Genomic DNA, 72,089 nt, shown 5'->3' on the forward strand with positions numbered 1-72,089 from the left:
GTCCCTCCGAACTGGATGACCGGGCAAGCAGGAGACTAATCAGAGAGGCTACCAAGAAGCCAATGGCGACTTTGAAGGAGCTTCAAGCCTTTATGGCAAAGACGGGTCAATGTGTGCATGTGACCACAATATCACAAGCGCTCCACAAATCTGGCTTCTATGGGAGGGTGGCAAGAAAAAAAAACACTCCTCAAAGAAAGCCACATCAAGTCTTGTTTGAGCTTTGCCAAAAAGCACATTGTAGATTCCGAGGCCAAGTGGCAAAAGGTGATGTGGTCAGATGAGACCAAAATTGAACTTTTTGGCCTGAACGCAAAACGATATGTCTGGCGAAAACCCAATACATCTTTCCATCCAAAGAACACCATGCCTACAGTAAAGTATGGCGGTGGCAGCATCCTGTTGTGGGGGTGTTTCCCTTCAGCAGGGACTGGAGCACTTGTCAGGATAGAAGGGAAAATGGACAGTGCAAAATACCGACATATTCTTGAGGACAACCTGCAGCCCTCTGACAGGAACTTGAAAATGGGAAGATGGTTCACGTTTCAACATGACAATGACCCAAAGCACACCGTGAAAGCAACCGTACAGTGGCTGAAGGACAAGAAGGTGAATGTCCTTGAGTGGTCTAGTCAGAGCCCCGACCTAAATCCCATGAAGAGTGCAGTCCATGAGCGGACACCATGCAATTTGACTGAGCTTGAACAATTCTGCAAGGAAGAATGGGCAAATATTGCACAATCAAGGTGTGCAAAGTTAGTAGAGACATATTCAAAGAGACTCATGACTGTAATTCAAGCAAAAGGTGGTTCCACCAAGTATTAACTCAGGGTGTTCACTTATCCAAATAGGGTATTTTACTGTTTTAATTGTAATTAATTTTCAGTTGTATTGATTTTTTTTCCCTCACTTGTATATGGTGGGTTACTGTATGTAAATAAAGCCGGAAAAAGTCTGATTTTATGTGTTTTCATTTCAGGCTTTAAGGCAACAAAAGGTGAACATTTTGAAAGGGGGTGGTGACTTTCTATACCCACTGTACCTACATTTAATTCCTGTCTTTGGATTCCGATGAAACATAATGAAAAAATGTTTCATCGAGGGGCAATGAAGTCAATTCCCCTTAAACAAAAGGATAATGGATTGTTCATCAAATATTCTGTCTCTGTAGCCTAAACTAATCGAGATTAGGATGGGGGGTTAGGTTGTGCATTGTGACACATTGGTCTCGGTGGTATTAACCATCCAAAAAAACCTCTGGTGGCAAGATGTACATACGCACAAGCCATGCCAGAACAGGTGTTTCATATACAGTGCATTCGGAAAGTATTCAGACCCCTTGACTTTTTCCACATGTTGTTACGTTACAGCCTTATTCTAAAATGCATTAAATTGTTTTTTTCCTTCATCAATCTAAACACAATACCCTATAATGACAAAGCAAAAACAGGTTTTTATAAATTTTATCACATTTACATACAGTACCAGTCAAAAGTTTGGACACACCTACTCATTCAAGGGTTTTTCTTTATTTTTTACTATTTTCTACATTGTAGAATAATAGTGAAGACGTCAAAACTATGAAATGTGTTAAACAAATCAAACTATATTTTATATTTGAGATCCTTCGATGTAGCCACAATTTGTCTTGATGACAGCTTTGCATACTCTTGGCATTCTCTCAACCAGCTTCATGAGGAATTCTTTTCCAACAGTCTTGAAGGAGTTCCCACATATGTTGAGCACTTGTTGGCTGCTTTTCCTTCACTCTGCGGTCCAACTCATCTCAAACCATCTCAATTGGGTTAAGGTCGGGTGATTGTGGAGGCCAGGTCATCTGATGCAGAACTCCATCACTCTCCTTGGTCAAATAGCCCTTATACAGCCTGGAGATGTGTTTTGGGTCATTGTCCTGTAGAAAAACAAATGATAGTCCCACTAAGCGCAAACCAGATGGGATGGCGTATCGCTGCAGAATGCTGTGGTAGCCATGCTGGTTAAGTGTGTCTTGAATTCTAAATACATCACTGACAGTGTCACCAGCAAAGCACCCCCACACCATCACAGCTCCTCCTCCATGCTTCGCGGTGGGAACCACATATGTGGAGATCATCCGTTCACCTACTCTGCGTCTCACAAAGACTTGGCGGTTGGAACCAAAAATCTCAAATTTTGACTCATCAGACCAAAGGATAGATTTCCACCGATCTAATGTCCATTGCTCGTGTTTCTTGGCCCAACCAGGTCTCTTATTATTATTAGTGTCCTTTAGTAGTGGTTTCTTTGCAGCAATTCGACCATGAAGGCCTGATTCACGCAGTCTCCTCTGAACAGTTGATGTTGAGATGTGTCTGTTACTTGAACTCTGTGAAGCATTTATTTGGGCTGCAATCTGAGGTGTAGTTAACTCAAATGAACTTATCCTCTGCAGCAGAGGTAACTCTGGGTCTTCCTTTCTTGTGGCGGTCTTCAGAGACAGTTTCATCATAGCTTTTGATGGTTTTTGCGACTGCACTTGAAGAAACTTTCAAAGTTCTTGACATTTTCCGGATTGACTGACCTTCATGTCTTAAATTAATGATGGACTGTTGTTTCTCTTTGCTTATTTGAGCTATTCTTGCAATAATATGGACTTGGACTTTTACCAAATAGGGCTATCTTCTGTATACCACCCCTACCTTGTCACAACACAACTGATTGGCTCAAACGCATTAAGAAGGAAATAAATCCTTTTTTGGGTACTACATGATTCCATATGTGTTATTTCATAGTTTTGATGTCTTCACTATTATTCTACAATGTAGAAAATAGTAAAATTAAAGAAAAACCCTGGAATGAGTAGGTGTGTCCAAACTTTTGACTGGTACTGTAAGTAGTCAGATCCTTTACTCAGTACTTTGTTGAAGCACCTTTGGCAGCGATTACAGCCTCGAGTCTTCTTGGGTATGATGCTACATTTACATTTTAGTCATTTAGCAGACGCTCTTATCCAGAGCGGCTTACAGTTAGTGAGTGCATACATTTTTCATACAAGCTTGGCACACCTGTATTTGGGGAGTTTCTCCCATTCTTCTCTGCAGATCCTCTCAAGCTCTGTCAGGTTGAATGGGGAGCGTCGCTGCACAGCTATTTTCAGGTCTCTCCAGAGATGTTAAATCGGGTTCAAGTCCAGGCTCTGGCTGGGCCACTCAAGGACATTCAGAGACTTGTCCCGAAGCCACTCCTGCGTTGTCTTGCCTGTGTGCTTAGGGTCGTTGTCCTGTTGGAAGGTGAACCTTCGCCCCAGTCTGAGGTCCTGAGTGCTTTGGAGCAGGTTTTCATTAACGATCTCTCTGTACTTTGCTCCGTTCATCTTTCCCTCGATCCTGATTAGTTTCCCAGCACCTGCCGCTGAAAAACATCCCCACAGCATGATGCTGACACCACCATGCTTCACTGTAGGGATGGTGCCAGGTTTCCTCCAGACGTGACGCTTGGCATTCAGGCCAAATAGTTAAATCTTGGTTTCATCAGACCAGAGAATCTGGTTTCTCATGGTCTGAGAGTCTTTAGGTGCCTTTTGGCAAACTCCAATCAATTGAATTTACCACAGGTGGACTCCAATCAAGTTGTAGAAACATCTCAAGGATGATCAATGGAAAACAGTAGGCACCTATGCTCAATTTCGAGTCTCTGAATACTTATGTAAATAAGGTTTTTCTGTTTTTTATTTTTAATACATTTGCAAACATTTCTAAAAACCTGTTTTGCAGATGCTCTTATCTAGAGCGACTTACAGGAGCAATTAGGGTTAAGTTAAGATTTTTCACCTAGTCGGCTCGGGGATTAGAACCAGCGACCTTTCGGTTACTGGCACAACGCTCTTAACCACTAAGCTACCTGCCGCCCCTTATTAAGAGGTATTGTGTGGAGATTGATGAGGGGAAAAAATAATTTAATCAATTTTAGAATAAGGCTGTAACGTAACAAAATGTGGAAAAAGTCAAGGGGTCTGAAGACTTTCCAAATGTACCTTGGATATAGGATAAGCTGTACTTCTGTTTACACATACAATGCACAAACTCACATGCTCATACACACACACACACATACGTTCACGCACACACATACACACACACACACACACACACACACAACTGTCTGGCCAATGGGAAGCCATTCAGCGTTCAGACGCTATAGCCTATTCATAACTTCACTCTCAATTTACAGGATACAGGAGCTGAGACTTGAGCATGAATCCGTTAGATCACTTAGGAGGTGATAACATCGTGAGCGAGAATGGTGTGTTTATCTCAAAAACCTTGTGCTTTCAAAAGCATGTGTTCCTGTGGGTCACATAAGTGTGAAACAACCCAGTGACTGAAGACTTTCTCCTGAACAACTCTGTGAATCAACATAACGAGGGGGAGGAGGGGTGTTGCCCTCTGACCCCCTGACCCCCTCCATCCCCCCACCGTCTCCTTCCCCTCCTCTCACCCCATCCCGGGCCTACCCAGCTCCGCTCACTCTGCTGAAAGGCAGAGTTGGTATTCAGAGGGGTAGTCTGAGAGCTGGATGAATGACTCAGTGTTTCGGGGGGCATGAATGCAATGTGTAGCCCCTGACAGACAGGCGCGTTCATTCACCCACCCAGCTTCCCCCTTCCACCGCACCTCACTCTGTCCCCCTACCATGAATACTAGTCTGTGCTCACACATATACACATACACAGAGACAAGCTAGTGGGGACTGGGTGTCCCACTTCCCCCCCCCCCCCCCATTTCTCTATCCCTCCCTCCCTTGTTGCCTCATTAGCCTATTTCTATCCTCTTATTTGCATTCGTAGAGCATAAATTGGAGAGAAAAAAAACACTTCAATAACACAATCTCAAAGACCGTTAAAAAAATGCTTGCTATTTACTCACAGAGGATGATGAGCTGGCCAATCAGCGGTCTACTCGCATTCATATTTTTTATGACCAGTATACGCCCACACTATTCTGTTGTTGGGGTACGCCCACACCATTCCAACACAGAAAAGCTGCCTTTTAACATAATTTATAAATCCAAAAATTGGAAGGAAAACTATTTCACTCATATTGTAATTCATTATAGGTCATATTTCATAGAAAGCTGGAAAGACTGGACAGTTATTTTAGACAATAATGCAAAAATAACAGCTTTAAACTGTATCACTGATCAATGCACCATCATACCAGGTCATTTAATGCTTAAAATAATTGATGAATAACATATTTGGCTACAGAAGTGCCTTTTCTTACCGATCTCTACAGCTTCTGTCCAAAAACAAATCCAGTTTAATTCTGTCAACACATACTGGAGGAGTTACTTGCTAGTTACAAGTGGCTAGCTTAGCTAACAAACTAGCTACATCGGTCGTGGCGTGCATGACCAGAAAGACACAACGATGGACCACCAAAGGCACACCCCATTTCTTTTTGAAAATTGAGAAAGAGGAGTTGGACCGTTTTTCGTGCCCAAAATCTATTGTTAAAGCTGCAATGTGTAACTTTTTGGGTGACCTGACCAAATTCACATAGGAATGTGTGTAATAGATCTGTCATTCTCATTGAAAGCAAGTCTAAGAAGCAGTAGATCTGTTCTATGTGCACTATTTCTATGCTTCCTGTTCTTAAGTTTAGTTTTTTGCATTTTTACTTTCGGTTTTGCACACCAGCTTCAAAAATATTAAAATATAATATTTTTGGTTATGGAAAACATATTTCACAGCGGTTTAGATGGTACAATGATTTTCTACACTATACTTACTTGTTTTATCACATAAACTGAAATCAAACAAACTATTAGAATTTTAGCAACCAGGAAATGGTGGAGCGATTTCTGCATAGTGTATCTTTAAAGTTCATTTCCTGAAATTCGACACATTCTTCCATTTGGAATGACGTGTTCATATGCTATCTGGGGGGCCTCCGACCTCCAGGGGGATTAATCGACCTGTTCTGAATATTGGTGGGGGGGAAATTATGCCTAAAATACAAATAATTTTGGGGGGTTGGGGCACGAAATACAGTCCAACTCCTCCTCTTTCTCAATTTTCAAACAGAAATGGGGTGTGCCTTTGGTTGTTCATCAATGCCCAAAGTCGACTGCTAAAGTTAATTTCTTGCAATTCTACACATTTTGGCATTTCTTATGACGTGTTCATATACTATCTGGGGAGCCCCCAACCAATTATTATTATTGTATTTTTTAAATAAATTATTTGCGGGGACTAATCGACCTGTTCTGAATATTGGGGGGGACATGTCCCCCCATCCCCTGTGGCAATTTCAACTATGATCTATATCATCCTGATCTAGGTGTAGATTACATCTCACATTCCAGTGTTCAAACTTGTAAAAAAGGCTGCATGGGATTTGTCTGAATGCGACTCCGTGCAGCCAATGGCAATGTCCGATTTAGGTATACTGCCGAGAGTCACTTGTGGATTTGACAGCTCTAATGCAGTTCCACCTCCGACACTGACGAAACAACTTCTTCTTCTTCTTTGGTATCACGGCGTTCGCACATTTTGTTTGTGCATGCCGCCACCTACTGTGCGGGAATGTATGTGATACAAAAATAAAAAAGGAAGGGGGAAAGGAACAAATTGCACCACCAACTAACCCTACACCTACAGTGCCTTCACAATGTATTCACATCCCTTTACTTTTTCCAAATGTTGTTGTGTTACAGCCTGAATGTAAAATAGATTAAATAAAAATGTTTTGTCACTGGCCTACACACAATACCCCATAATGTCAAATTGGAATAATGTTTTTCGAAATTTGTACAAATTAATTACAAATGAAAAGCTGAAAATGTCTTGAGTCAATAAGTATTCAACCCCTTTGTTATGGCAAGCCTAAATATTGCTTAACAAGTCACATAATAAGTTGCATGGACTCACTATGTTTGCAATAATAGTGTTTAACATTATTTTTTAATGACTACCTCATCTCTGTACCCCACACATACAATTATCTGTAAGGTCCCTCAGTCGAGCAGTGAATTTCAAACAGATTCAACCAGAAAGACCAGGGAGGTTTTCCAACACCTTGCAAAGAAAGGAACCTTTTGGTAGATGGGGTAAAATAACATAAAAAGCAGACAGTGAATATCCCTTTGAGCATGGTGAAGTTATTAATTACACTTTGGATGGTGCATCAAAACACCCAGTCACTACAAAGATACAGGCATCCTTCCTAACTCAGCTGCCGGAGAGGAAGGAAACTGCCAATGGTGACTTTAAAACAGTTACAGAGTTTAATGGCTGTGATAGGAAAAAACTGAGGATGGATCAACAACATTGCAGTGTCTCCAAAATACTAACCTAATTGACAGAGTGAAAAGAAGGAAGCCTGTACAGAATAAACATATTCTGAAACATGCATCCTGTTTGCAATAAGGCACTGAAGTAATACTGCAAAAAATGTGGCAAATCAAATAACTTTTTGTCCTGAATACAAAGTTTTATATTTGGGGCAAATCCAATAAAACACATTACTGAGTACCACTCTCCATCTTTTAAAGCATAGTTGTGGCTGCATCAAGTTATTGGTATGTTTGTAATCATTAAGGACTGGAGAGTTTTTCAGGATAAAAAAGAAACAAAATCCTAGAGGAAAACCTGGTTCAGTCTGCTTTCCACCAGACACTGGGTGATAAATGTACCTTTCAGTAGGACAATAACCTAAAACACAAGGCTAAATCTACACTGCAGTTGCTTATCAAGAAGACAGTAAATGTTCCTGAGTGGCCGAGTTACAGTTTTGAATTAAATCTGCTTGTAAATCTATGGCAAGACTATTGCAAATATATGGCAAATATTGTACAATCCAGATGTGCAAAGCTCTTCCAAACTTACCCAGAAAGACTCACAGCTGTAATCACTGCCAAAGGTGATTCTAACATGTATTGACTCAGGGGTGAATAATTATGAGATATTTATGTATTTAATTTTCAATACATTTGCAAACATTTCTAAAAACATGTTTTCATTTTGTCATTATGGGGTATTGTGTGTAGATGGGTGAGAAAAAAATACATTTCATCTATTTTGAATTCAGGGTGTAACACAACAAAATGTGGAATAAGTCAAGGGGTATGAATACAAGCAAGCAGTAAAATCGGATTTAAAAAACAGCTAAAAAATACACCTTATGGAACAGCGGGGACTGTGAAGAGACAGACACACGGGCACATGATAACATACGCACATGGATTTTGTGTTGTAGATACTGTATGTGATAGTAGAGTAGTGGCCTGAGGGCACACACTTCATGTGATGTGAAATCTGTTGTGAAATGTATTGTAATGTTTTTTAAGCTGTATAACTGCCTTAATTTAGCTGGACCCCAGGAAGAGTAGCTGCTGCCTTGTATAGCAGCTAATGGGGATCCATAACAAACATTGTGAGAAGTGGCGGGGAGTCGCTCTGGTGTGCGCTGACAGCACTACATCCCTTCTCCCGTTGCACTGAATGAGCACTGAATGAGCAAATTAAAGCGCAGCTACTCTTTTGATCAAATGTGTGGCTGTGTTATGAAAATGTGGGAATATGTGGCCAAGGAAACATTTCTGGTTGGTCTCACGGAATGTAAAACAGTTAGGATGGGAGACTTTTAAAATGGGATTGAGGGAAGTAGCAGCAAATATGTTGAATGAGAAACTAATGAGCATGGAGAGCTTCATAAATCTGACGAAATTACAATATAGCCTAGTTTTCAGTCTAATGCGACTATTTACTTACTTTTGTAGTCTTGCACAGAATATCAGGACTGCGTTCAGTACGTTTTTACGTTCTGGAACGTTCAATTGAACGGAAACGGTGCTGTACTGAATGACCGGTTGAAAAACGGTTGTGGGTTGGGGAAACGCTGTCAGCATGGCCACTGCCCTTTAAAAACGTCACTCATTGCGTCAAACCACACCTCGCTACACCCACCAAATGGGAGCAAACGTACCTCAAAGTCTGTTCAATAACGTTTTGTGTCCCCTGTACCTCAGTTGGTAGAGCATGGCGCTTGCAACGTCAGGGTTGTGAGTTCGTTTCCCACGGGGGGCCAGTATGAAAATGTATGCACACACTAACTGTAAGTCGCTCTGGATAAGAGCGTCTGCTAAATGACAAAAATTTAAAATGTTTTGCGTAAACGTGTTGTTCAGTACAAACCGTTCCGCAACGTAGAAAACGTTCAAGCGAACTGAACGCACCTTAGATCTCAACAACGATTGGAGAAGTAGGCTACCAGTACCACATCCTTATGATGTACATATTTTCTTAAGCGCAACGTGAATGCAAGAGACAGGTTGGAATGTTTGAATGAAATACGGGACATTTATACATTTCTTTCTAAATTAGTGGTGTTTGAATTTGTTGATAAAATGTGGGAAATGATTGTTGCGGGACAAACGGCCAAAATGCAGGACTGTCATGCACAATCTGGGACATGTGGTCACCCTACTTAACTGAACCTGGCAAACTCAACCTGTCTCTCTCGCACAGACACTTCTGATCCACAGCAACATGGGCACCCCCACAATTGACACACAGTTTTTTCCACCGATAGTACAGATTCCCCCTCCTGCACACTTCTCACAGCTCGGAATCTCCCTCCTAAACAATGCTGCAACACAGCCTGGTCTCATTGACTAGACATAACATAGTAAATGTAAATCCGGGACACTGAAATTAGTATGATATGTTACATTTGGTATGGCTACATAAAACAGAAGGTTACTTAGGTTCTAGGTTACCTAGGTTTTGATGGCGCCGGAGGGGATGGCTGCCGTTTTATGGACTCTTAAACAACCATGCTATTTTGTTTGTTTTTTCGCATTGTTTGTAACTTAATTTGTAAAAACAGTTGCTGCTACTGTCTCTTATGATCGAAAAGAGCTTCTGGACATCAGAACAGCGATTACTCACCTTGAACTGGATGAAGAATCTTTCTTTAATGAGTCGGACGAGAGGGATTTGCTCCAGACACCCGACAGGGCCCTCATCCCTGTCATTCACAGTAGAAAGAAAAGGAGATATCGCGGAAGGAGATCGGGGTGCCTGGTAAGGAACCGGCGACGAGTGGCTAATCTGCCTTTGCCATCGATACTATTGGCCAACTTACAATCGCTTGATAATAAAGTGGACAAACTACAAGCACGTATATCCTACCAACAGGACATTAAAAATTGTAATATCTTATGTTTCATGGCTGAACGAAGACATGAATAAGCTGTAGACCACACTATCTACCAAGAGAGTTTTCATCTATATTCTTCGTAGCTGTCTATTTACCACCACAAACCAATGCTGGCACTAAGACCACACTCAATGAACTGTATACGGCCATAAGCAAACAGGAAAACGCTCATCCTTAGGCGGCGCTCCTAGTGGCCGGGGACTTTAATGCAGGGAAACTTAAATCCGTTTACCTCTTTTCTACCAGCATGTTAAATGTGCAACCAGAGGGAAAAAAACTCTAGACCACCTTTACTCCACACACAGAGACGCGTACAAAGCTCTCCCTCACCCTCCATTTGGCAAATCTGACCATAATTCTAGCCTCCTGATTCCTGCTTACAAGCTAAACTAAAGCAGGAAACACAAGTGACTCGATCAATAAAAAAGTGGTCAGATGAAGCAGATGCTAAGCTACAGGACTGTTTTGCTAGCACAGACTGGAATATGTTCCAGGATTCTTCCGATGGCATTGAGGAGTACACCACATCAGTCACTGGCTTCATCAAAAAGTGCATCGATGACGTCGTCCACACAGTGACTGTACGTACATACCCCAACCAGAAGCCATGGATTACAGGCAACATCGACACTGAGCTAATGGATAGAGCTGCCGCTTTCAAGGAGTGGGACTCTAACCCGGAAGCTTATAAGAAATCCCGCTATGCCATCAAACAGGCAATGCGTCAATTCAGGACTAAGATCGAATTGTACTACACCGGCTCCGACGCTCGTCGGATGTGGCAGGGCTTGCAAACTATTACAGATTACAAAGGGAAGCACAGCCCGAGCTGCCCAGTGACACGAGCCTACCAGATGAGCTAAATTACTTCTATGCTCGCTTCGAGGCAAGAAACACTGATACATGCAAGAGAGCATCAGGTGTTACGGACGACTGTGTGATCACGCTCTCCGTAGCCAATGTGAGTAAGACCTTTAAACAGGTCAACATTCACAAGGCCGCAGGGCCAGACGGATTACCAAGATGTGTACTCTGAGCATGCGCTGACCAACTGGCAAGTGTCTTCACTGACATTTTCAACCTCTCCCTGTCTGAGTCTGTAATACCAAAATGTTTCAAGCAGACCACAATAGTCCCTGTGCCCAAGAACACTAAGGTAACCTGCCTAAATGACTACATTTACATTGTAGTCATTTAGCAGACGCTCTTATCCAGAGAAACTTACAGTTAGTGAGTGTATACATTTTCATACTGGCCCCCTGTGGGAAACGAACCCACAACCCTCGCGTTGCAAGCGCCATGCTCTACCAACTGAGCTACAGGGGACCCGTTGCACTCACGTCTGTAGCCATGAAGTGCTTTGAAAGGCTGGTTATGGCTCACATCAACATCATTATCCCAGAAACCCGAGACCCACTTCAATTTGCATACCGCCCCAACAGAACCACAGATGACGCAATCTCTAATGCGCTCCACACTGCCCTTTCACACCTGGACAAAAGGAACACCTATGTGAGAATGCTATTAATTGACTACAGCTCAGCGTTCAACACCATAGTGCCCTCAAAGCTCATGACTAAGCTAAGGACCCTGGGACTAAACACCTCCGTCTGCAACTGGATCTTGGACTTCCTGACGGGCCACCCTGTCGGGTTTTATTTTTAATTGGATCTGTATGTGATGAATAGCTTGGAAGGAATGCATTAATGAGGAGCACTGTACTGATATGGATTGTTTCACATAACAGGCTGATAAGAACACTCTCTCTTTGTTGTCTGTGAAACTGTCCTTGAACATGGCTACAGTGGATTTGTGTATTTTCGGTGCTGACTCCGCAGGTTATTATCATAGCAACTATGCCTGGCAACAAATGGAACGGATTGGCTGAAATGGAGTCTGGACCACACTCAGTCCTTTGCTCTGGTTGGCCAACAGAAGAGGTGGAGGCTTTCTGTCAGAGTATTTGAGAAATAATCTGTAAACAATAATTCTAGTTCACTGTCGGCCCTGCGTGGTTTTTCAGTGAGCCCGTATACGAACCTTCATACTTATCATACATACATTTTGCATATAATAAATTTAGCTTGGATTGAATATCTCTTGATTATGTTTTCTCTTATTCCAATACCAGATTTGAATTACGCAATTTCTAACAACCCCCAGGTGGTAAGGGTAGGTAACAACACATCTGCCACGCTGCTCCTCAGGGGTGCGTGCTCAGTCCTCTCCTGTACTCCCTGTTCACCCATGACTGCATGGCCAGGCACGACTCCAACACGATTATTAAGTTTGCCGACGACACAACAGTGGTAGGCCTGATCACCGACAACGATGAGACAGCCTATAGGGAGGAGGTCAGAGACCTGGCCGTGTGGTGCCAGGACAACAACCTCTCCCTCAACGTGATCAAGACAAAGGAGATGATTGTGGACTATAGGAAAAAGAAGAGGACCGAGCACGCCCCCATTCTCATAGACGGGCTGTAGTTGAGCAGGTTGAGAGCTTCAAATTCCTTGGTGTCCACATCACCAACAAACTAACATGGTCCAAGCACACCAAGAGAGTCGTGAAGAGGGCACGACAAAACCTATTCCCCCTAAGGAGACTGAAAATATTTGGCATGGGTCCTCAGATCCACAAAAGGTTCTACAGCTGCACCATCGAGAGCTTCCTGACTGGTTGCATCACTGCCTGGTATGGCAACTGCTCAGCCTCCGACCGCATGGCACTACAAAGGGTAATACATCACTTGGGGAAAGCTTCCTGACATCCAGGACCTCTATACCAGGCGGTGTCAGAGGAAGGCCCTAAAAATTGTCAAAGACTCCAGCCACCCTAGTCATAGACTGTTCTCTCTGCTACCACACGGCAAGCGGTACCGGAGCGCCAAGTCTAGGTCCAAGAGGCTTCTAAACAGCTTCTACCCCCAAGCCATAAGACTCCTGAATATCTAATCAAATGGCTACCCAGACTATTTGCATTGCCCCCCTCTTTTATACTGATGCTACTCTCTGTTTATTATCTATGCATAGTCACTTTAATAACTCTACCTACATGTACATATTACCTCAATTACCTCGACTAACCGGTGCCCCCGCACATTGACTCGGTACCGGTACCCCCTGTATATAGCCTCACTATTGTTATTTTACTGCTGCTCTTTAATTATTTGTTACTTTTATTTTGTATTATTTTATATTGTATTTTTTTGTGTAATTTTTTTGGTATTCTTTCTTAAAACTGCATTGTTGGTTGAGGGTTTGTAAGTAAGCATTTCACTGTAAGATCTACACATGTTGTATTCGGCGCATGTGACAAATACAATTTGATTTGATTTGATTTAAGGCAAAAACTAAAGGATGGTGGTTGGGTGGGTGTATTATGCGAACGTCTAGCAACCTTTGTGTGTTCGAATCTCATCAGGCCAACTTTAGCATTTTAGCAACTTTTCAACTACTTACTACTTGGTGTTTCAGATGCCATCTTATGGTCATGTTGCACATCCTGGTCGTAAAACATTTCGTATTATTCTGTATGTAAATCCGAGACACTCTATTTAGTATGATATGTTACGTTTCGTATTGTATGAATTATTTTGTGGATGTCCATCATCCATTTCATATGATATTTTACGAATTACAATTCATATGATATGTTATGAATTTGCAAAAATTTACAATATGTTACGAATTCACAAAACATACAATAGTTCTGAATTTGCCAAACGTATGATATGTTATGAATTCCAATTTGTTGTGGCTAATGTTAGCTAGGTGGCTAACGATAATGTTAGCTAGCTGGCTAACGTTAGCTACGCTGGCTAACATCAGTTACGCTAGGGCAGGGTTCTTCAATTCCGGTCCTGGAGGGCCGAAACACCTCTGTTTTTCATCCTCTCCTTCTAATCAGGGGCTAATTCAGACCTGGGACACCAGGTGAGTGCAATTAACTACCAGGTAGAAATAAAAAACAGAAGTGTTTCGGCCCTCCAGGACCGGAATTGAAGAACCCTGCGCTAGGGGTATGGTTAAAGGGTTAAGGTTAGGGGAAGGGTTAGCTAAAAGGGTTAAGGTTAGGGGAAGGGTTTGGAAACATGCAGTTGCAAAGTAGCTAAAAAGTAGTAAGTAGTTGAAACATTGCTAATTACCTAAAATGCTAAAGTTGATGAGATTCGAACACCTAAAGGTTGCGTGTTCGAATCTTATCACGGACAACTTTAGCATTTTAGCTAATTATCAACTTTTTAGCTACTTACTACTTTTGATCTACCTTGCAACTGCATGTTAGCTAACCCTTCCCCTAACCCTTTTAGCTAACCCTTCCCCTAACCTTAACATTTTAACCTTAACCCTTTAACCCTCTCCCTAGCGTAGCTAACATTTGTAAATTCGTAACTATTGTACCTTTTGCAAATTCGTAACATATTGTAGATTCATATCATATGAAATGGATGATGCACATCCACAAATGAATACATACCATACGAAAAGTAACATAACATACTAAATGGAGTAGCTCGGCTTTACGTACAGAATAATACGAAATGCGCTGAGACCAGGTTGTGCAACATGACCATAAGCTTGGAATCTGAAACACCTTAGTGGGTTCCTGCCAAAACAACTGCTATGTGGATGTGGCTAAAACGGATCTGAATCAACCCCTAACCTGTTGCCCCTTTAAAAGGGGTAATCTGCTGATACCACATTTTTTTGTTGTTGCACAAAACATTCATTGTATATACCCATTGATTCTTGAAGAATATAACTTATAAATGCCTGATGGGCTTAGTTCAAATGTCATACCCCATCCCATCAGAACCCAAAATATACGCTTTTTTAAACAATGTAGGCTAATGGTAAACAAACACTGTATAGCCTCAAATGTTGATCTCTTGGATGATCAGTCCTTGCATCCATAGCTCTGTCAATGAATTTGAGAGTGGTTACATTTCTCCAGCTCCATCCCTGAGCTGTTTACCAAATCAGTGGCGGGGTCTCGCTTTTGTTGTTGTTTGAACTGCAGATTGCCCCGTTTAGATAACCAAATTGGTTGGCCAGGAGGGGCCCGCCAGTCACCAGGGCATTTCAGCAGTCGGTGTGGCCAAGCCCCTTTAAAACATTACGCATATCGGGGGCTGGCGTATCTAGGGCTGTCGTGAGGTAATCTATCCATTCTTGCCACTATTCGCCGGGCAGGCTTACATGTGGTAATCGTAGAAAGTGCACAGTGCAACATGAGAAAAAAGCTATAACAATAAGATCGCGAACGAGTTGGTTTTAAGCCGGGAAATGTACATGGAACATTGCAGACTTTACTAAAGCTGAAGGTTGTTTGATCTCGTGAAACAATCTTAAACCAGCAGAAAACTAATACCAACCAAACGCAAGTTTGAACGAAAATTGAATTTGCGTTATCCTGACCCCTGGGAACCGTTGTGATTTGCCTGGATTTAAAAGCACAAGTTGTTGACAAATTGGATAAGTTTGCCCCCGACGGCACTGAACTCACTTGCCTTGTATCCAGAAAGAAACGGCGGGTCGTGGAATTAAACCTCATTTATCTGAATTTAAGGTGAGTGTATGAGGTTTAAGCTTACTGTTACTGCGAAAACCTACTTTTGAGGCTTGCAAAACCCTGTTTCTCAGAAACGTCGTCCATAGTTCCTGCAAATTGGGGTTATCTCCTAAATACGTGGAGTCTAGTGCAAGTTGAATGCTGATTGTGGCCAATGTTACTATTCAATTCATACGGCTTTTATTGGCACGGGAAATATGTTTACATTGCCAAAGCAAGTTAAATAAACAAACAAAAGTGAGAAGAAACAAATTTAACAACATCAACCAAAAACGACTAGAAATTAACAGTAAACATTGCACTCAAATGTTGTACAAATATAGACATTTCAAGTGTTATATTATCAGTTACGTACATGTTTTTTTAGCAATATGAAAATAGTTGGTAGTACGAATAGTGTGGTACTACTATCTTAACGTTGAAAGCCAATAGTTAATGTATGGAGTCCAGTTTTGCCATGTAAAATAAGTCCTAGTTTTGAATGTGTAAATACACTTCGGTAATACGAAGGCTACTATCTCTATTACAAATCAATTGTCTTTTCATTAGGCTATCTGGTGTGATAAACCTGACCACACTATAGGTTAGCTTTCCAAAACAACATCGGGAGTCTGTGCAAGGGCGAAATTGTGGTGTAGATATTGGTGGGGACGAACTATAGACTGGGTGTCCTGGGGTCCTTCCACTGAGTTATTTTTTGGGACATTTTAAAACGCGTTTCCTGCAATTTTACACAGTTTGACACAACTTATTATGCCTCTCTTGAGGGGTATATGGAGAGTTATTTAGAAAACAGTGGAAGGATAAGTAGAATTTTATTGGGATAACAGATTTATATTTTTAAAGGAAAACAGCTAACTTCCTGCATTTCACCACATTTTGCCATGGGGCAGAGAAACAAATGTGCAGTTTTATAATGCTATTCTACACATTTAGTCATAAATCTCAGAGAAAATGTTGTAGTTTTAAAACGAATTTCCTGCAATGCTACACTTTGTCATGGGGCAGAGAGAAAAATATGCTTTTATAGCTCATCTCATGCTACTCTTCACATTTTGCAATGAGGATGAGAGAACATTTCACAGTTTTAAAGCTAATTTTCAGCTACATGTTTCAGTTTTAAAGTATCTGTCCAGTGAAAATCTCACTTTAAAAACGTCATATTCTGTTAACTCATACCAAAATAATATTGTTGAATCATCCTATACTCGTAATTGTGGCCAAAGCATAATTTGGAGAAAAAAAACACTTAAACAACTCTACATCAAACTTGTAACTCGAACAGACCGTTTAAAAAATGCTTGCTATTTCCTCACAGGGGTTGATGTCATCCTCCTGAGGAGGAGGAGCTGGCCAATCAGCGGTCTACTCACAGTCATATTTTTTATGACCGGTATAAGCCCACACCATTCTGTTGGGGTACGCCTACGCCATTCCAACACAGAAAAGCTGCTTTTTAGCATACCTAATTCAAATATGTTGGAAGGAATACTATTTCACTCCTGTTAATTATAGGTAATATTTCATAGAAATCTGGAAACTTTGGACAGTTACATTAAAGTTTGACTTTCGGCAAAAATGCAAAAATAACAGTTTTAAACTGTAAACTGATTAATACAACATCATACCAGGTCATTTAATGATTACATTTTTTAAATGAATAAGGTATTTGGCTACAGAAGTGCCATTTGTTACTGATCTCTACAGCTTCCGTCCAAAAACAAATAGTGTAAAATGACGTCAACACATACTGGGAGAGTTACTGTCTAGCTACAAGTGGCTAGCTTAGCTAACAAACTAGCTACATCGGTCGCAGCGTGCATTACCAGAATGACACGTCGATGAACCATCAAAGGCACACCCAATTTCTGTTTAAAAATTGAGAAAGAGGAGGAGTTGGACCGTTTTTCATGCCCAAAGTCGACCGTTAAAGTTAATTTCCTGCAATTCTACACATTTTTCCATTTCTTATGACATGTTCATATGCTATCTGGGGGCCCCCCGACATTCAGTTCATTAAACCACAGCGGGCGGTGGGTTATTGGAGTAGGACTGCTTGTTCTGTTTTTACAGCCCGTTTTGTCTCTCTCCGGCAGGCGTCGTTGCTTTACGTTGCAGTCTTTACATTACTTTTCCGGTGGCATTTAGTGTATTGAAAATACTTAATATCAATATCTGGTTTCTAAGTTTCATGGGTATGTATGTTCTATGTTGAAAATGCACATTAAGAATTCCTCTTCAAGAGATCGCAAGAATGGACTTCATGCCTATTCAGCTCTTTGACAAATTGATCCCTAACAAATTCACATGTTTGATCTGTTCCACCATTTGCACCCCAGTTTATGTCTTGACAGATGCAGTTCTATGGAAGATGTCACAAGCTGAGCTATAGTCATGCACCCCCTCTCTCCACAAACACCCACACACAATCCACTCCCATAATAACAGTACCAGTCAAACGTTTGGAAACACCTACTCATTCAAGTGTTTTTCTTAATTTTTTACTAGTTTCTACATAGTAGAATAATAATGAAGACATCAAAACTATGAAATAACACATTGAATAATGTAGGAACCAAAAAAGTGTTAAACAAATCAAAATACATTTTTGATTCTTCAAAGTAGCCACCCTTTGTCTTAATGACAGTTTTGCACACTCTTGGCATCATCTCAACCAGCTTCATGGGGTAGTCATGAGGACCGCCACAGGAAAGGAAGACCCAGTGTTACCTCTGCTGCAGAGGATAAGTTTAGTAGAGTTACCAGCCTCAGAAATTGCAGCCCAAATAAATGCTTCACAGAGTTCAAGCAACAGACACATCTCAACATCAACTGTTCAGAGGGGACTGCGTGAATCAGGCCTTCATAGTCGAATTGCTGGAAAGATACCACTACTAAAGGACACTAAGAAGAAGAGACTTGCTTGGGCCAAGAAAAACGAGCAATGGACATTAGACAGGTGGAAATCTGTCCTTTGGTCTGATGAGTTCAAATTTGAGATTTTTGGTTCCAACCGCTGTGTCTGTGAGATGCAGAGTAGGTGAATGATCTCCACATTTGTGGTTCCCACCGTGAAGCATGGAGGAGGAGGTGTGACGGTGTGGGGGTGCTTTGCTGGTGACACTGTCCGTGATTTATTTAGAATTGAAAGCACACTTAACCAGCATGGCTACCACAGCATTCTGCAGCGATACGCCATCCCATCTGGTTTGCGTTTAGTGGGAGTATCATTTGTTTTTCAACAGGACAATGACACAACACACCTCCAGGCTGTGTAAGGGCTATTTGACCAAGAAGGAGAGTAATGGAGTGCTGCATCAGATGACCTGGCCTCCACAATCACCCGACCTCAACCCAATTGAGATGGTTTGAGATGGGTTGGATCGCAGAGTGAAGGAAAAGCAGCCAACAAGTGCTCAGCATATGTGGGAACTCCTTCAAGACTGTAGGAAAAGCATTCCAGGTGAAGCTGGTTGAGATGATGCCAAGAGTGTGCAAAGCTGTCATCAAGGCAAAGGGTGGCTACTTTGAAGAATCTAAAATATATTTTGATTTGTTTAACACTTTTTTGGTTACTACATGATTCCATATGTGTTATTTCATAGTTTTGATGTCTTCATATTCTACAATGTAGAAAATAGTAAAAATAAAGAAAAACCCTTGAATGAGTAGGTGTGTCCAAACTTTTGACTGGTACTGTATATATTTATATTTCCTGAGTTTAAAAAAAATCTCCTAAATTTAGGACAGACACTTCAAAACCTTGTTTCTTATCATAGATTTTTTTACTGGCCTTTTTGCCATTTATGAGTGTTATTCAATGCATTTCTATGGCCAAAATAGTAAAGGTCAAAATCAATACTTTATCAAATACATTATTTTTTGATACCTAAAGAGGTCCTAAAATCTAATAGCTAAATGATTATAATAATATAATATGCCATTTAGCAGACGCTTTTATCCAAAGCGACTTACAGTCATGCGTGCATACATTTTTGTGTATGGGTGGTCCCGGGGATCGAACCCACTACCTTGGCGTTACAAGCGCCGTGCTCTACCAGCTGAGCTACAGAGGACCACAATGATCCATTGTATGACCATCTTAAAACAATTCCATATGTCAGCTTAGCACCACCCTCCCCCAACGTCTTAGACTCTAAATAATTAACCGGTTGTGAGAAGGTTCTTCAGATGGGAGAACGTTTCTTGTCAAGAAAGGCATGTGAAGCCAAATCTAATGGTAAACTGTAATTATTTGAAGTATTGTGTGTTGAATTACTCTATCTGGGACAGTTATTAGAAGGTAAAAGTTCAAGTCCAGGTCATGATGTTTTCTATCACGTAATTTTTATTTGTATTGATATTCACCTATCCAACAGTGTCATCCATGGCAGAAGAGCCATCAGTGAGAGTGACTGCGTGACCTTTTCCTCAAATGCTAGCCAACTGCTCTTCTTTTTAAGATCATAGCCTTGTAATTTAAGTGACAGATTAAGTTATCGCAACACCATAAGCACAGAAACCACTTGGAATATCCCATCTTGATGTTGATTGCCCATTGGATTTGCTTCGTAGTCTTGGTTGGACCTGGCATCTAATAACTGGGTCATTCCTCGTCATTTTTGTTATTGCATTTTTCCTGATTTGTTTTTGGCCGTGGCTGCCCAAAAAAAACAGCATCCACTCGGTTTGTTTTTACGCTCATCCGCAGATTGTCATTTTTGTGTGCGCTATTTTTGTCTTAGGCTGCACGGCATACACAGCTGTCATTTTTGGTTATTAACGGTTTGGCCTAAACCCCCTTGATAGGCTACAAAGACTATATAAGTATTTAGCACAATCCATTTCTCTATAAAGCATCACTTTTTTTTGTTTTGGGTAGATTATTAAAAGTTTGAGACATTTATGGCTGTATTTCGGCAGCATGGAGATCAAAAGACTAACAGGGCATTAGCTTATGGACGGCTAAATTTGTCTCCAGTCATAAATATATAAAAGGGAAGTTACCTTTAAACAGAGGAGAGAAAGCTGCCAATTATGTCCCTTGGCTGTGGAAGCTCAAATAAACAGTTCAAGCTGGCCACTGTTGTAGGAGGTTGCTGAACAGCACTGCTGTTCATGATTGTGGCTAATTGGGACTGATTTTTACTGAGTGTGTATCAGTCACAAAGAAAGCAGTTACCAAGGCTCAAATATGTGGCAAGTTTTCTTTGCGAATGAGAGTGTCGTTGTATGCAGACATGTGGAAGCTGGCCGGCACCATTTTGCACTGGACCTGGACAGAGTCCGACAAGACAAGACAGATCAGTCTTGACTTGTAAAATGACCCTTGACTCCATGTATAAATGGTACCATTATGTGTTCACCGTTTTACCTTTGGAGATTTGACCAGTCATTACCTGAGCCAGAAATGCAATTTTGGAAGGGTGCCAGGTGAATAGGGCTGTGACGATACCAGTATCGCAATATTGGTCCTTTTAAAACTTGCTGTATGTAAAATATTGTTTGCTATAGCTTGGAAAATAAATCAATGTGACTGGATGACACAATGATGTTTGTTTCCACATTTTAAATTCACCTTGTGTTTTGTTTCCTTTCTATGATATGTATCGTGATACTGGTATCATCCAGGTCCTACAGATGAGGGCTGAGGAATTTGATTATCTCCCATTTTAACCTTATTCACAGGGAATTGTTTTAGTGGAATTGATATTGTAATTTCAATGACTGTTGATTATGTTCATATTATTCCATTGCAATTTAGGCCCTCACCAGTTTGGCTTGCTGCTCAAAGAAAAATAATGATATGAATTGTACATTAATGCCCTTACAACTGCCATTACCATAACCTCACTTCCATGTTCTGAATATATTCAATATGGGTGGTGATGTATATGCTACTGAAGGTGGATTATTTTATGAGATTAAACCACAGTGGTATAATATGCATGACTGACTACACTAATTGCCTCCAGCTGAGTTAAAAGGGCATCGATACTTAACAGACTTCTGTGAAAGAGAGGGCTCCAGTGATAATGACCCAATTGGGCAGAGCACTCCTCACCTCTCTGCCAGTAAATGGTGCTAGTGTGACCTCAGACACCATGTAACTGTTAGTGTCAAAGACTGAAGGGGGATGGGTGTTGGCCCCCCTTGTTCTCCATGGCTGGCAGCTGTACGGGCTAGCATGAACATGTGGTGTCACCACCTTTCATCAGTCCTACTCCCTCAAACTAGTGCACCTCAGTCCTTCAGTCTGTCCGTCCTTTTGTCAAGTCATCCCCAGCAAAGGCAAGTAGGCGGGCTAGACGCTTTCGTGATTTGTCTTGTTTAGCATTCTTTGTGACTTATCTTGCCGGCCTGGCAATTAACAGGTGGGGAGATATCAAGGACGGGGAGATTGGATAAACTGCGACTGGGTGGCGATGGCAGTAGATCATCAGTGGTGTTGTTGATTAAATGATGTCTTGCGGCAGCACACTCAGTCAGGCCAGAGGTGTCACCACAAAGTGCCATATCCTGTGATGATACGGAGGCACAGAATCACAGCCCTGAACAGTTGAAACGGCTTTGGGTTACCGGAATAGGCCAATGTTGATAATTGTTGATAACGCTAACCCTGCAATGAGGGAAAGAAGGCCACTGCTTGCAACGAGCTGGCTGGATGGTCGCCTACTGACTGGTTTTGGAGGATAATTGCTCTGGTGTGGTTCCCCTCTTAGATATGGTAAAGCCCCTTATCCATCCAAGACTGGAGGGCAATTTCATGGTAACGGAATTATGCTGAGATTCCGATTTTTCACTTTAAAATGTACACCAGTTTAACGAACAAAATAACTCTGGACAAGGACTACCTTTGACTATTTCCACTGAAACTTTTACAAAAACACATTTACAGGAAGAACTGTGCAGATCCAAAGTTTGTTAACATAATAAAACTGAGGGAGACTTTACCGTAATTCTGTTACCAAACTTCGTATCTGCACAGTTTTTCCAGTAAATGTTAATTTTACTTTATAAATTGTTCAAAGTAGTCATTGTTGGTAAACTTGTTTGGCATACATTTTAAAGAGAAAAAATTGGAGTCTTAGCGTAATTCCTTTATCGTGGAATTGCCCTGGAGCAAATCTGTTTAACATGGATGGAAATACAACTTGTTGGGAAGGATAGCCAGCCTTACACGATTCGTGAAGGCTACACTTGCTTTAAAGTGGTATTGCCCCTCAACAACCATGGCCAGTTTAAATACCCTATTTAATTATGTCAGTGGGCATTAACTCAACCTTTATCAGAATGGTCTGGTCTTTTAATGGGGCTTTGCAAGCCAACAGATGCAAAAAGATTAAGAAGAATATACTGGTGGCACAAAGCACAATCCCCCTAAAAGAGGGGGTGGGGTGGGTTTCAGAATCAGATACCCAGTGCCAGACTGACTATTTCAACCATTTGAGATCTTTGGATCTTGCTAGATGGCAGCTATCTGACGATCTATCTCTAGATATCAATCAAAGGCTGCATTTTTTTTGGTAGCAGATAAGGTTCTGGGAATAACCGAAGACAACAGGCTTCCTGCTCTATTACATCACAGTGAACGTATCATTATAGATGATTGTATGTAATGTGTGGAGAAATAACATAAATAAAATGGTAGTTCCCGTTAAACACTTGCCCCCCAATCCTCCCTTCCCCAAAACACATGTAAATATTGGACAAAAAAATAGTGCCTTCCTGTATTACACTTATGCTAAAAATTGTATTCTATTATACTGAGCAAGTTACTTTATGTTCGTATTCTTATCTTTTTATTATTTCTTATTGTTGTCGAGAAGAAACCTGCAAGTAAGCATTTCATTGGACGGTGTATACCATGTGTATCCCGTACGACTAATAAAACTTAACTTGATCTAGGCTTAATCGTAATTCCCATCTTTATTCATTATTTGGCTGTGGTTCAGGCCATAGAAACAGTGCAAGGGTGCCAAGTTATTCTTCTATGATACTCTGCTAGTTTTATTTTGCTGTTACTTCTTAAGGTGTCCGCATGCTTCCCAGCCGAAACAGTTCAGAAGAGTTCTTGCAAATATCGTGACGACATTATGTGACGTTTTTGTTCGTTTTGGACTTCGGACACACACATTTTCTTCGGGAGGAAAGCCGAAGTTCGGAGCCGAAGTCTACGCCCCTTAGTCAGGTGATTGGTCAAGAGTAGGGATTCTTCAATAAAGTCTTTGTCATTCAACGAGACAACTTGTTTTCATGCAAATTTTTTCATTGAGAGATACTGCACCAAACATCTTAGTTAGACGTAAAATCGCGCGACTAAGATCTCCTTGGAAAAAAACTTTAAAATTAATGACAGATTTCTTGGACATGTCTTAGATTAATTCTGACTATTTTGAGGAAGTGTATACTGGCTATGGCGTCTCAAAATGGACAAAAGCACTATTTTTACACTTTTTCTTGTTTTTCAAGCGAAGGTCTTTTAAGGGAGGCTGGCTAGGCGCCAGCCGAACTGAAGCATGCTAACGCCTTTAGTCAGTTAATTTAATCAAATTCAGATGCACAAGGGTAAACACTGCTCAAGAGGCCCCATTTAACATGTTACCCACACCCTCCAGACATGCCCTTGATTCTAATCAGTAGCCTAACCCCATGGATGTATGTTGAAACTTCTGTGATAATTTTTTCAAAAACTTGACTTTAGTCTTAACTCTCATAGGGTTTAATTAGACTGGAAAGCCTGTTCATTATTCAAATATGTAAATAGAGACCTAGATCATATGCAAACTATGAAAACTACGCACAGTGCAGTATCGGCATTCCTTTGAAGCACAACTGAAGTGCCCTATCGGAGTGTGAATTATTAACTCAGAAGGGCACGCTGCATGCTTCCACCGAATGCAGCGTACGAGTATAAATGGTATATGCGTGTGAGCTCCCTCATGAATGGAGTTGGTTAGTGTGTGTCTATCTGAATCCATGTTCAAATTCCGTAACACGAACGTTGTCTTCCTCCAGTTTAGCACATGGTAGGGCGGGTCGACATATTGTGAAGGCCTGCCTAGTTATTCAATTTCGATCTGCATGATGGATCTTAGCGTTCTACTATATTTACACTACCTCTGCATGCCTAAATGCATTTCTCACCCCTGCATACAGAGAAAACGGTAAGGATGTGTGTGGTAGTGGTGTGGGGGTGGGGGGGGTGGTTCACAGCACAGGCTGGGGGAAAAGAGCAAAGCAGTTCCTGGGTTGTTGTTTTTGGTTGCGTGGGGTGTTGTCGCTCTCTTATTCGTTCCTTCTCATCATCTCTTTTTTTGCGTCACTCTTTCTCTTCCTACTGAATGTGTCCATTTCCCATATCCTATATTTCGCTGTCTCACTCTCTTCCACATTCTCACTCTCACAAGTTCAAGCAGCCTCTTAGAGAATGAAGCCCTTGTGGTGAGATGGTATAGTATGACATGGCTGAGGAGGTCTTTGTCAAAGCCTCGGATGATTATGAGAAGATGAGACCCCCACCTGAGGCAGGTGAAGAGGGAGAACTGGAGACAGGGGAACAGACACAAACACACACGCACAACTAATTGGCATCTGTCTTGTGCACTGCAAACGGCATTCCTTTGGAGGCAACATGTAGAATGGTACATAATCTGCAGTTTGTCAGGCTGTAGTCAAAATAATGTTGATGTGCTCACTAAAGGTGTGTGTGTCTGCCCTCAAGTTTGTGTGCATATTTTGTGCAGGCCATATTTGTGTATTTGCATGTTTTCAGAAGTCAGGGGTAATGTGTGTCCTCGTGAAATGGTGTGTGTTAGCACTGTGGGTCTGTGTTTGCAGCATGAGTTTGCATTCACACACATGTGCGTACTTGTGTACATGTGTCTACAGGTATGTGCGTGTGTAGAGTTTATTGCTGTGCTTGGCCTTTGCAGTCCCAATACTTATCTGAAAGGGTGGCCTGGTCTCTCTCTACCCTTTCTCTCTCTGCACAGGCTCCTTTTGTTTCTTTTGTTGGCGAAGGTTGAAAAGGCCAGCCAACAAGAGGGGGAACTGGGGCGGAGGGAAGGGATGGAGGGAAGGGATGGAGGGGGGTGAGGTATAGGTCTGGATGCGGTAGGATGGGGGGAGGGATGTGAAAGAAGGGAGGATTCGTGTTGCTTTGCTCTGTCTGTCTGAACTGTGTGTCTGTCTGTCTTTGGGAGAACAGCTGGTGTTGACTGGCTGCAGACTTGAGTCCTCCGCCGAGGGATAGGTAGGTAAGTGGGTGTGGTAGAGGGGGAGTGTCCACCATCTGGAACCCGACCCAAAAACTAGGGCAGAACTTCTCCAAAAGTCAGAACTTTGAAGCTTGAAAAGTTCTGAGAGTTTTTAGTTTTCTTCGGCATCAGTTCACCTCTAGTTTTTTGCCAAAGCTTGACAGGTGGCTATTCACTCGGATATTAAACTGCTCTTGAAACAGAAAATCATCTCAATAACATCAGGGGTTTTTCTGTGGCTTTTGACTCCCTGAAAACAATACACGGGGCATCTGTTATGGTGACATTCGCCAGGTTTTTGTGTTCCTGTGTGGTTTTGGCAGGCCGATAGGCAGGCTGTGTGAAAAGCGGTGTTCGGAATACCGACGCTTCTGGCCGTTGCTAAGTAGGAACTATGGAGTCCTTGGAAAATGGGGAGCACTCTGTTTCCCCAGAAACACCCTTTTTCTCAAGACGACTGCCAAAGCTGGAGCAGTCACCCTTAAACCCACACCCCACCATAACCCCCCCCCCCCCCCCCCCCCCCCCCCGGGGGGACTCTATCCTGGGAAAGGGGGGTTGTCATGGACAGAAAAGGACCAATGTTGGACTGGACTGTTAAAAGTTGTGTACTTTGACTGCTGAAGGATGGATGAGGGGAGGGTGTGTGGGATTTATCTTTCGCTGGTCCCAACTTGACCTATTCCAAAATTGACTTGAGGTTCTCGATCTTAATTTGTTGGATCTATTGCGATTTGGTCAGGCTAAAGCTTTCTTTTCTCTCCCTATGTTTAAAGTAACAAGCAAACAAAGCCAGGCTTATTGAACTATGAACGTGGCAGCAGAAAAAGCAACATTTAACTTGGACTGTCTTTTAAAAAGTATGCATGAGTATTAATTACGTGGATTCTGGTCTCTACTATTGGCATACTGGATATTTTGCCAAAGCTTTGAGTGCCGTGTGTGTGCGCTGAACACAGGGCAGACATGCCGTGATGATGGGGTGCTAGGGGTGGGACATTCACAGCCTGCATGTGCCCCCCCTCCCCAACCCTCACCTCCCCATGACATTTCCTGCAAGTTCACACTTCTAAACGGTCAAAGGTGAAAGGTTGAGTGTCATCTCTCTAAAGACATGTTACTTTGCTGACAGGGGCTTTCCTCCACGCTGGATTTTTTTCAACACATCAGGAGTTTAATACAAAGCTCCAGTTAATACATTGAAGTGTATATGTGTATGCGTGTGCCCCCGCTCCCAGAGAGCAAGGTGTTTCCTAGCAACCTTTTGCCACTTGTTGCTAAGCTAAGCTAGGACGTACACTGTTAAGGGAACGATCTCTGGCTGTGAGAACATGGCCTCTCTTTTTAGCATTCCCTAGTCTGGGGGGTGGGGGGGCTGGCACAATTACTAATATTATAACTGTGTAACCGACAGTTATGGTTGAAGACTGTCATGAAAATAACCATCATAACTGTTTTAAAAAAACACACTGAAAAACAGCTGACTGAAGCTGGACATTCGTGAGGTTGAGTCCGTTTCGGTCGTAACATGGACTCTTAACAACGTGATGAAACTGTGATGCTCCTTGCTGAAACAAGAAAACTAGTCTTTGTTGCCTAGGCACCACCCCCCACAATGCAGCAGCAGCACACATAGACATAGAATGAATAGAACGGGCTTGGAACCTCACCCTGGCAATTTGACTGGTAAACTCATGGGTACACTCACAACGGTTGCCTGGTATTGTGATGCAATAATTTCCATGTTAATGTAGAATGTTCTGTTAACTGATGTGGCTCATGCAATGGAATGTCTTTTTTGTAATGTCAGTTGAGTTTAATCAACAAATCACAGCACATATTTTACTTCCCGCTTTGCTCCTATAGAGGGCTTGCAGTTGCGTCACAAATCACCTAGCAACCACACCAGGCCCCATGTTGGAAGACCAGAGACAGTCTGTTGGAACTCCTCCAATCATCCACATGGCTGGCTGCGTTTTGCTACCACTGGAAACTTTGTGAAGATTACCCATTATTTTGTTTTTCTAAGGACCCAGAAAACGGAGGCAGTGGGAGAATCTATTCAAGTAAAATGATAAACAATGGATCATTAGCTAGCTAGCTTGACGTATTTACCGTTGTAACTCTAAATGGATTTGTAGCTAAGTACAGTGCCTTCAGAAAGTATTCACACCCCTTTACCTTTTCCACATTTTGTTGTGTTACTGCCTGAATTTAAAATGTATTACGTTAAAATTGTTTTGTAACTGGCCTACACCCAATACCCCATAATGTCAGTGGAATTATGTTTTTTGAAATTGTTACACATTTATTAAAAATGAAAAGCCAAAATATATTCAGTCAATAAGTAGTCAACCCCTTTTTTATGGCAAGCCTAAATAAGTTCAGGAGTAAGTATTTGCTTAACAAGTCACATAATAAGTTGTATGGCTTGCTATACTTTTGTGCTGCTGCCTACTGTATATACAGTTTCTTCACAAAGTATTCACACCGCTTGACTTCTTCCGCATTTTGTTGTGTTACAGCCTGAATTCAAAATGGATTAAATAGAGATGTTTTTGTCACTGGCCTACACACAATACCCCATAATGTCAAAGTGGAATTGTTTTTAGAAATTTGTACAAATTAACAAAAAATGAAAACCTGAAATGTCTTGAGTCAATAAGTATTCAACCCCTTTGTTATGGCATGCCTAAATAAGTTCAGGAGTAAAAATGTGCTTAACAAGTCACATAATACGTTGCATAAGACTCGCTCTATGTGCAATAATAGTGTTTAACATGATTTTTGAATGACTACCTCATCTCTGTACCCCACACATACAAGTATATGTAAGGTCCCTCAGTCAAGCAATGAATTTCAAACACAGATTCAACTACAAAGACCGGGGAGGTTTTCCAATGCCTCGCAAAGAAGGGCACCTATTGGTAGTGTCATGAATGACCACGAGAATCCAAATAGGTCAGATCAGGTTTGCAATTAATAACCCGTAGAGGGGGAAGGAAAGAACTAGTGGGGATTAACAACTCATGTCCTGTTGTAAATCAAGGGAGAAGATCCAGGCCTGTGCTCTCCAAATTCACCAAAGGAATGTGCTTTGTCTCAACAGACCCTTTTCCCGCTGAAACGCTAACACGTTCAAAATTGAATACTGGAACAATATTTCTAACGTAGAAATATTAAAATGAAAATCATTTTTGACATGCGTTATTCTGTCTCACACTGTTTAAATAAACCTACCATTAAAATTATAGACTGATCATGTCTTTGTCAGTGGGCAAACGTACAAAATCAGCAGGGGATCAAATACTTTTTTCCCTCACTGTAAATAATTAAACCAATTTGTGTAGTACTGAATCATAAGTAAGGCTCTGGTTTTTGCAGATGCAAGGAGGTTACGACTGCTCAGAATGATGATATGATACGAGGTTATGATTAATAAGTTGACTATTTATAGATGTGATAGGTAAAGACCTTTTAGAGTTTAATTCGGGAGATGGTAACTCTTTTTAAGAACCGCTCTCATGGTGCCCCAGATCCTAATGATCGGGTAACAATGAAACATAGTTAGTAAATTAGAGAAATAACAGTCTTTAGATTAATGTTAAAGTCAAGACACGACAGTAGATGGGTAAAGATTAAAAAACAGACATTGAATATCCCTTTGAGCATTTATTAATTACACTTTGGATGGTGTATCAATACACCCAGTCACTACAAAGATAAAGCCGTCCTTCCTAACTCAGTTGCCGAAGAGGAAGGAAACCACTCAGGGATGTCACAATGAGGCCAATGGTGACTAAAACAGTTACAGAGTTTAATGGCTATGATAGGAGAAAACTGAGGATGGATCAACAACATTGTAGTTACTCCACAATACTAACCTAATTGACAAGAGTGAAAAGAAGGAAGCCTGTACAGAATACAAATATTCCAAAACTAAAGTAATACTCCAAGAAATGTGGTAAAGCAATTAACTTAATACAAAGTGTGAATACAAAGTGTTATGTTTTGGGCAAATCCAATACAACACATTACTGAGTACCACTCTCTATATTTTCAAGCATAGTGTTGGCTGCATCATGTTATGTTTATGCTTGTGTAATCGTTATGGACTGGGCAGTTTTTCAGGATAAAAAAGAAACGGACTGGAGTTAAGCACAGGCAAAATCCTAGAGGAAAACCTGGTTCACTCTGCTTTCCACCAGACACTGGAAGATTAATTCACCTTTCAGCAGGACAATAATCTAAAACACAAGGCCAAATCTACACTGGAGTTGCTTACCAAGAAGACAGTGAATGTTTCTGAGTGGCCGAGTTACAGTTTTGACTTAAATCTACTTAAAATCTATTGCAAGCCCTGAAAATGGTTGTCAAGCAATGATCAACAACCAATTTGACAGAGCTTGAATAACTTTTTTAAAGAATAATGGGCAAATGTTGCACAATCTAGGTGTGGAAAGCTCTTAGAGACTTAACCAGAAAGACTCACAGCTGTAATCGCTGCTAAAGGTGCTTCTATAAAGTATTGACTCAGGGGTGTGAATAATTATGTAAATTAGATATTTCTTTATTTCATTTTCAATACATTTGCAAGCATTTCTAAAAACATGTTTTCACTTTGTCATTATGTGGTATTGTGTGTAGATGGGTCAGAAAAATAATCTATTTATTCCATTTTGAATTCAGGCTGTAACACAAAAACGTGTAATTTTCAGTTCTCTTCCCCACTCCTAGACAGTCCTAGCAAAATTCTTGCTTGAGAAATTGCCCTTTGCTAAGTAGCTATTTTTGTTTCTTTTTGACCATTTTAATTGAAAACAATCACAGTAAAGAACTTAATTGTTACCCAGGAATGATTTGATATTGAGATAAAAACAGCTGCATTGGACCTTTTAAACTTTCACACTATTTGTATGATTAGCTTGATGAGAAAAGACAATCAATTGAATTGTGTATTCAGTGTATTTCCTTGAAACAGACCAGACCAGTGGGTCAAATACACCTTCCCCTTCTCAGTCTATTGATGCTCTCTCTGTCTTTAGCTGGATGCTGGTGGCTATAGTGTCTCCTTTGTGTGTCATCTTTGCTATGGCTGCCCTGCTCTCCTCTATCGGTGTTGGATCTACAAATGAAAAGGGATGGCTTTTTTACTAAGATTTTTTATATATACTTTTTATATACACGTGTTTAGCAGATGTTATAGCGGGTGTAGCGAAATGCTTGTGCTTCTAGCTCCGACAGTGCAGTATATCTAACAAGTAATATCTAACAATTTCAGAACATATACCCAATACACACAAAACTAGTAAGGAATGGAATTTAAGAATATATACATATATACATATATGGACAAGCAATGACAGAGCGGCATGGACTAAGATACAGTAGAATATTATAGAATAGAATACAATATATACATATGAGATGAGTAGTGCAAGATATGTAAACATTATTGAAGTGACTAGTGTTCCATTTCTTAAAGTGGCCAGTGATTTCAATAGGCATGCACATGTTGTTCTGGATTTATTTGGAAGAATTGGAGTTTGACCACTGCTTATTCATGATTGATCAAGTTTAATATTGTATATGATTAAATAAATACAAAGTATGTATTTGTATATTTTGTAATTATCTTCAACTACTCTGCTCCATTCTTACACAAATATTTGTATTTATTTTAATTTTAAACTTTAGATCTCTCATCATTATTGTGTCATTATTTAATCTATATCTATAGTTTAATTTGTTACATTTTAACATTGTACACACAGGGCAAACTTTCTATGGCTTGTTTTAGAAATAGTGATATTTGGGAGATTATTTCCTTTTAAATAACTGAAAGTGAGTGGTTGTAATCTGAAAAAAAGGGAAAAATGCCATTCTTGAACATTGGGTGGGCATATTGAAAATGCCATGCAATTTCAATAAAGACAAACAAATGTAAGATAATCCAATTTAAGATAATTCTGTTAACCATTGTAACTCTTTCAGCTCAGGAAGCTTTATCGTCTGGGATTCATGCCGGTCCTAATAGGAAACACAGCAAAGGGAAGCAGCTGGGCAGCTGACGTTATGGAGCCTTCTAACCCTCAATCAGGTCTGGAGGAGGAATGCCACATAAAGATTCAGTATCTTTTGATGTTACTCTCCAGTTGTATTCCATTTGAATAAATACAGACTTGAAAACGCTGGGTTACGGATGTAACCATGGTCCTCTGAGTAGAGTAACGGGTGGCCAAACGACCTATGGGAACTCCTTCCCTTTCACGTGATATGATTGAGATGCTTAATATCAAAGATGTTTACAGTGACGCCACACCCTTACTGTACCCATTTGACCTGTCACTATAAAATGTGATTGGTTAAGTTAAAGGCTAGTAGGGTAGGGGTTGGGTTAGCCCAGTCCCAGATCAGTTTGTGCTGTCTGTCTTCTCCTATGTCATTGTCATGCCATGCTATGTCATTGTCATGCCATGACATAGGAGTTGCAAGACAGCACAAACAGATCTGGGACTCGAGCTAGGGTTGGGTTAAGTTTAGGTACCAATAATTGTTTAGTGGTTGGAGCGAGGTTAGAAAACACAATTCAATCCAGCAACCTTGTGTGTGGCAACCCATGTGATATGCCTTAAATCCAACACCAATTTACCACCTAGCAAGTGTATTTAACTCGCACTGGGTGCTGTAAGCTCTGCCCACTGACCATTGAGCTTTAATTGAACCAACCACATTCATTCTGCCCTTGAGGCAGAGCTGCCCTCAGGGCAATATTGAATAAGGAAAACTGTCCCTAACCAATCTGGGTTGTTGTTTGAGGTTTTGGCTAAATCTCTATTTCCTGTTTACATTCTTTTGACCAACCCTTTGTCCATTTTCTGGTGAATAAGAGAAAAAGCATTTAGCATTTCAATAAACCGATGACCAACCCACAAAGAACATGGAAGCTATCAAAAAACAAGGAAGATGAAGGCACTCTTGTCTTCAAATTAAAATGCCTTTATTGTGGTGGCATGTTCAATTGTCTTCATTGGTTAATTGACATGGCTTGTTTCTGCTGGTGCAAAAAGGTATGAAATCAGGTCATTTAATCGATTAACAACTACTTAAATTCTGGTGTAGTATTTTTCTCTTAGACCTAGTGGGAAGAATACAAGTAAAAGTACATTCTGATTGACGAATACATAAAAAGTGTACATGAAATGTACATGAAGTTTGGCTTTTGCAAATGTCACTCAACATAACCTGTATACACTGAGATATTTGAGGTTTAGGATAGATAGCTAAGTTCCTCTACTTTAGGCCTACCTCTTCCTATTCTTATGACCCCCCCCCCAACAGAAAAAACGGCAGAAACCCAATTCAATTGATGTGGAGCAGAAGACAAGAAATAAGAAGGAGAGTAGCAATTCATCCCCCTCTCCAATTCCACCTGACCGTTCTGAACGGAAAGTCTCCTCCACCTCTGTCCCCTCACCCTCTGACCAACTCTCCTCCCTCCATCCATCTCCCTCTCCTGTTAAATGTTCCACTCAGCCTTGCTCTCCTGCTAAACACCCCTCTCTCCCCCGGTCACCTGCCAAACACCCTTCCCCAGTGAAATCCACTCCAATGGTGTCCCTCCCTAGTTCTCTCTCTCCTACCAACCTTCTGGACCGTCATGGCCAAGAGGGCGCAACTGTCAGGTAATTCAAACAAAAATAAAATAAGTACAGTGCCATCCTAGAGTCTCCTTGGAGAGGTGGGTTTAGGGCCAGTGTTTATCAAGAGTATGAGTGATAATCTAGGATCAGGTCCTCTCTGTCCATAATAAACTGATTTATTATGATCTAAAAGGCTAAACTGATCCAAGATCAGATTCCTACTCTGAGACGCTTGATAAACACAGTCCCAGAAAGTTATTTTTCACAAACTGTAGTTTTAGGCTCTTCTCGCCCCATCTAGTGGATAAAGAGAGTACTAACCTATTGCCCTGGTTTACTTGATACACTGCATTTATATGGACAGCAATACATTCATAACTACTCAGACTGTGTTTATAGTACATTATAGTATTTAAGAGAGAGACTGTGTAGAGTGATACTATCTCTGCTTTGGAGGCTTTAGACCTGTTTCTCTCCTTCCTCCAGACCTCTGTCTCTTCAGGACTACTCTAGCCCAAGGCCGCAGAGGCCTATCTCAGCCGCCAGAAGCTGGACTCTTCCCAGGGCCAGCTCAGCCACCAGAGGGTCAGAGGAGACCCAGGGGGCCAGAGGAGAATGGGGGGCAGGGGTCAACATGGAACATCTTGGGTGAAACACAACACACCGCAGATGCAACCACAACACACCGCAGATGCATTGAAAATAAACTCTTTATTGTTTAGAGATCAATGACTGATATAGTATGGGGACAGGGCTTACTATCAAGCATGCCAGTTTTATTAGATCATTATAAACCCATGCATTATGGTCATCTTGGTCTAAAGGACATCCACTCCTTTGTGTACTCACAGAATTACATCGAATTTATCCCTGACCAAGGTGGCTGCCATTGTAAACACATTCTAGAGTTATGAAGGTTTATGACATAGGCCACTCTATGTTTCTGGATATTGTATCTCTATGTGTAAACTGATGGCTGCTTCTTCTTCACAGGTTGCCTAACATTGGCAACACTTGCTTCCTTAACGCCACCCTGCAGTGCCTTCTGGTCCTGCCTTACTTCTCAAAGGAAATCCTACGCCAGGAACAACTCTGGAGCTCCTCCCCCTTCTCCAACCTGCTCAGGTAAGGGAAGGCTCAAGAGCAGACACACACCCACCCACCCACTATTTGTGGTCATAAATTAAAGAAGGGACACACTCTTTTCCCGCCACTTCGATAGAAAGTGATTTTCATAGCAGGTTAGGAGAGCATTTTCGCTAACCCTAACCCTTTTCCTAACCTTAATCTCAGTCTCCTAATCGGCTACGTTAATTCTCCTAACCTGCTGCGTAAATTACTGTAAGCTGCTAGGAAAAAGTCACTTCGGTATCGAAGTGGCATGAAAAGAGTGTTTCCCATTACGAAAGAAAGCCATCTATATTAGAATAACGTGAGCCACAAAACTGCGGCAGGATCATCTCCTTCAATGATGCGCTGACTTTCTTTAGTCAGTTGAGAGCAGTATCCAAACCAAATATCTTAGTTGAATAAACAACACATCTATACAAGGTCAGCACTTAGGGCTCAGCACTTTGAGGGTAGAGACTAACACCCTGGGCAAGCTGCCCACTGCCTCAGAATAATGTATCTTGTTATTGTAGTGGTATCATTCGTTTTGTAATGCTTTTGTTTCTAACCCAGGGCGAAAAGGTTGAATTCACATGTGAGGGCTGCAAAGGCCTCCAGGCCTCAAAGGTGGAGCAGTTCCACATACTGCCTCTGTGAGTTTCCCCTTTATAACCTCTCATACGACTGGCAGTGTTTAATGAAATTAGTGGTCCGTGTGTCCTGAGCCTTTAGGAGTAGTTACCTTCCTGAGCAGGTTGTAGGACTTAGGGATGAGCACCACCAAACACATTTCACTCATCTGTTATTTTGTTGGCTGGTTTCATTGTCTGTCTGTTAATCTCTCTCCCTCTATGTTTCTGGGCAGTGTGCTGGTTCTGCATCTGAAGAGGTTTGGAGGACCTGGGGGGTTGGAGAAGCTGGAGGCTCCTCTTTTGTTTCCTCCAGAGCTGAGGCTCTCTGATCTCTGTGGGGACATGGTGCCACCCCTGCACAGTGCCAGCCCACAGGCTCTCACCAACCAGGATCCCAGCATCCTGGTGTCCATCCCCCAGACCAAAACCAGCCAGGTCTCCAGCCCCCAGACCCTCACCAGCCAAGTCTCCAGCCCACCTGGACAGGCCAAAGACAGCGCCCACTGCTGTTCAGGTAGGTCATGGCACTATTCTTGCTCCAAAACCACACAAACCACCCACTCCCAAAACGGTCCTGCAGACAGAGAAGCTAGAAGCTGCAAATTAAAATGTTTCTCAGACATATTTAGTGATGTATCTGAGCTGTTTTAGACCAGAGCAATTCAGACCACGTTTTTCACAGCTCTTTATATGTATATTTGACCCCTCAGGTTCAAATGACCAGGAACCAGGGAAAGTGTTGCAGACAGCCTCAGTGGTGAGGAGAGAGAGAGAGAAACCAGTGAAAAATAAGTTATGACAGAACACTGAGATAGTTATGAGGAGTACAGATGTAGTAGACCTCCTGCAGTAGACTAGTAGACTGTAGACAGTGTGGTGGACTGTAGAGGAAATGACAATCCTATGATCACATGTGTTTTCTTACAGAAGCAGCAGCCAGTGAAGTCAGTGAATGGCTACTACCAGCTGACTGGCGTAGTCTCTCATTTGGGAGGCCTCGCAAGCTCCGGTAAGTAAATACCTTAAAACACACACATGCAGATACACAGTAAATAAGACTTAGGCTGAATCCCAAATCACTCCCTTCTCTTCAGCTCTCCAATTGCGAGTTCACGTGCGCCTCTGCCATATACACAAGTATCCCAAAGCTGAGGGAGTGAAAATGATCGAGGGTGTAGGGCAGGGATCATCAACTAGATTCAGCCCCGGACCAATTATTTTCTTCATCACCAGATGGGCAGGGGTCCGGAACGTAATTACAAATAATTTGTAGACTGCAAATTGTCCGCAAGCAGCCCAAACAGATATAATATTTGACTCATTTCAAACCTTGCTTACATTTGTGTAAAGTCACATACATCTCTTTATTGTGCGTGGGAATACATTGCAACAGATTTCCAAAATGAAAATCACTTGGAGCTGATTTGCTGGTGTTTTTACAGTCTTTTAACAATTAAACATTTTTTGCTCAGAAAACATGGGGGGACCAAATAAAATCACCAGTGGGCCAAATTCGTTCCGCAGGTCGCCAGTTGGGGAACCCTGGTATAGGGGATAATTAGACCCTCCAATAGCCACTTCGGCCAAGCGAAGTGCCATCCCGACATGCACCATGATATGTTTAGAGTTTGTGCAATTCAAAAGAATGGAGAGGCATGCCTAATAATATGCCACGTGTATTTGATTATCTCTGATTTCGAAACTTGACACATGTAACAGATAAAATACTTCCCAAATTAAATGTTAACTTGTACAACACACTTCATTACCCACAAGAGCCTGACCCTTGACCTCTAGTCTGTCTTCCTTGTTCCACAGGGCACTACGTTAGTGACATCCTGAATGCCAGTGGAAACTGGTTCTGTTGTAACGATAGCCAGGTGTCAATGTCCAATGAAGCCACTGTGCTGAGGACCAGAGCCCGGAGTGCTTACCTGCTCTTCTATATGTTCAGGTACTGCTTACTCTCGCCATCTATATTCTTGTGTTGCTATATACAGTATCTCACAAAAGTGAGTACACCCCTCAAATTTTTGTAAATATTTAAGTATGTATTTTCATGTGACAACACTGAAGAAATGACACTTTGCTACAATGTAAAGTAGTGAGTGTACAGCTTGTATAACAGTGTAAATTTGCTGTCCCCTCAAAATAACTCAACACACAGCCATTAATGTCTAAACCGCTGGCAACAAAAGTGAGTGAAAATGTCCAAATTTGGCCCAAAGTGTCAATATTTTGTGTGGCCACCATCATTTTCCAGCACTGCCTTAACCCTCTTGGGCATGGAGTTCACCAGAGCTTAACAGGTTGCCACTGGAGTCCTCTTCCACTCCTCCATGACGACGTCACAATGCTGGTGGATGTTAGAGACCTTGCACTCCTCCACCTTCCGTTTGAGGATGCCCCACAGATGCTCAATAGGGTTTAGGTCTGGAGACATGCTTGGCCAGTCCATCACCTTTACCCTCAGCTTCTTTAGCAAGGCAGTGGTTGTATTGGAGGTGTGTTTGGGGTCGTTATCATGTTGGAATACTGCCCTGCGGCCCAGTCTCCGAAGGGAGGGGATCATGCTCTGCTTCAGTATGTAACAATACATGATGGCATTCATGGTTCCCTCAATGAACTGTAGCTCCCCAGTGCCGGCAGCACTCATGCAGCCCCAGACCATGACACTCCCACCACCATGCTTGACTGTAGGCAAGACACACTTGTCTTTGTACTCCTCACCTGGTTGCCGCCACACACGCTTGACACCATCTGAACCAAATAAGTTTATCTTGGTCTCATCAGACCACAGGACATGGTTCCAGTAATCCATGTCCTTAGTCTGCTTGTCTTCAGCAAACTGTTTGCAGGCTTTTTTGTGCATCATCTTTAGAAGAGGCTTCCTTCTGGGACGACAGCCATGCAGACCAATTTGATGCAGTGTGCGGCATATGGTCTGAGCACTGACAGGCTGACCCCCCACCCCTTCAACCTCTGCAGCAATGCTGGCAGCACTCATACGTCTATTTCCCAAAGACAACCTCTGGATATGACCCTGAGCAGGTGCACTCAACTTCTTTGGTCGACCATGGCGAGGCCTGTTCTGAGTGGAACCTGTCCTGTTAAACCGCTGTATGGTCTTGGCCACCGTGCTGCAGCTCAGTTTCAGGGTCTTGGCAATCTTCTTATAGCCCAGGCCATCTTTATGTAGAGCAACAATTCTTTTTTTCAGATCCTCCGAGAGTTCTTTGCCATGAGGTGCCATGTTGAACTTCCATACAAGCTGTACACTCACTACTTTACATTGTAGCAAAGTATAATTTCTTCAGTGTACTCACTTTTGTGAGATACTGTATGTGTACTGTATGTACAGTAAGTGGTTCCTTTCACCCTTCAGGACAGGAGAGCAGCAGGCCCCAGCACACAGGGCCTAATAGGGCCACCAGCACCAGCTTCAACAGGGGCAGAACCTGGCCCAGCCTCAACACCCCAAGCCCAGACTCAACACCCATAGCCCAGCCTCAACACCCTCTGCCTAGCCTCAACAGGGGTAGTACCAGGCCCAGCTTCAACACCCCCAGCCCAGTCTCAACAGGGGTAGAACCAGGCCCAGCCTCAACACCCTAAGATCTGCCTCGACAGGGGCAGCACTGGGCTCAGCCTCAACAGGGGCAGCACTGGCCCAGCCTCAACACCCCCATGTTTGCCCCTCTTCATGTCTTTCCCTGACGATATTCCCACTGCTGTGTCTGAAAAAATAAAATAATAACTTAACGAATCTGATTTCCGATCTCCCCCCACCATAAACGATGACTGGTCTGTCAATCATGCTGCTCAAGGGAGACTTGCTCTTCAACACTAGCATGAGCATCCTTTTCAGTAGCGTACGTCATAAATATCTGCCCTTGTTTCGACTACTTGTATAAAGCGCATTGAAAAAATAATAAAGTATGCACACTAAATGTAGTACACATGGAAATGTGGTGGATAGAGTGTCTGATTATTTAGAGGGTGGACACTGTGGTATAACATCCCTTCTATTTGGTTTGGTTTGAAATCCTCCTGTTGTGAAATACACTGTGGTGTACAACCTCTTATTAATCATGGTGACACCGGATGCACTGCAATATTCGACATTGATCAAGGTCCCCAGGATGTCGGGGGAGGATTTTTTTTTTTTTTGGGGGTGGGGGGTAGATCTGCTTAATATTGTAGATTGTAACTTCCATCAATGTAATTGTCTGCATCACTTCCAATCCCCCACGTTTTATATGTATATATATATATACAGTGAGGGAAAAAAGTATTTGATCCCCTGCTGATTTTGTACATTTGCCCATGTGGTGTCAGAGACAACGATGCTGATCTATGCTGTGTTGATAAGAATTCCGCTGACGCTGTACTTTGATTATAAAGATTTTATTATTTCAAAGAATTCCAGCGTCAATTTACAGACATCTGCAGATATCTGGAGAATAACCGGCTGCAATCTGTAATATGTTATTCCTCCCCGTCCTTTGTTCAAAACATGGTATTTATATCCTATGTAACATAATATGGCGTGATTTTAATAGACCAATCCCCGGGTTCCACATATCTCCAAATGTCCTCTATTCCAAGAAACCTATGTAGTAATGCTTTCCAGATGTTTCAGCAAAGCAGAGTAGAGTTCATCCATTACACCATTTGCAAATGTCAGCAAAATCATAGACCCTCGGACACTACATATTTCCCCCCTTCGAGACTAATTAAGTCTCGAAAACAAAAATAGGATTATGACAAATATTTTTTTTTGTTCTTGAGTAACTTTAGCAATAAACCAAAATTTATGGAGAGTAAACACATGTTTATATAGACACATTTTTGTAATTAGTGTAAATAAATTGTTATGGAGTGTAAGAGCGAAAAACCTGTCTGGCAGCTTTCATTCCAAATATCCATCAATCAAGACAGGAACATTCTCTCACGGCCCCTCTGCCCCAGGCGACCACCTAAGTACTCCATATCAATTTATAAATCTTTATCAATGCATTTTAAGCTATGATGCAATTGAATACCTTTCTAGGGAGTTTTTCCTAGCCACCGTGCTTCTACACCTGCATTACTAGCTGTTTGGGGTTTTAGGCTGGGTTTCTGTACAGCACTTCGAGATATTAGCTGATGTAAGAAGGGCTATATAAAATAAAATTGATTGATTGATTGAATACACATGAAAACCTCAGTAAACAAAATACAATCAAAAATGTCCACATTCAGGCTGGTCGACCCATCGGACCCTCCTGTGGATTCTCTCTGTCCCTGCCTAGACCCAATATCCCTAAGCTTCAACGAAATAAACAAAAACATCTGAGGTCCCCACATGTACCCAACAACAGAAAATATAATTCTTCAAAAATTAATACAGAAAGAATGTAACACAAATTATGTATTACACATGCAAATATGTCTATATATCATTGCAGACACTGGAATGTAGTCCACTACACTTCATCTCCTCAGCAGTGTCGACTTCCAATGAAACGTTGATGATGGAATCTGAACATTTCCACACCTTCCTTGTTCCACTTCCTCCAGTCCATTCATATTGTCCATGTTTGAGTATTTGAATCCCCTCTACACATTCCCATATACTTCTGGAAGAAAAGAAAAGACCAACCAGTATCTTTTGCAAAACAACACATGCAAATTAAAACATCAATATCAACAATAATATATGAATGATATATAAAATGATATATAAAATGAATCACATTCCATTTCCCCCTTTTGATTCATAAGAAAATACAAAATATCACAATAATATGTAAAGACGTAAAAAAATATCACACAGATATTGAAAATTTCCTAGAGTTACTTCAACCCTAGTTTTCATAACAATTTAGTCAGATTTTTTTTTTTTTTTCATTTTTTCAAAAACCATTTCACTGATTTATCCACAAATTCTTTCCCATTTTCGGAGGATATTCGATCGGGAAGTCCCCACCTGCTTATGACTTCTTTACACAAGAACTTAGCAACCGACTGAGCATCTTTTCACTTGGTTGGACAGGCCTCCGGCCATCGTGAAAATCTATCTACAACCACCAACATGTATCTTTTCCCATCAACTGGTTTTATCATATCAACAAAGTCGATAACCAACTCACGCATAGGACCTCTCGGTGTAGGAATGTGACCAGGAAGAACAGTCACACCCCTGCGAACATTATTTTTCAGACAAATTGTGCACCTGCCTATGACATAGTCAACCTGTTCAAGCAAATATGGTTCCCAAAAACCATACTCCTTTGTGATCTTTCTCCTAACCTCCCCCTTGCAACATGAGCTAACCCATGTGCTTCCTGAATCATCAGACCTAATAGGTCTAGAGGCGCTACTATCAACCCCTCATGGTTTCTCCCAAAACAACAATTGATTGTTACTCTAAGGATTTTTTCTCATTGTCTTCAAAACACCTGCTTTTGAAAGTCCTTCAATTCCTGGTTCGATCCCTTGGATTGCTTCATCTTTCAATGGATACTGATTCTTCCAAGGAGGTCTCGCTCCAAAAAAACTTCACTGAGATTTCCAATCCAGAATACTGAAGAAGAATCCATCTCTGTCGTCATCGACAATTGGTAAACCTTTTCCTTTGGCACTTCTACCAGACAGTGTACATTTTATTGTACAGTTCAATTTACACAATGCATCTCTTCCCAACAATGCGATAGGTGTATGTTCTGATACCAGTATGGGTATTGTAATTTTCTGATTTTCATAGCAGAGCTCAATTGGTTCCGTAAGAGGAATCAGCTGTTTCACTCCCTCAAATCCGATTGTCCTAATTAGTTGATTGGACATAGGGAGATGTGTAGCATCTTCAGGCCGAACACAGGTAAAAGCAGCTCCGCTATCCGCCATCACTTCCAATGGTTGTTTGTTTACTTTCACATCAATTGTTGGATCTTTTTCCGGTCCTGATGCTACCAGCTGACACCCCCCTTTCGGATCTTCTGGGCACCTCTAGAATCCTTGCTCCGGGCACCTATAAGGGTTCACCGGTCCTCCAGATGATCTTGACTGGCCCCTGTATTTTCCTCTGAAATTCCCTCTGGTGTTTCCTCCAGGCCCATTACACTCACGGGCAAAGTGACCAACCTGTACACAATTATAACACACTTCTGAAGATTGCTGGAAGTATGGCTTACATTTTCCTCCTCTTCCTCTTCCTAAGCCTTCTCGTCCTCTTCCTCTTCAATTCTGTCTCTGTCCAGAAACTGGCTGTGGATATGAAACAACTGGTACCGCTATTGGTGGCTGGTACAATTGCGGTTGGAACTGGTTCGGTTGAAGCTGTGGCAGTGATTGTTGATTTGGTGCACACTGATTCTGCATAACCAAAGCTTGTTTCTTCTCCTTCTTATTCTCCACCAGTTGTATTTGATTGAGTTTTCTGAGAGTTTCTTGGTCCTGTTCTTTCTGGTTGTGTTCCTTTTTCCGGTACAGATCCACTTGATGGGCTATATGATCTGTATAGACACCTTTTGTCATGCTTCCAAGACCAACCACCTCTGCCAGTTTGCTCCTTACTGGTGAGGGCAGTCCCATCTGTAGTTTAGCTCTCAAAATTGACTGCTCAATTTGACTCACATCTGGATCATTTCCGGTAATATTTCTCCACACTTGATGAACTCTTGACACATAGGCTCTCGGATTTTCTTGTTGTCCTAGTGGATCAATCAGAATGTTGTCAGGATGCACATTTGTTGGAAACGTATCTTTCAGTGCTCTCCACAGCCGATTTCTACTTGCAGCCAACAATTCAGGGTCATTCACTGCAGTCCCCACATATCTATGAAGTCCAGCTCTCTGAAAAATGTCTTCCATGCCTGGAATCCTGGAGATTAGCCAAAAGTCTCTTAATGTCTCCTATGGCAGACTGTGTTCCCACCGTAATTTCTTCCAACTTTGAAATCCAAGGATATGCTCCATCTTGAAGGGTAGGCAGCTTCTCAAGTATATCTGACATATCGGTAGTCTGCAAAGGCTTATACTCCAGGTTTTGTCCTCGAATGATCACTGGCATCATCTTCTTACTGGTGCTCCCTTGTCTTGGCCTTAATGTATACTTCTTCTCCAATTCTTGGGATCCTTTTTTCAGCAGTTTTTTCTTCTGTATCTTCAGCTTCTTGAGTTGTTCTTCCAGTTGTCTTACTTCTTCTAAATTATTGGCCTTATCCAGGCATGATATGCATCTATCTATATCTTGTTCTATTTCTTCTGTGTTAGTCATTGTAGGATAAAATCCTCTTGAATATGAAGCACCTTTAATCTCCAAATCTTCATCGCTGTCTCCATCTTCACATCAGAACTCAAATCTCTTGTATTCTTCTTCTTCCAACTTCCATCACCCCTTCTTTCCGCTCTGGCCAACCTCTGTCTGATCACAGGGTCATATCCACCCATGATCTCTTCTGAATCACTCTGATCATCATCATCATCATCATCTTCAAGGTCCATCCTCCTGAACCTCACTCCACCCTTAGTTTCCAGACATCTCATTTTGTTCTTACTTTTGGAGTTTGGATTCATCTTTATGGTCGTTTCTGCTTGTCCTCTCTCTATTATTAGTTCATCTTCATCTCTGATGCAATAATCACCCTCCTGAATGATCACTGGAAGCTGAGGATAGACGTCCTTAAACTCTACTCCTTCCTCGTAAGGTGGGGGTCTTTTTGCTGAATCCATATGTGAGAAAGGTGTATTGACTTCTGCCATTAGTTTTTCTGTTACCTTCACCTCTTTTGCAATTTTCTCTATACCTCTGTCTCTTTTATCTTTTCTATCTTTTATCAGTTTTTGTCCTTCATTTTCAAACAGCTTAAGAACACCCAGCTCTCTGTCTCTTTTCTTTACGTTCTTCCCCTTTTTTGCCCTTCTTTTGATCTGCCTTATACGTGGATACAAGCACTTGCATTATCTTGATGACGTCTGGGTTAAGAGTCCCTTCCACTGGCCATGGTTGTTCAATGTCAGGCCAACGTTTATTCCATTTTCCAGATAACCTTGCAATACCATTAACGAGGATTACTATTTTGTACTACATCAACAGGAGTAATTACTTTTGTAGTTTTTATGTCCTTTTCCCCCATTGTAACGACTCTTTTATACAGTGGGGAGAACAAGTATTTGATACACTGCCGATTTTGCAGGTTTTCCTACTTACAAAGCATATAGAGGTCTGTAATTTTTATCAGAGGTACACTTCAACTGTGAGAGACAGAATCTAAAACAAAAATCCAGAAAATCACATTGTATGATTTTAAAGTAATTCAATTTCATTTTATTGCATGACATAAGTATTTGATCACCTACCAACCAGTAAGAATTCCGGCTCTCACAGACCTGTTAGTTTTTCTTTAAGAAGCCCTCCTGTTCTCCACTCATTATCTGTATTAACTGCACCTGTTTGAACTCATTACCTGTATAAAAGACACCTGTCCACACACTCAATCAAACAGACTCCAACCTCTCCACAATGGCCAAGACCAGAGAGCTGTGTAAGGACATCAGGGATAAAATTGTAGACCTGCACAAAGCTGGGATGGGCTACAGGACAATAGGCAAGCAGCTTGGTGAGAAGGCAACAACTGTTGGCGCATTTATTAGAAAATGGAAGAAGTTCAAGATGACGGTCAATCACCGTCGGTCTGGGGCTCCATGCAAGATCTCACCTCGTGGGGCATCAATGACATTTTACACGGCAGGACCTGCTTAATGACCTGAAGAGAGCTGGGACCACAGTCTCAAAGAAAACCATTAGTAACACACTACGCCGTCATGAATTAAAATCCTGCAGCGCACGCAAGGTCCCCCTGCTCAAGCTAGCGCATGTCCAGGCCCGTCTGAAGTTTGCCAATGACCATCTGGATGATCCAGAGGAGGAATGGGAGTAGGTCATGTGGTCTGATGAGACAAAAATAGAGCTTTTTGGTCTAAACTCCACTCGCTGTGTTTGGAGGAAAAAGAAGGATGAGTACAACCCCAAGAACACCATCCCAAACGTGAGGCATGGAGGTGGAAACATCATTCTTTGGGGATGCTTTTCTACAAAGGGGACAGGACGACTGCACCGTATTGAGGGGAGGATGGATGGGGCCATGTATCGCGAGATCTTGGCCAACAACCTCCTTCCCTCAGTAAGAGCATTGAAGATGGGTCGTGGCTGGGTCTTCCAGCATGACAACAACCCGAAACACACAGCCAGGGCAACTAAGGAGTGCCTCCGTAAGAAGCATCTCAAGGTCCTGGAGTGGCCTAGCCAGTCTCCAGACCTGAACCCAATAGAAAATCTTTGGAGGGAGCTGAAAGTCCGTATTGCCCAGCGACAGCCCCGAAACCTGAAGGATCTGGAGAAGGTCTGTATGGAGGAGTGGGCCAAAATCCCTGCTGCAGTGTGCAAACCTGGTCAAGACCTACAGGAAACGTATGATCTCTGTAATTGCAAACAAAGGTTTCTGTACCAAATATTAAGTTCTGCTTTTCTGATGTATCAAATACTTATGTCATGCAATAAAATGCAAATGAATTACTTAAAAATCATACAATGTGATTTTCTGGATTTTTGATTTAGATTCCGTCGTGTACCTATGATAAAAATTACAGACCTCTACATGCTTTGTAAGTAGGAAAACCTGCAGCGTATCAAATACTTGTTCTCCCCACTGTATGTATTTTTTTCATTCAAATTAATTAATTAATCAATTAATCAATATATCCATTTATTTTATTTTACCAAATTATTGATTAGTGGCAATCTTACCACATCCGGTCAGGAAAAGTAAAGGAAAGTAGTCAACTTCAGAGCAATCCAAAAAAGAAAGACCTGTAATCCAGCAACACTACAGCACTCACAAACCAATTGCTTAATAATCACCCAATTACCTTAATTTTACAGAATAATGTCAGTGCTGGATTTCCAACACAACTCTAATCAAAACAACTAATTCACAAAACCCCTAATGTGGAATTATCAATTACATCAATTCATCAGTCTGTTGCCAAGTTCCTGTGAAATGGTCACAACATGAAATATTCTATGCCTACACAATGCATCTATTATATCCTGTAAGGGAGAGTGGGTTTTGTGGATAGAACAGTACTGGCCTTAATTGGACTTGATCCGTTGCAGCACACCCTGTCGCGTGACACACTTGTCAGCACCTCCTCTCTCTCTCTCTCTCTCTCTCTCTCTCTCTCTCTCTCTCTCTCTCTCTCTCTCTCTCTCTCTCTCTCTCTCTCTCTCTCTCTCTCTCTCTCTCTCTCTCTCTCTCTCTCTCTCTCTCTCTCTCTCTCTCTCTCTCTCTCTCTCTCTCTCTCCTCCTTCTCGTCTCTCACATGACAGAAGAACAAAGAACAGACAATAATTTAGTATTTTATGCATACCTATTGTCACGCCCTGGCTCTGGGGACTCTTTAATGTTGAGCCAGGGTGTTAGTTTCTATGTTTTGTGTTTCTATGTTGGCCGGGGTGGTTCTCAATCAGAGGCAACGTGAATCAGCTGTTGCTTGTTGTCTCTGATTGGGAACCATACTTAGGAGGTCGTTTGGCATTTGTGTGGTGTGGTATCTTGTTCCGTGTATGGTTAGTGTTTGTTACCAAGGACTTCACGTATCGTTTTGTTGTTTTTGTTCGTGTGTTGTACATCTAATAAATCATGTACGCTTATCACGCTGCACCTTGGCCCGTTTCATCGTATGACGATCGTGACAGAAGATACCACCTCGACTGGGTCAAGCAGCGTGAAGAGGAGAGAGGTTGGACTTGGGAGCAGAGGATGGAGAGTCTGGCGAGAGCCATGGAGGCCATAGCCATGGGGGAGAGACAAGCCCAATAAATTTTTAGGGGGGGGCTCACACCGTGGACGACGGGGCTGCTGGAGGCAGATAAGGGGCGAGTTTGTGGACAAGGAGAGAAGGCCACCGGGTTACGGGAGCCATTGGTGATTAGAGGGAAGGAAAGTGTAGAGGCACGGCGAGAGGTACTGAAGTGTGTTGCCAGTCCGGTCCGGCCTGTTCCTGTCCCTCGCACCAAGCCTGTGATGCACGTCGCCAGCCCGGCCCGGCCTGTTCCTGCCCCTCGCACCAAGCCAATGGTGCGCGTCGCCGGCCCGGACCTGTTCCTGCCCCTCGCACCAAGCCTATGGTGCGCGTCGCCAGCCCGGCTCGGCCCGTTCCTGCTCCCCGCACCAAGCCAGTGGTGCGCATCGTCAGCCCGGTCCGGCCCGTTCCTGCTCCCCGCACCAAGGCAGTGGTGCGCTTCGTCAGCCCGGTCCGGCCCATTCCTGCTCCCCGCACCAAGCCAATGGTGCGCATCGTCAGTCCGGTCCGGCCTGTTCCTGCTCCCCGCACCAAGCCTGTGGTGCGCGTCGCCAGCCCGGTCCGTTCCTGCTCCCCGCACCAAGTCTATGGTGCGCGTCGTCAGCCCGGTCCGGCCCGTCCCTGCTCCCCGCACCAAGCCAATGGTGCGCGTCGTCAGCCCGGTCCGGCCCGTACCTGCTCCTCGCACCAAGCCAATGTTGCGCGTCGTCAGTCCGGCACAGCCCGTGCCCGTTTCACAGGTGCCTGGTCAGGTACCGGTCAGCTGCTCCACACCGGAGCCTAAGCAATCCGCTCCACCGATGTCCAGTCTAGCTCCAGCCAGCGGGGCCAGACCAGACCAGGGGCACTACGGGGGGGGGTTGTTAGAGGGTGGGGGTCACGCCCGGAGCCGGATCCGCCGCCGAGGTGGAATGCCCACCCGGTCCCTCCCCTGTGGTGTTTGGTTGGCGCGGTCGCAGTCCGCGCCTTTTGGGGGGGGGGGGTACTGTCACGCCCTGGCTCTGGGGACTCTTTAATGTTGAGCCAGGGTGTTAGTTTCTATGTTTTGTGTTTCTATGTTGGCCGGGGTGGTTCTCAATCAGAGGCAACGTGAATCAGCTGTTGCTTGTTGTCTCTGATTGGGAATCATACTTAGGTAGTCGTTTGGCATTTGTGTGGTGTGGTATCTTGTTCCGTGTATGGTTAGTGTTTGTTACCAAGGACTTCACATATCGTTTTGTTGTTTTTGTTCGTGTGTTGTACATCTAATAAATAATGTACGCTTATCACACTGCGCCTTGGCCCGTTTCATCATATGACGATCGTGACACCTATGTTCACATTGGCGCTAAGAAATAAGCAACCAGCTTAACTCAGAAATATTATAAATAGCGCAATAACATTTCATTTAATTTATTAATTTAATTATTTTTAATCCGTCAACATCTCTCATTTATCAATTCAATCAAATAGTTTCATAGTTAAACAACAGCCACTTATCAAACAGAATACTTTAATCGTATGTAAGTCTCTCCCTTTTCACATCCCTGCAGCACTATGTCTGCGTGTCACAGCAGCTCAGTGCAGGCAGGGGAGTGGCATATTTGCTCTACGTAACTCTAAACTCATAAAATCCCACGCGTGCGTAGTTCATTCTCCAGTGCGATTTCAGAGTGAAAGGAGCATTCAAGCAGCTCTCTCCCAGCTAGACACCAGAAAGCAGACAGAGCAGCTTTCTCTCCACCTCCAACACAGACAAACAGTAACACTTAACAAAACTCACAAACCAACACAGAACATAGAACACAAATCCTACTTCGAAGTTTCTTATCGTCACTTATTCTAATCTGCAGATTTATAGTTATTTTCTCATCCATTACAAATAATCGTCCTCCCAGGGGCTCATAGTTTTTTAACAAGTATTAAAAGTTCTCTCTAATGGAGACTCATAAGGTTTTAACCATAACTAACATATTTCCTTACAAAAAACTAAAACCCCTGTTGTCATAGCCTTAGTCGACACACAGCTGGAACACAGCAGAGACCTCTCCATGTACACACACACACGCATAGGCTCTCACACACACAATTCAAACAAGAATGCATCCGTTCATACAATACACTAAGCATGCTACCGTCGCTCCTTATTTCTCATTGTTCGTTCCTAAATTTGTGCTACCTCGAGTTGCAGATTATTCAATGAGAGGTTACTTTAAACATATAATTCGTCAACTATAAATTGCGCTTTTAGGATTTTCAGCCCATCCTAATGATCGCCTCATTTGAGGGCTTCCTTAATCAGCGACGTCCTAAAAGTATACTTTTTCCTTATTTCCTAGACTTATTCCTTCATGCTTTTCCTGGACACTCCTTTTAATATTAATTTTTTTTCCATGCCAAAATGTGTGCCCAATGTTAATAATTCCTATATACATTCCCCCCTGTTTGCATTGTTCCCAACGCAAACAAATTTAGAATTTTAGAACTGATTCCCATCACACAGCAAATAACAGCAAAGCGCACACACAAGTCCTTTGACGGTACATATGAACGCACACACACACACAAGCACACGAACCAACCAGCGCCCAAAACTGTGAGAAATCTCACCTTATCTGCCGGCGTCTTGAGCGGGAGTCACTTCGCAGCCCATGAATGGAATGCTGAGAAAAGACGTAGCATGACCCAAATCCTCGTCGCCATTTATGTGGTGTCAGAGACAACGATGCTGATATATGCTGTGATGATAAGAATTCGGCTGACGCTGTACTTTGATTATAAAGATTTTATTATTTCAAAGAATTCCAGCGTCAATTTACAGACATCTGCAGATATCTGGAGAATAACCGGCTCCAATCTGTAATATGTTATTCCTCCCCGTCCTTTGTTCAAAACATGGTATTTATATCCTATGTAACATAATATGGCGTGATTTTAATAGACCAATCCCCGGGTTCCACATATCTCCAAATGTCCTCTATTCCAAGAAACCTATGTAGTAATGCTTTCCAGATGTTTCAGCAAAGCAGAGTAGAGTTCATCCATTACACCATTTGCAAATGTCAGCAAAATCATAGACCCTCAGACACTACACCCACTGACAAAGACATGATCAGTCTATAATTTTAATGGTAGGTTTATTTGAGCAGTGAGAGATAGAATAACAACAAAGAAATCCTGAAAAACTTGTGTCAAAAATGTTATAAATTGATTTGCATTTTAATGAGGGAAATAAGTATTTGACCCCCTCTCAATCAGAAAGATTTCTGGCTCCCAGGTGTCTTTTATACAGGTAACTTGCTGAGATTAGGAGAACACTCTTAAAAGGAGGGCTCCTAATCGCAGTTTGTTACCTGTATAAAAGACACCTGTCCACAGAAGCAATCAATCAATCAGATTCCAAACTCTCCACCATGGCCAAGACCAAAGAGCTCTCCAAGGATGTCAGGGACAAGATTGTAGAACTACACAAGGCTGGAATGGGCTACAAGACCATCGCCAAGCAGCTTGGTGAGAAGGTGACAACAGTTGGTGCGATTATTCGCAAATGGAAGAAACACAAAATAACTGTCAATCTCCCTCTGCCTGGGGCTCCATGCAAGATCTCATCTCGTGGAGTTGCAATGATCATGAGAACGGTGAGGAATCAGCCCAGAACTACACGGGAGGATCTTGTCAAAGATCAAGGCAGCTGGGACCATAGTCACCAAGAAAACAATTCGTAACACACTATGCCGTGAAGGACTGAAATCCTGCAGCGCCCGCAAGGTCCCCCTGCTCAAGAAAGAACATATACATGCCCGTCTGAAGTTTGCCAATGAACATCTGAATGATTCAGAGGAGAACTGGGTGAAAGTTTTGTGGTCAGATGAGACAAAAATTGAGCTCTTTGGCATCAACTCAACTCGCCGTGTTTGGAGGAGGAGGAATGCTGCCTATGACCCCAAGAACACCATCCCCACCGTCAAACATGGAGGTGGAAATATTATGCTTTGGGGGTGTTTTTCTGCTAAGGGGACAGGACAACTTCACCGCATCAAAGGGACGATGGACGGGGCCATGTACCGTCAAATCTTGGGTGAGAACCTCCTTCCCTCAGCCAGGCCATTGAAATGGATCGTGGATGGGTATTCCAGCATGACAATGACCCAAAACACACGGCCAAGGCAACAAAGGAGTGGCTCAAGAAGTAGCACATTAAGGTCCTGGAGTGGCCTAGCCAGTCTCCAGACCTTAATCCCATAAAAAATCTGTGGAAGGAGCTGAAGGTTCGAGTTGCCAAACGTCACGCTCGAAACCTTAACGACTTGGAGAAGATCTGCAAAGAGGAGTGGGACAAAATCCCTCCTGAGATGTGTGCAAACCTGGTGGCCAACTACAAGAAACGTCTGACCTCTGTGATTGCCAACAAGGGTTTTGCCACCAAGTACTAAGTCATGTTTTGCAGAGGGGTCAAATACTTATTTCCCTCAATAAAATGCAAATCTACTTATAACATTTTTGAAATGGGTTTTTCAGGATTTTTTTGTTGTTATTCTGTCTCTCACTGTTCAAATAAACCTACCATTAAAATGATTGACAAAGAAATGATCAGTCTATGGGCAAACGTACAAAATCAGCAGGGGATCAAATACTTTTTTCCCCTCACTGTATATATACAGTGGGGGAAAAAAGTATTTAGTCAGCCACCAATTGTGCAGGTTCTCCCACTTAAAAAGATGAGAGAGGCCTGTAATTTTCATCATAGGTACACGTCAACTATGACAGACAAAATGAGATTTTTTTCCTCCAGAAAATCACATTGTAGAATTGTTAATGAATTTATTTGCAAATTATGGTGGAAAATAAGTATTTGGTCAATAACAAAAGTTTCTCAATACTTTGTTATATACCCCTTGTTGGCAATGACACAGGCCAAACGTTTTCTGTAAGTCTTCACAAGGTTTTCACACACTGTTGCTGGTATTTTGGCCCATTCCTCCATGCAGATCTCCTCTAGAGCAGTGATGTTTTGGGGCTGTCGCTGGGCAACACTGACTTTCAACTCCCTCCAAAGATTTTCTATGGGGTTGAGATCTGGAGACTGGCTAGGCCACTCCAGGACCTTGAAATGCTTCTTACGAAGCCACTCCTTCGTTGCCCGGGAGGTGTGTTTGGGATCATTGTCAATGCAAATCTATTCATAACATTTTTGACATGCGTTTTTCTGGATTTTTGTTGTTGTTATTCTGTCTCTCACTGTTCAAATAAACCTACCATTAAAATTATAGACTAATCATTTCTTTGTCAGTGGGCAAACGTACAAAATCAGCAGGGGATCAAATACTTTTTTCCCTCACTGTATATATATATATATATATTCACATATATACACACACACATACTTATTCCCCTTTATTACTTTCCAACCCCGCCACCCTTTCCCTACTTGGAGTAAACTAGTGAACAACAATGCTTAGGCCTCTACTTCATTCTTATACTTACTGTCTACATTTTATGGACACAGTCAATTTTACAATAATTATTTACATTTTAGTCATTTAGCAGACGCTCTTATCCAGAGCGACTTACATGAGCAATTAGGGTTAAGTGCCTTGCTCAAGGGCACATTGACAGATTTTTCACCTAGTCCGCTCGGGGATTAGAACCAGCAACTTTTCGGTTACTGGCACAAGGCTCTTAACCACTAAGCTACCTGTTTGTTTTTTCTCCTGAACTTCTTCTACTCTCAACCTCCAATCATTTTCATGATGTCCATCCGGTTTGCTTCTATATGCCATATCTTTCTAACTGTGCTCTTTCACAAAAGCTCCCAACCTACAACCTATATACTTATTATGGACACAGTATGCTTACATTATTAGTTATCTTGTTATTATTTGTTGTTAGTTATTAGTCCCATCGTTCAATTCCATTCAACACCTCCCATCTATCTCTTAACACCATCCATATAGGACTTCTATTTGCCATATATATTTCAACTGTACTGTGATGTCCTTCAAAAGTTCTGAACCTTTCTATTCTCATTGTTTCTACAGATTGTGAATTGAAAATAAACATTTTTTAAATGTTTTTGATCGATTGACTATGACTTTTCAGATCACCCAGTAATGCTATCTGCAAGGTTAGCTCCAGGTAAATATTGCAATCCTTTAGCCATTCCTGGACCCGTGTCCAAAAACAAGCTACAAATGGATAGTACCAAAACAAATGATCTAATGATTCTGTCTCTTCGCAGCAAAATCTGCAGAGCTGGGAAGATTGTATCCCCCATATAAATAACATTCTATTGGTAGCAAGAATTTTATATAATAATTTAAATTGAAAGATTCTAAGTTTTGAATCCGGTGTCGTTTTGCGTATCAGTTCATAAACACTATGCCATGGGATCGGTACGTCAAAAATCTCTTCCCAACTATTTTGCAATCTATATGGGACGGCTGTCAATCCTTTGGTCCTTAAATGAAACTGATATACATTTTTATTTATCACAGTTTTCCTTAACCAATTATGTTCTTTAATGCAAGGCCGACAGACAAGTTCCTTACTTTCTCCCCCTTCCACTTTCCTCTTCCATTATTGCGGTAAGGCTGCAATTATTTGGTTGTAATTTTGGGTAGAGCAGACATTTCCATATGTTTTTGTTAGCTGCATGTGCGACATAACTCCACCAGTCCTACGGATGATATCATTTACGAAGATCCTACCTTTTTTTTAAATTTTGATTAAAAAAAAGTTTTTGGGTCAATTAGTATATTTGAGTTTAACCACAATATTTGTTGCATTATTTGTTCTGTCGTTTTCTGGAGTATTAAATTGAAATTGCAACCAACTTTCTATGGCTTGTTTTAGAAATAGTGATATTTGGGAGATTATTTCCTTTTCAAATAACTGAAAGTGAGTGGTTGTAATCTGAAAAAAAGGGAAAAATGCCATTCTTGAACATTGGGTGGGCATATTGAAAATGCCATGCAATTTCAATAAAGACAAACAAATGTAAGATAATCCAATTTAAGATAATTCTGTTAACCATTGTAACTCTTTCAGCTCAGGAAGCTTTATCGTCTGGGATTCATGCCGGTCCTAATAGGAAACACAGCAAAGGGAAGCAGCTGGGCAGCTGACGTTATGGAGCCTTCTAACCCTCAATCAGGTCTGGAGGAGGAATGCCACATAAAGATTCAGAGATGCTACGAGTATCTTTTGATGTTACTCTCCAGTTGTATTCCATTTGAATAAATACAGACATGAAAACGCTGGGTTACGGATGTAACCATGGTCCTCTGAGTAGAGTAACGGGTGGTCAAACGACCTATGGGAACTCCTTCCCTTTCACGTGATATGATTGAGATGCTTAATATCAAAGATGTTTACAGTGACGCCACACCCTTACTGTACCCATTTGACCTGTCACTATAAAATGTGATTGGTTCAGTTAAAGGCTAGTAGGGTAGGGGTTGGGTTAGCCCAGTCCCAGATCAGTTTGTGCTGTCTGTCTTCTCCTATGTCATTGTCATGCCATGACATAGGAGTTGCAAGACAGCACAAACAGATCTGGGACTCGAGCTAGGGTTGGGTTAAGTTTAGGTACAAATAATTGTTTAGTGGTTGGAGCGAGGTTAGAAAACAAAATTCAATCCAGCAACCTTGCATATGGCAACCCATGTGATATGCCTTAAATCCAACACCAATTTACCACCTAGCAAGTGTATTTAACTCGCACTGGGTGCTGTAAGCTCTGCCCACTGACCATTGAGCTTTAATTGAACAAACCACATTCATTCTGCCCTTGAGGCAGAGCTGCCCTCAGGGCAATATTGAATAAGGAAAACTGTCCCTAACCAATATGGGTTGTTGTTTGAGGTTTAGGCTAAATCTCTATTTCCTGTTAATATTCTTTTGACCAACCCTTTGTCCATCTTCTGGTGAATAAGAGAAAAAGCATTTAGCATTTCAATAAACCGATGACCAACCCACAAAGAACAAGGAAGATGAAGGCACTCTTGTCTTCAAATTAAAATGCCTTTATTGTGGTGGCATGTTCAATTAAACAATATGTTAAAGATGTGGGGGGGAAATAAAACAATGGAGCATATCTACAATACTTTATGTATACTGCATAACTTTGCTCTTCAATAAAAGATATTTGATATTTCAACTCTAAAAAATCTAGATTGTAATACCAGATGGTGGTGTCATACGTGACTGATGACATCACAATGGTCTTGAAGCCAATTTGAACAATGGGTTAATGTGGATATGAATCAGTCTTCATTGGTTATTGACATGGCTTGTTTCTGCTGGTGCAAAAAGGTATGAAATCAGGTCATTTAATCGATTAACAACTACTTAAATTCTGGTGTAGTGTTTTTCTCTTAGACCTAGTGGGAAGAATAAAAGTAAAAGTACATTCTGATTGACGAATACATAAAAAGTGTACATGAAATGTACATGAAGTTTGGCTTTTGCAAATGTCACACAACATAACCTTTATATACTGAGTTATTGAGGTTTAGGATAGATAGCTAAGTTCCTCTAATTTAGGCCTACCTCTTCCTATTCTTATGACCCCCCCGTCACATTTTCTTGAGAACAGAAAAAACGGCAGAAAGCCAATTCAATTGATGTGGAGCAGAAGACAAGAAAGAAGAAGGAGAGTAGCACTTCATCCCCCTCTCCAATTCCACCTGACCGTTCTGAACGGAATGTCTCCTCCACCTCTGTCCCCTCACCCTCTGACCAACTCTCCTCCCTCCATCCACCTCCCTCTCCTGTTAAATGTTCCTCTCAGCCTTGCTCTCCTGCTAAACACCCCTCTCTCCCCCGGTCACCTGCCAAACACCCTTCCCCAGTGAAATCCACTCCAATGGTGTCCCTCACTAGTTCTCTCTCTCCTACCAACCTTCTGGACCGTCATGGACACACCACCCAAGAGGGCGCAACTGTCAGGTAATTCAAACAAAAATAAAATAAGTACAGTGCCATCCTAGAGTCTCCTTGGAGAGGTGGGTTTAGGGCCAGTGTTTATCAAGAGTATGAGTTATAATCTAGGATCAGGTCCTCTCTGTCCATAATAAACTGATTTATTATGATCTAAAAGGCAAAACTGATCCTAGATCAGACTCGTACTCTGAGACGCTTGATAAACACAGTCCCAGAAAGTTATTTTTCTCAAACTGTAGTTTTAGGCTCTTCTAACCCCATCTAGTGGATAATGAGAGTACTAACCTATTACCCTGGGCTATTTGAGACACTGCATTTATATGGACAGCAATACATTCATAACTACTCAGACTGTGTTTATAGTACATTATAGTATTTAAGAGAGAGACTGTGTAGAGTGATACTATCTCTGCTTTGGAGGCTTTAGACCTGTTTCTCTCCTTCCTCCAGACCTCTGTCTCTTCAGGACTACTCTAGCCCAAGGCCGCAGAGGCCTATCTCAGCCGCCAGAAGCCGGACTCTTCCCAGGGCCAGCTCAGCCACCAGAGGGTCAGAGGAGAACGGGGGGCAGGGGTCAACATGGAACATCTTGGGTGAACCACAACACACCGCAGATGCAACCACAACACACTGCAGATGCATTGAAAATAAACTCTTTATTGTTTAGAGATCAATGTCTGATATAGTATGGGGACAGGGCTTACTATCAAGCATGGCAGTTTTATTAGATCATTATAAACCCATGCATTATGGTCATCTTGGTCTAAAGGACATCCACTCCTTTGTGTACTCACAGAATTACATAGAATGTATCCCTGACCAAGGTGGCTGCCATTGTAATCACATTCTAGAGTTATGAAGGTTTATGACATACAGTGGGGAAAAAAAGTATTTAGTCAGCCACCAATTGTGCAAGTTCTCCCACTTAAAAAGATGAGAGAGGCCTGTAATTTTCATCATAGGTACATGTCAACTATGACAGACAAAATGAGAAAAGAAATTCCAGAAAATCACATTGTAGGATTTTTTATGAATTTATTTGCAAATTATGGTGGAAAATAAGTATTTGGTCAATAACAAAAGTTTCTCAATACTTTGTTATATACCCCTTGTTGGCAATGACACAGGCCAAACGTTTTCTGTAAGTCTTCACAAGGTTTTCACACACTGTTGCTGGTATTTTGGCCCATTCCTCCATGCAGATCTCCTCTAGAGCAGTGATGTTTTGGGGCTGTCGCTGGGCAACACTGACTTTCAACTCCCTCCAAAGATTTTCTATGGGGTTGAGATCTGGAGACTGGCTAGGCCACTCCAGGACCTTGAAATGCTTCTTACGAAGCCACTCCTTCGTTGCCCGGGAGGTGTGTTTGGGATCATTGTCATGCTAAAAGACGCAGCCACGTTTCATCTTCAATGCCCTTGCTGATGGAAGGAGGTTTTCACTCAAAATCTCACGATACATGGCCCCATTCATTCTTTCCTTTACACGGATCAGTCGTCCTGGTCCCTTTGCAGAAAAACAGCCCCAAAGCATGAAGTTACCACCCCCATGCTTCACAGTAGGTATGGTGTTCTTTGGATGCAACTCAGCATTCTTTGTCCTCCAAACACGATGAGTTGAGTTTTTACCAAAAAGTTATATTTTGGTTTCATCTGACCATATGACGTTCTCCCAATCCTCTTCTGGATCATCCAAATGCACTCTAGCAAACTTCAGACGGGCCTGGACATGTACTGGCTTAAGCAGGGGGACACGTCTGGCAATGCAGGATTTGAGTCCCTGGCGGCATGGTGTGTTACTGATGGTAGGCTTTGTTACTTTGGTCCCAGCTCTCTGCAGGTCATTCACTAGGTCCCCCCGTGTGGTTCTGGGATTTTTGCTCACCGTTCTTGTGATCATTTTGACCCCACGGGGTGAGATCTTGCGTGGAGCCCCAGATCGAGGGAGATTATCAGTGGTCTTGTATGTCTTCCATTTCCTAATAATTGCTCCCACAGTTGATTTCTTCAAACCAAGCTGCTTACCTATTGCATATTCAGTCTTCCCAGCCTGGTGCAGGTCTACAATTTTGTTTCTGGTGTCCTTTGACAGCTCTTTGGTCTTGACCATAGTGGAGTTTGGAGTGTGACTGTTTGAGGTTGTGGACAGGTGTCTTTTATACTGATAACAAGTTCAAACAGGTGCCATTAATACAGGTAACGAGTGGAGGACAGAGGAGCCTCTTAAAGAAGAAGTTACAGGTCTGTGAGAGCCAGAAATCTTGCTTGTTTGTAGGTGACCAAATACTTATTTTCCACCATAATTTGCAGATAAATTCATAAAAAATCCTACAATGTGATTTTCTGGATTTTTTTTTCTCAATTTGTCTGTCATAGTTGACGTGTACCTATGATGAAAATGACAGGCCTCTCTCATCTTTTTAAGTGGGAGAACTTAAACAATTGGTGGCTGACTAAATACTTTTTTTCCCCACTGTAGGCCACTCTATGTTTCTGGATATTGTATCTCTATGTGTAAACTGATGGCTGCTTCTTCTTCACAGGTTGCCTAACATTGGCAACACTTGCTTCCTTAACGCCACCCTGCAGTGCCTTCTGGTCCTGCCTTACTTCTCAAAGGAAATCCTACGCCAGGAACAACTCTGGAGCTCCTCCCCCTTCTCCAACCTGCTCAGGTAAGGGAAGGCTCAAGAGCAGACACACACCCACCCACCCACTATTTGTGGTCATAAATTAAAGAAGGGACACACTCTTTTCCCGCCACTTCGATAGAAAGTGATTTTCGTAGCAGGTTAGGAGAGCATTTTCGCTAACCCTAACCCTTTTCCTAACCTTAATCTCAGTCTCCTAATCGGCTAGGTTAATTCTCCTAACCTGCTGCGTAAGTTACTGTAAGCTGCTAGGAAAAAGTCACTTCGGTATCGAAGTGGCATGAAAAGAATGTTTCCCATTACGAAAGAAAGCCATCTATATTAGAATAACGTGAGCCACAAAACTGCGGCAGGATCATCTCCTTCAATGATGCGCTGACTTTCTTTAGTCAGTTGAGAGCAGTATCCAAACCAAATATCTTAGGAGAATAAACAACACATTTTTGTAGTTTTGCTTCATTGTCCGTCCTCAAAGGTGAAATTGCATTGTATCGAATTAATCATTTCCAATGATGGGGTGCCGCTAGTTTAAGAATATTTGGATATACTCATCTGCCTCTTCAGCCGTACGCCAGTAGGTTGACGCCATCCAGTCAGCTGCTAATTTACTCTCTGTCTCCCCTACAGGTCTCTGTCTGATGTGCACCGTTCGGGTCTACCTGACTTTAACTGCCATACATGTTATTCATGTCATTATTAATGTTATTCATGTCATTATTAATAGGTTTTACATAATATCATTATTATTTGTACAACTTGTATTTTGAATATTGATTTTGCTTGTATTTATGTGATAGGAACTATCTGTACATTCTGTTGTGTTGGGACGCTTTTAGTGGTGACAAGTTCCAGACATCGCGGTAAAGTAGCGGCGGTAAAGTTTAGTACTCTGAAAGATAAGTTAAATTAACGACGTGTTTATTTACAAGTATTCTTGTTTCTAAGTGGACCCATTTCCCTCTCAGTTGTGTGCAGCCAGCGAGGTATGTTCATTATGTTAATTATTTGTAGCGCATATTTACGTGCAAGGTTTCTGTAACGTGAACGCCAACTTGTGTTTTGTGCATGTGTTGAAATGTATTTAAACAGTTCGACGGTGGATTGATGACGGTGGAGAATTTAGTAGAATAATAAATCCATCAGTAACCAGAACAGCGGCGTCGTGTATTTCCTGGAGGGAGTGATAGTCGAACTCGAGTCTGCGTGATCGTTTCCTGACCTGCTCTGCAAGACGGCTCGTCAAGACGGACTCACAGATAAGCCACTGTTCAGTGTTAAAGGACTCACACAAGTTCATCCGTTTTTTCTTTCATGAAGACGTCCGTAAGTCAGACACTTAAGTTGTGTTCTTAAAAGGTGACACAAGGATTGGAAAATATAAAGGACTTCAAAGGGCTGTGTGTAGCCAAGTAACATAACAGTGTGTAACAAGATATTAAGAGACATTAATGTAAGTGATTTAGCGATATTGATAATTCTTTATTTCATTGAATATAAGTAATTGATTTACTTAAGAAGAGGATTTATGTTTGTGCATTTAAGAAAGCTGTTATTTTGAGTGATTCTGCAACATTTCAAAATCTTTATAATGCCTGCCTTTATTCTGAAGGGTTAATTTCAAAGACAATAACTTAACTTGGCATATTCTATTCTCTTGAGTATTTCTTTTTGTAAAATGTTTGTTGTAAACTCTACTGTTTATTTAAGACAACTGTCTTGTGTACAGGTTACTTTCAAATAAGTTAATATATCACATAGAAGTAAAGAGAGTCAGTGTAAAGGATCACTCGTAGAGCCAGTAGAAGAGACAGAGCAGACAGATGAGTCTAGCGTTGTACAAGAAGCAGTACAGTCTGAAGAGCCTCGACGAAGTGGAAGAGCCCGTACATTAACGGAAAAGGGAAAAGAATTTCAGAAAGAGAAAACAAAAGAACTACTAATTCGCTTTGACAGCATTTATGAACGCTGGAAAGCTTTAACTAAGGTGGCTAAGAAATCAGTTACAAAACAAGATCCAAGTAACATCCTACACGAACACAGCAGCACTATTCAAAGAGATTTATCTGAACTGAATAATGTTTATGAAGAATATCGCAGGATTGACAGGCCAGCTCACGAGATGCGCCGCAAGCTGGATAAATGTATATCAGTCACCAAGATTGTTGTACACAACGCGCAATCTCAAATTCAAGGAACAAAGGAGGAACTGATTTGGCCGGATGCACGCTCCGTATTCGCATCTACGATTTCCAGTGTGTCATCTCCAGACTTTAAGTCTTCTAAGGCCACTTCCATTCGCTCTAATGTATCCTCAGTTAAACGACAAGAAGCCGCTGCTGAGTATGCAGCCACAAAGGCTGTGTTGAAGATTATGGCTGAGCAAGAGTGCCACCAAGAGAAACTCCAAAGACTTGAAGTTGAGGACAAGAAGATCGTTGCAGAGGAAGAAGTAGCTGCAGTAACTCGTCGTCTTCAAGGCGAAAGAGAAGAGACTGAACGTAAGATAGAAAAGGAGAGACAAGAAGCTTTGCTCTTAAAGAAACAGCAAGAAGAGAATGCTGCAAGGAAGAGATCTGTAGAAGACTTAAAAAGAGAGCTTGGACGTTTAGAGGAGATAAAAAGACTGAACGCGGCCAGAGCAAGGCTTCAAGTCTATGACGAAAATGAGTTGTATCCAGACCAAAGGCTTACTCCACATAAGTCTGAGCTGCCTACATTTGAGCAACCAATTGATCAGGTGAATCCTGTGTATCAGCACCCACAACCACTAAGGGATGTGGCTCCAAGAAGTGTGCTTCAAAACGACACAAGAGAGCTTGTGAAAGTCCTGGCTGAGGCTATATCAGCAAATAGGCTTCCCATTCCAGAGCCTACAATTTTTAGTGGGGATCCACTCAAGTTTAACCATTGGAAGTCTTCCTTTCAGACACTGATTGAGAGAAAAAATATTCCAGCTGCAGAGAAAATCTTCTTCCTTCAGAAATATGTGGGAGGAGCAGCTAAAGAAGCAGTAGAAGGTTATTTTCTGATCGATTCAGAAGATTCATATCATGCAGCATGGGACCTGCTCAAGGAACGTTATGGTGAGCCGTTTGTGACTGCCAAGGCCTTCCGAGACAAATTACATGCTTGGCCAAAACTAGCTCCTAAGGAGAGTGCAGACTTAAGAAAATTTGTAGACTTTCTACGTAGTTGTGAATTCGCTATTGCTCACAATGAGAGTCTAAAGGTTCTTAATGATGATATTGAGAATCAAAAACTAGCTGCCAAACTACCCGACTGGTTAAGTAGCAGATGGAACCGAAGGGCCACACAATACCAACTGGAACACAGAAGGTTCCCAAGCTTTAACTATTTTGTGACATTCCTGTCGATGGAAGCTAGTATTGCGTGCAACCCTATAACATCCTACAACGCATTACGACAAAGTGAACCTGATAAAGCAAAGATCAAGAACCAAACTGTAGGTGCCAAGATCTTCACAACTAACATCAGTGAGAGAAACATAGTCACATGTGTGTTATGTAAGAAATTAGGACACAGTTTACACAAGTGCTTCAAATTCATTGAAAGGACAGTCGCCGAACGAGTCAAGTTCATTCAGAATGAAAGACTGTGCTTCGGATGTTTAAGTCCTGGCCATCAATCCAAGAGCTGCAGTAGCCGGATGGTCTGTGACACCTGCTCAAAACGTCATCCCACATGCCTACACGAAGATCGCTCAAAACAAGAACCAAAAGGGGAAACATCTAAAGACATAAGTTATGGCAAGGAAAGAAAGCTACTGTCAACACAATAGGTTATCAAGGAAACCACATCCAACAGAGTTGTGCAAGATGGCAATACTACACAGACTTCAGCGATAGTACCTGTCTATGTGTCAACGCAAAGTGATTCAAGTAAGGAAGTTCTTGTCTATGCTCTGCTAGATTCACAAAGTGATTCTTCCTTCATTCTTGAGGAAGTAGCAAACATTCTAGATACGAACACGGAACAAGTGAAGCTGAAACTATCTACAATGTCGTCAAAAAGGACAATTGTACCCTGTAAAAAACTCAAATACCTACAAATAAGAGGTCTATTCTCCTCTAAGAAGATCACAGTGCCAACAACGTACACTCGTGAATTTATCCCTACCAATCGGACACACATTCCAACTTCAGAGACCGCTAAAGCATGGCCTCATTTGGAGCATCTTGCAGAACACATTGCACCGCCAAAGGAATGTGAAATTGGTCTGCTAATCGGAATCAATTGCCCACAAGCGCTAATGCCCAGAGAAGTCTTATGTGGAGAAGAAAACGAACCCTTTGCTCAGAGAACTGATCTAGGTTGGAGCATAGTGAGTTATGGTGACCCACAAGAGCACTACAGTGATGCAATTGGAGTAAGTCACCGCATCATTGTAAGGAAAGTGACACCTGAACCCAAACCAACAATCAAGCTCAAAAGGTGAAGTTCACTATGTTTGCAATACTCAGATCAAGGAAATGATCAGTCCAAATGATGTAATTAAGGTACTAGAATCTGATTTCAGTGAAAGAGTTGAAGAAGATGCAACCGTCTCTCAGGAAGATCTCCACTTCTTGACTAAGCTGAGAGATGAAATCAAACACAAACAAGATGGACATTATGAAATGCCCTTACCTTTCAAACAAGACAGACCAAATCTACCCAATAATAAGTCATGTTCTGTTCAGCGTCTAAGAGGCTTGGAACGAAGGCTCAAGAGAGACCAGAAATACTGCTCAGACTATATGAACTCCATGAAAGATATCATTGCTCGTGGTGATGCTGAGAAGGTTCCTGAAAAGGAACTCAACAATCATCCAGCCTGGTATATTCCCCACCACGGGGTATACCACCCTCAAAAGCCTGGGAAGATACGCGTCGTCTTCGATTGCTCAGCAAGATTCCAAGACACGTCATTGAATGACCACCTTCTTACTGGGCCAGAGCTCACAAATACCTTGGTGGGAGTTCTCTGCAAGTTTCGCAAGGGCCCAATTGCTATTATGTGTGATGTGGAGCGAATGTTCCATCAGTTCCATGTAAGACCGGAAGACCAAGACTACCTGAGGTTCTTATGGTGGGAGAATGGTGACCTGATGTCTCCGCCATCAACTTTCCGGATGAAAGTCCATCTGTTTGGGACAGCCTCCTCACCCGGCTGTGCCAATTTTGGTCTCAAACATCTAGCCGCTAAAGGTAGGGATCAATTTAACCAAAACGCTGTTAAATTCATCCAAAGGAATTTTTATGTTGACGATGGACTGGTGAGTGTAACGTCTGATGCTGAGGCAATTCAACTCATCAAGGAAGCAAGAGGTCTTTGCAGCACAGGCAAGCTAAGACTACATAAGTTCGTCTCCAACAGCAAGCATGTATTGAAATCAATACCAAAGGAAGAGTGCGCTGAAAGTGTCAAAAACCTTGATATGGCTTTGGGAGAGCCACTCATGGAAAGAGCTCTCGGAGTGCAATGGTGCGTGTCCTCTGATGACTTTCAGCTCAGAGTTACAGTCAAGGAACACCCGTTGACCAGAAGAGGAGTGCTATCAACAGTAGCTTCCATCTACGACCCATTGGGGTTCGTAGCCCCAGTCATTCTCCTAGGAAAGCAGATATTGCAACAACTGTGTCGAGACAAGGCCGGTTGGGATGAACCACTCTCAGAGGAGCTCAAGACACAGTGGGAATCTTGGCTACAAGATCTACAAAACTTGTCTAATGTAAGGATCAGAAGGTGCTATATTCCAGCAAACTTCATAGATGTCAAACAGTACGAGCTTCACCACTTCTCAGATGCCAGCGTCACAGGCTATTGGGAGTGTACTTATCTCAGAACAATCAACACCAATGGGGATGTCCATTGTTCGTTAGTCATGGGGAAAGCACGTGTTGCCCCCACCAAAGTGACCACAATACCACGCCTTGAGTTATCTGCAGCAGTGGTAGCAGCAAGGACAAGTGTTGTGCTCAGAAAGGAGCTTGAAATAGATGGTCTTCAAGAACATTTTTGGACAGACTCAAAGGTTGTCCTTGGATATATAAACAATGATGCAAGACGATTCCACGTCTTTGTGGCTAACAGAATCCAAAGAATCAAGTCCACTACAGATTCAAAGCAATGGAGATTAGCAAGAGTAGCACAGGTGTACCCTAGCACTGATGGAAGAGTCAGAAAGGTAAAACTGTAATTAGTGACTCAACCTTAGATAACCAGGGAAAACGCACTACAAAGCCAGTCTATCTTGACAGGCCTGTATACAAGACAGTTTTACTGCTTGAAGCAGAATGAATGTTATGGTTATTTTGTGAGGTGAAATCCCAAAGGATGTGATTTGGTGGGAGTTTAACTGCCATAAATGTTATTCATGTCATTATTAATGTTATTCATGTCATTATTAATAGGTTTTACATAATATCATTATTATTTGTACAACTTGTATTTTGAATATTGATTTTGCTTGTATTTATGTGATAGGAACTATCTGTACATTCTATGTTGTGTTGGGACGCTTTTAGTGGTGACAAGTTCCAGACATCGCGGTAAAGTAGCGGCGGTAAAGTTTAGTACTCTGAAAGATAAGTTAAATTAACGACGTGTTTATTTACAAGTATTCTTGTTTCTAAGTGGACCCATTTCCCTCTCAGTTGTGTGCAGCCAGCGAGGTATGTTCATTATGTTAATTATTTGTAGCGCATATTTACGTGCAAGGTTTCTGTAACGTGAACGCCAACTTGTGTTTTGTGCATGTGTTGAAATGTATTTAAACAGTTCGACGGTGGATTGATGACGGTGGAGAATTTAGTAGAATAATAAATCCATCAGTAACCAGAATAGCGGCGTCGTGTATTTCCTGGAGGGAGTGACACTGACAGTGGCGCAAACCAGGCCTCAAAAGCAGTCCTCATGTGGAAGGTCAAGTACTCCTTGTCAGGACAAGATTTGAAGTATCTGGGGGACTCGCAACAGGTAACTGAGGCGCTACTCTCTTCTGTACGAGCGCTCTTTTAGCAAGGGTTCATTTTCTCTTCATAATTTGATTTTCTCTTCTTCCTCATAGGACGCACACGAGTTACTTGTGAATATGCTGTGCCAGCTGAAGGAGGAGGGCATGACACTGAAGATGGTCGGGGTGAGCTATACCTGCCCTGTTTCGCAGCTGGAGTTCCAGCTTGTGTCGGTGCGCACATGTACCAGGTAAGAGCTCCCATTGGTTCTAATGTATCTACTGGGAACATGATCTTTCTAAAAATAATATTACAAAACACATGGCATAACAGAAACATTGTAGAGACCTTATGCATTTTGCTTCTCTTTGTCCTGCTTCTGAAGCTGTGGGCGCGAGTCATCCACCAGAGAGGACTACAACCACCTCTCATTGGACTTCAGCCCTGAGCGCACCTTGCTGAGCAGCCTAGCACACACTTTCAAGGTCAGCACTTAGGGCTCAGCACTTTGAGGGTAGAGACTAACACCCAGGGCAAGCTGCCCACTGCCTCAGAATAATGTATCTTGTTATTGTAGTGGTATCATTCATTTTGTAATGCTTTTGTTTCTAACCCAGGGCGAAAAGGTTGAATTCACATGTGAGGGCTGCAAAGGCCTCCAGGCCTCAAAGGTGGAGCAGTTCCACACACTGCCTCTGTGAGTTGCCCCTTTATAACCTCTCATACGACTGGCAGTGTTTAATGAAATGAGTGGTCCTTGTGTCCTGAGCCTTTAGGAGTAGTTACCTTCCTGAGCAGGTTGTAGGACTTAGGGATGAGCACCACCAAACACATTTCACTCATCTGTTATTTTGTTGGCTGGTTTCATTGTCTGTCTGTTAATCTCTCTCCCTCTATGTTTCTGGGCAGTGTGCTGGTTCTGCATCTGAAGAGGTTTGGAGGACCTGGGGGGTTGGAGAAGCTGGAGGCTCCTCTTTTGTTTCCTCCAGAGCTGAGGCTCTCTGATCTCTGTTGGGACATGGTGCCACCCCTGCACAGTGCCAGCCCACAGGCTCTCACCAACCAGGCTCCCAGCATCCTGGTGTCCATCCCCCAGACCAAAACCAGCCAGGTCTCCAGCCCCCAGACCCTCACCAGCCAAGTCTCCAGCCCACCTGGACAGGCCAAAGACAGTGCCCTCTGCTGTTAAGGTAGGTCATGGCACCACAACACTATTCTTGCTCCAAAACCACACAAACCACCCACTCCCAAAACGGTCCTGCAGACAGAGAAGCTAGAAGCTGCAAATTAAAATGTTTCTCAGACATATTTAGTGATGTATCTGAGCTGTTTTAGACCAGAGCAATTCAGACAAGTGACCACGTTTTTCACAGCTCTTTATATGTATATTTGACCCCTCAGATTCAAATGACCAGGAACCAGGGAAAGTGCTGCAGACAGCCTCAGTGGTGAGGAGAGAGAGAGAGAAACCAGTGAAAAATAAGTTATGACAGAACACTGAGATAGTTATGAGGAGTACAGATGTAGTAGACCTCCTGCAGTAGACTAGTAGACTGTAGACAGTGTGGTGGACTGTAGAGGAAATGAAAATCCTATGATCACAAGTGTTTTCTTACAGAAGCAGCAGCCAGTGAAGTCAGTGAATGGCTACTACCAGCTGACTGGCGTAGTCTCTCATTTGGGAGGCCTCGCAAACTCCGATAAGTAAATACCTTAAAACACACACATGCAGATACACAGTACATAAGACTTAGGCTGAATCCCAAATCACTCCCTTCTCCTCAGCTCTCCATTTGCGCGTTCACGTGCGCCTCTGCCATATACACAAGTATCCCAAAGCTGAGGGAGTGAAAATGATCGAGGGTGTAGGGCAGGGATCATCAACTAGATTCAGCCGCGGACCAATTATTTTCTTCTTCCCCAGATGGGCAGGGGTCCGGAACGTAATTACAAATCATTTGTAGACTGCAAATTGGCCGCAAGAAGCCCAAGCAGATATAATATTTGACTCATTTCAAACCTTGCTTACATTTGTGTACAGTCACATACATCTCTTTATTGTGCGTGGGAATACATTGCAACAGATTTCCAAAATGAAAATCACTTGGAGCTGATTTGCTGGTGTTTTTACAGTCTTTTAACAATTCAACATATTTTGGCATGCCTAATTATATGCCACGTGTATTTGTTTATCTCTGATTTCGAAACTTGACACGTAACAGATAAAATACCTCCCATATTAAATGTTAACTTGTACAACACACTTCATTACCCACAAGAGCCTGACCCTTGACCTCTAGTCTGTCTTCCTTGTTCCACAGGGCACTACATTAGTGACATCCTGAATGCCAGTGGAAACTGGTTCTGTTGTAACGATAGCCAGGTGTCAATGTCCAATGAAGCCACTGTGCTGAGGACTAGAGCCCGGAGTGCTTACCTGCTCTTCTATATGTTCAGGTACTGCTTACTCTCGCCATCTATATTCTTGTGTTTCTATATACAGTATTTCACAAAAGTGAGTACACCCCTCACATTTTTGTAAATATTTGAGTATGTCTTTTCATGTGACAACACTGAAGAAATGACACTTTGCTACAATGTAAAGTAGTGAGTGTACAGCTTGTATAACAGTGTAAATTTGCTGTCCCCCCAAAATAACTCAACACACAGCCATTAATGTCTAAACCGCTGGCAACAAAAGTGAGTACACCCCTAAGTGAAAATGTCCAAATTGGGCCCAAAGTGTCAATATTGTGTGTGGCCACCATCATTTTCCAGCACTGCCTTAACCCTCTTGGGCATGGAGTTCACCAGAGCTTCACAGGTTGCCACTGGAGTCCTCTTCCACTCCTCCATGACGACGCCACAATGCTGGTGGATGTTAGAGACCTTGCACTCCTCCACCTTCCGTTTGAGGATGCCCCACAGATGCTCAATAGGGTTTAGGTCTGGAGACATGCTTGGCCAGTCCATCACCTTTACCCTCAGCTTCTTTAGCAAGGCAGTGGTTGTATTGGAGGTGTGTTTGGGGTCGTTATCATGTTGGAATACTGCCCTGCGGCCCAGTCTCCGAAGGGAGGGGATCATGCTCTGCTTCAGTATGTCACAGTACATGATGGCATTCATGGTTCCCTCAATGAACTGTAGCTCCCCAGTGCCGGCAGCACTCATGCTGTGCCCCAGACCATGACACTCCCACCACCATGCTTGACTGTAGGCAAGACACACTTGTCTTTGTCCTCCTCACCTGGTTGCCGCCACACACGCTTGACACCATCTGAACCAAATAAGTTTCTTGGTCTCATCAGACCACAGGACATGGTTCCTTCCTAATCCATGTCCTTAGTCTGCTTGTCTTCAGCTAACTGTTTGCAGGCTTTTTTGTGCATCATCTTTAGAAGATGCTTCCTTCTGGGACGACAGCCATGCAGACCAATTTGATGCAGTGTGCGGCGTATGGTCTGAGCACTGACAGGCTGACCCCCCACCCCTTCAACCTCTGCAGCAATGCTGGCAGCACTCATACGTCTATTTCCCAAAGACAACCTCTGGATATGACGCTGAGCAGGTGCACTCAACTTCTTTGGTCGACCATGGCGAGGCCTGTTCTGAGTGGAACCTGTCCTGTTAAACCATTGAATGGTCTTGGCCACCGTGCTGCAGCTCGGTTTCAGGGTCTTGGCAATCTTCTTATAGCCCAGGCCATCTTTATGTAGAGCAACAATTATTTTTTTCAGATCCTCAGAGAGTTCTTTGCCATGAGGTGCCATGTTGAACTTCCAGTGACCAGTATGAGGGAGTGTGAGAGCGATGACACCAAATTTAACACACCTGCTCCCCATTCACACCTGAGACCTTGTAACACTAACGAGTCACTTGACACCGGGGAGGGAAAATGGCTAATTGGGCCCAATTTGGACATTTTCACCTAGGGGTGTACTCACTTTGTTGCCAGCGGTTTAGACATTAATGGCTGTGTGTTGAGTTATTTTGAGGGGACAGCAAATGTACACTGTTATACTCACTACTTTACATTGTAGCAAAGTATAATTTCTTCAGTGTACTCACTTTTGTGAGATACTGTATGTGTACTGTATGTACAGTAAGTGGTTCCTTTCACCCTTCAGGACAGGAGAGCAGCAGGCCCCAGCACACAGGGCCTAATAGGGCCACCAGCACCAGCCTCAACAGGGGCAGAACCTGGCCCAGCCTCAACACCCCAAGCCCAGACTCAACACCCATAGCCCATCCGCAACACCCTCAGCCCAGCCTCAACACCCTCAGCCTAGCCTCAACACCCTCAGCCCAGCTTCAACACCCTCAGCCTAGCCTCAACACCTTCAGCCCATCCTCAACAGGGGTAGTACCAGGCCCAGCTTCAACACCCCCAGCCCAGTCTCAACAGGGGTAGAACCAGGCCCAGCCTCAACACCCTCAGATCTGCCTCGACAGGGGCAGCACGGGGCTCAGCCTCAACAGGGGCAGCACTGGCTCAGCCTCACACCCCCAGCCCAGCCTCAACACCCCCATGTTTGCCCCTCTTCATGTCTTTCCCTGACGATATTCCCACTGCTGTGTCAAAAAATAAAATAATAACTTAACGAATCTGATTTCTGATCTCCCCCCACCATAAATGATGACTCTCTATCCAGGCTATGTCTCCTGAGTGGCGCAGTGGTCTAAGGCACTGCATCGCAGTGCTAGCTGTGCCACTAGATATCCTTGTTCGAATCCAGGCTCTGTCGCAGCCGGCCGCGACTGGGAGACTCATGGGCAGCGCACAATCGGCCTAGCGTTGTCCAGGGTAGGGGAGGGAATGGCCGGCAGGGATGTAGCTCAGTTGATAGAGCATGGTGTTTGCAACGCCAGGGTTGTGGGTTCAATTCCCATGGGGGACCAGTATGAAAAAAATAATTATATATATATATGTATTCACTAACTGTAAGTCGCTCTGGATAAGAGCGTCTGCTAAATGACTAAAATGTAAATGTAATGGTCTGTCAGTCATGCGGCTCAAGGGAGATTTGCTCTTCAACACTAGCATGAGCATCCTTTTCAGTAGCGTACATCATAAATATCTGCCCTTGTTTCGACTACTTGTATAAAGCGCATTGAAAAACTAATAAAGTATGCACACTAAATGTAGTACACATGTAAATGTGGTGGATAGAGTGTCTGATTATTTAGAGGGTGGACACTGTGGTATAACATCCCTTCTATTTGGTTTGGTTTGAAATCCTCCTGTTGTGAAATACACTGTGGTGTACAACCTCTTATTAATCATGGTGACACCGGATGCACTGCAATATTCGACATTGATCCAGGTCCCCAGGATGTCGGGGGGGGGGGGGGGGGGTAGATCTGCTTAATATTGTAGATTGTAACTTCCATCAATGTAATTGTCTGCATCACTTCCAATCCCCCATGTTTTATATATATATATATTTATTTATACACTCTCCCGAGTGGCGCAGTGGTCTAAGGCACTGCATAGCAGTGCTAGCTGTGCCACTAGAGATCCTGGTTCGAATCCAGGCTCTGTCGTAGCCGGTCGCGACCGGGAGACCCATGTGGCGGCGCACAATTGGCCCAGCGTCGTCCAGGGTAGGGGGGGGAATGGCCGGCAGGGGATGTTGGTAGAACATGGCGTTTGCAACGCCAGGGTTGTGGGTTCGATAAAATAATGTATGTGATAACTGTAAGTCGCTCTGAATAAGAGCGTCTGCTAAATTACTAAAATATATATATATATACAGTGAGAGAAATAAGTATTTGATCCCCTGCTGATTTTGTACGTTTGCCCACTGACAAAGAAATGATCAGTCTATAATTATAATGGTAGGTTTATTTGAACAGTGAGAGACAGAATAACAACAAAGAAATCCTGAAAAATGCATGTCAAAAATGTTATAAATTGATTTGCATTTTAATGAGGGAAATAAGTATTTGACCCCCTCTCAATCAGAAAGATTTCTGGCTCCCAGGTGTCTTTTATACAGGTAACGAGCTGAGATTAGGAGAACACTCTTAAAGGGAGTGCTCCTAATCTCAGTTTGTTGCCTGTATAAAAGACACCTGTCAACAGAAGCAATCAATCAATCAGATTCCAAATTCTCCACCATGGCTGAGACCAAAGAGCTCTCCAAGGATGTCAGGTACAAGATTGTAGACCTACACAAGGCTGGAATGGGCTACAAGACCATCGCCAAGCAGCTTGGTGAGAAGGTGACAACAGTTGGTGCGATTATTCGCAAATGGAAGAAACACAAAAGAACTGTCAATCTCCCTCGGC

At 42.4% G+C, this 72,089-nt stretch overlaps 2 protein-coding genes across 5 annotated transcripts; both read left to right on the forward strand.

The window, feature by feature from the left end:
• Positions 1 to 15,393: 15,393 nt before the first annotated feature.
• Positions 15,394 to 38,949, forward strand: LOC311138271 (ubiquitin carboxyl-terminal hydrolase 37-like). 4 transcript variants are annotated; one of them, XM_084172954.1, is made up of 10 exons: positions 15,394 to 15,773; positions 32,030 to 32,166; positions 33,377 to 33,720; positions 34,165 to 34,326; positions 34,672 to 34,803; positions 35,362 to 35,441; positions 35,654 to 35,934; positions 36,348 to 36,429; positions 37,239 to 37,374; positions 38,806 to 38,949. In XM_084172954.1, the coding sequence occupies exons 2-7, from the start codon at positions 32,149 to 32,151 to the stop codon at positions 35,671 to 35,673; spliced, it is 756 nt and encodes a 251-aa protein (XP_084029080.1). In that variant the 5' UTR covers positions 15,394 to 15,773; positions 32,030 to 32,148; the 3' UTR covers positions 35,674 to 35,934; positions 36,348 to 36,429; positions 37,239 to 37,374; positions 38,806 to 38,949. The 4 variants fall into 4 exon arrangements, with proteins under 4 accessions (XP_084029080.1, XP_084029081.1, XP_084029082.1 ...); XM_084172955.1 differs by having other exon boundaries at positions 32,030 to 32,135; XM_084172956.1 differs by lacking the exon at positions 33,377 to 33,720 and having other exon boundaries at positions 32,030 to 32,135.
• A 26,776-nt stretch (positions 38,950 to 65,725) lies between these two features.
• Positions 65,726 to 70,402, forward strand: LOC311137884 (ubiquitin carboxyl-terminal hydrolase 37-like). The gene is made up of 8 exons (XM_084172490.1): positions 65,726 to 65,819; positions 65,911 to 66,047; positions 66,183 to 66,282; positions 66,415 to 66,494; positions 66,707 to 66,987; positions 67,416 to 67,501; positions 68,119 to 68,254; positions 69,925 to 70,402. Exons 1-5 carry the CDS (start codon positions 65,757 to 65,759, stop codon positions 66,984 to 66,986), a joined length of 660 nt encoding a protein of 219 aa, XP_084028616.1. The 5' UTR covers positions 65,726 to 65,756; the 3' UTR covers position 66,987; positions 67,416 to 67,501; positions 68,119 to 68,254; positions 69,925 to 70,402.
• The last annotated feature ends 1,687 nt before the right edge of the window (positions 70,403 to 72,089 follow it).

Source organism: Coregonus lavaretus (assembly GCF_964263955.1).
Source record: "Coregonus lavaretus genome assembly, chromosome: 12".
NCBI classification, from domain to species: domain Eukaryota; kingdom Metazoa; phylum Chordata; class Actinopteri; order Salmoniformes; family Salmonidae; genus Coregonus; species Coregonus lavaretus.

Bases quoted from the DNA above. Each gene is read 5' to 3' on its own strand.
- LOC311138271 (XM_084172954.1), top strand. The intron at 34,804-35,361 runs GTAAGGGAAGGC...TTTCTAACCCAG, and splicing joins CCCTTCTCCAACCTGCTCAG to GGCGAAAAGGTTGAATTCAC. The intron at 35,442-35,653 runs GTGAGTTTCCCC...GTTTCTGGGCAG, and splicing joins CAGTTCCACATACTGCCTCT to TGTGCTGGTTCTGCATCTGA.
- LOC311137884 (XM_084172490.1), top strand. From the start codon at position 65,757: ATGTGGAAGGTCAAGTACTCCTTGTCAGGACAAGATTTGAAGTATCTG. The intron at 66,048-66,182 runs GTAAGAGCTCCC...CTGCTTCTGAAG, and splicing joins TCGGTGCGCACATGTACCAG to CTGTGGGCGCGAGTCATCCA. The intron at 66,495-66,706 runs GTGAGTTGCCCC...GTTTCTGGGCAG, and splicing joins CAGTTCCACACACTGCCTCT to TGTGCTGGTTCTGCATCTGA.